This window comes from Leuresthes tenuis, unplaced genomic scaffold (assembly GCF_036924035.1).
Source record: "Leuresthes tenuis unplaced genomic scaffold, fLeuTen1.0.hap1 SCAF_122, whole genome shotgun sequence".
Taxonomy (NCBI): domain Eukaryota; kingdom Metazoa; phylum Chordata; class Actinopteri; order Atheriniformes; family Atherinopsidae; genus Leuresthes; species Leuresthes tenuis.
In genome coordinates this window covers 1-66791 of record NW_027325476.1, presented here as the reverse complement: position 1 = coordinate 66791, position 66791 = coordinate 1, and the positions used below count along the sequence as shown (strand labels likewise).

Genomic DNA, 66791 nt, shown 5'->3' with positions numbered 1-66791 from the left:
CCAGGCCCAATCATCACCACACACACTTTCACGTCCCATACATCCACACATCCACACGTCATCCCTCCCTTGACTCCGCTGGGGTCTAGCACAGTGGGCACACCATGGGGCCAGCAGCCCCCCAGCCACCACAGACCCTGAACCAGCAGAATAATTAATTCCTCCTGGCCACTCCTTCCCGAGCAGCAACCAGGAAGCAGGGGTGTGAGAAGACCCCTCCCCTCACCCTTCTGGCTCTTCAATATTTTCTAATAGTGAGCGATTAAAATTGAGGGGCAGCCAACCTTGTAGAACTGGGAGCGCGGCCCTCTGGGCAGCCTACATACCCAAAGAGCCCCGTCCACCAGATGCCACTCAGTGCAACCACCCCCCAAGACCTAATGTGTGTGTGTGTGTGTGTTTGATAAGTAGTGATGTCTAAGGTGTAATTAAAACAGGGGTGGGGAACTGCAGAGTGCAGCCAAGGGGACCGCCTACGTGGCCCCATCCACTACACCCCACAGAACACACACGCCCCCAAAACCCTTCATGTGTGAGTGTGTGCTGTGTACAGGAGCCAAAAGGGAGAGGGGTATGGGGATATACACTGGGAGAGCTAGTCTCCCCCAGAGAGGGCAGCCAGGGACTGGCTGCAATAGGCACCCGCTACCTCGGACCCAACACATCAGGACATCAAGAGGGCCTGATGTCCACCAGGCTCGGGGCTTGCAGCGACCATATTCCGGGAGCTACTGTACCCCCAGAAAGTACCCACCCCGTCCAACCCCACTCAACCCAACACCATCCCACCCCGGAGGACCTTTACAAAAAAACAAACAAACAACAACAAACAAACCACCCGGTCACACCAGACGCAGCAGCCCGGGCCTGAGACCCACCATCACCCAGGCCCCCCCCTCAACAGGGGAAAAGGACCCCCCCCCCCCACCGCACGCCCCAACACCCTAAAGAAAACAACCACCTGCGGACACCCTAGAGGTCCCAGAGCAACAAGCCTGGCACCAGGACCTGCACCAACCCACCCATACTGTGGCATGTCCAGGGCAACCCAGCCACCAGGGCCCAGGCCCAGCACCACCACCCACGCCAGAGCGGCCCAGCCACCCGGTACAGAGCCAGCAGCCACCACCCCAAGGCCCCTAAGGGACCCCGCCCCACACAGCAAGACAGCCCCACCCGCAAGCCCCCAAAACTGCCCTCCAAGCCCGACACACAGTCCCCCCCAGCAATGACCAACCCGGTCCCCACGACCCGAGAGACCACCAGATGCCCAAAGCCACACAGCCCCCCCCCAGCACACACCCAACCGCCCAGAGCGACGGGACAGCAACCCACCACCACCACTATGTGATAAAGCTAATCAGCGGGGACCAGAGAGAATGAAATTCAGCCAATTGATGTTTTGAGGAGGCAGACATTGTTTCCATGCTAATATGATCTAAAATAACATTTCTAAACTGCTTAATACACAGACTGTTTTTCGCTTTCCAGTTCATGAGAATAGTTTTCTTTGCGATACATAACACTGCGAGGACCATGCAAACAAGCAGAGAAAAAACAAACACACAAACAAACAAAAACAAGCACAAGTAGTGGCAATCGCATACATCACAACTGTGCATATAGATGACCTGAGGCGACATGGTAATACATCAACTGCTACTGGACTAATGAATGTGTATTGTGTGTGTGTGTGTGAGAACATGCAACACCCATGGCACAGGACCTACATGATAACCGTTCTTACTTATGAGTGTATAAGTGTACACGGCCACAATCCACAGCCCCCCCAAGCAATCAGAAACAGGCAGAGAGGCCCACAAGACCCAGGCCACCAGCAGCCCCCACGGAGCACAGAACCCAGGATGCCCACCACAGGGACAACCACGCATCCACCCAGAAGACAGCAGTGGAAGCCCCCGGACAGAGCCCCCATAAGCATAGGGCAGAGGCGCCCGGGAGCCAGGGGCAACAGCCCACCGACCCCACCAGGCCCCAGCCGCCCAGACATGGGCCGTGCACCGGACCCGGCCCCAGGAGCCCGAGCGCCCCAAAACCCCCCGGCAGAGGCCCCACCCAATACCCGGGAGGGCCAAGCGCCCCAGACAGCCACGCAGTGGGTCAGCGCCTGCCCCAGTGCCCCTGGCCAAGAGCCCTGGCAGTCAAGACGTGCCCACAGGTGGGTGAAGTCGCGAGGAGTGGGGAGAGGCAACGCCGCCCCCCCATTGGGAGAAGCACAGGCAGGCCAGGCGACAGCAAGTCCCAGACCCAGGCCCAATCATCACCACACACACTTTCACGTCCCATACATCCACACATCCACACGTCATCCCTCCCTTGACTCCGCTGGGGTCTAGCACAGTGGGCACACCATGGGGCCAGCAGCCCCCCAGCCACCACAGACCCTGAACCAGCAGAATAATTAATTCCTCCTGGCCACTCCTTCCCGAGCAGCAACCAGGAAGCAGGGGTGTGAGAAGACCCCTCCCCTCACCCTTCTGGCTCTTCAATATTTTCTAATAGTGAGCGATTAAAATTGAGGGGCAGCCAACCTTGTAGAACTGGGAGCGCGGCCCTCTGGGCAGCCTACATACCCAAAGAGCCCCGTCCACCAGATGCCACTCAGTGCAACCACCCCCCAAGACCTAATGTGTGTGTGTGTGTGTGTTTGATAAGTAGTGATGTCTAAGGTGTAATTAAAACAGGGGCGGGGAACTGCAGAGTGCAGCCAAGGGGACCACCTACGTGGCCCCATCCAATACACCCCACAGAACACACACGCCCCCAAAACTCTTCATGTGTGAGTGTGTGCTGTGTACAGGAGCCAAAAGGGAGAGGGGTATGGGGATATACACTGGGAGAGCTAGTCTCCCCCAGAGAGGGCAGCCAGGGACTGGCTGCAATAGGCACCCGCTACCTCGGACCCAACACATCAAGACATCAAGAGGGCCTGATGTCCACCAGGCTCGGGGCTTGCAGCGACCATATTCCGGGAGCTACTGTACCCCCAGAAAGTACCCACCCCGTCCAACCCCACTCAACCCAACCCCATCCCAGCCCGGAGGACCTCTACAAAAAAACAAACAAACAACAACAAACAAACCACCCGGTCACACCAGACGCAGCAGCCCGGGCCTGAGACCCACCATCACCCAGGCCCCCCCCTCAACAGGGGAAAAGCACCCCCCCCACCGCACGCCCCAACACCCTAAAGAAAACAACCACCTGCGGACACCCTGGAGGTCCCAGAGCAACAAGCCTGGCACCAGGACCTGCACCAACCCACCCATACTGTGGCATGTCCAGGGCAACCCAGCCACCAGGGCCCAGGCCCAGCACCACCACCCACGCCAGAGCGGCCCAGCCACCCGGTACAGAGCCAGCAGCCACCACCCCAAGGCCCCTAAGGGACCCCGCCCCACACAGCAAGACAGCCCCACCCACAAGCCCCCAAAACTGCCCTCCAAGCCCGACACACAGTCCCCCCCAGCAATGACCAACCCGGTCCCCACGACCCGAGAGACCACCAGATGCCCAAAGCCACACAGCCCCCCCCCAGCACACACCCAACCGCCCAGAGCGACGGGACAGCAACCCACCACCACCACTATGTGATAAAGCTAATCAGCGGGGACCAGAGAGAATGAAATTCAGCCAATTGATGTTTTGAGGAGGCAGACATTGTTTCCATGCTAATATGATCTAAAATAACATTTCTAAACTGCTTAATACACAGACTGTTTTTCGCTTTCCAGTTCATGAGAATAGTTTATTTTGCGATACATAACACTGCGAGGACCATGCAAACAAGCAGAGAAAAAACAAACACACAAACAAACAAAAACAAGCACAAGTAGTGGCAATCGCATACATCACAACTGTGCATATAGATGACCTGAGGCGACATGGTAATACATCAACTGCTACTGGACTAATGAATGTGTATTGTGTGTGTGTGTGTGAGAACATGCAACACCCATGGCACAGGACCTACATGATAACCGTTCTTACTTATGAGTGTATAAGTGTACACGGCCACAATCCACAGCCCCCCCAAGCAATCAGAAACAGGCAGAGAGGCCCACAAGACCCAGGCCACCAGCAGCCCCCACGGAGCACAGAACCCAGGATGCCCACCACAGGGACAACCACGCATCCACCCAGAAGACAGCAGTGGAAGCCCCCGGACAGAGCCCCCATAAGCATAGGGCAGAGGCGCCCGGGAGCCAGGGGCAACAGCCCACCGACCCCACCAGGCCCCAGCCGCCCAGACATGGGCCGTGCACCGGACCCGGCCCCAGGAGCCCGAGCGCCCCAAAACCCCCCGGCAGAGGCCCCACCCAATACCCGGGAGGGCCAAGCGCCCCAGACAGCCACGCAGTGGGTCAGCGCCTGCCCCAGTGCCCCTGGCCAAGAGCCCTGGCAGTCAAGACGTGCCCACAGGTGGGTGAAGTCGCGAGGAGTGGGGAGAGGCAACGCCGCCCCCCCATTGGGAGAAGCACAGGCAGGCCAGGCGACAGCAAGTCCCAGACCCAGGCCCAATCATCACCACACACACTTTCACGTCCCATACATCCACACATCCACACGTCATCCCTCCCTTGACTCCGCTGGGGTCTAGCACAGTGGGCACACCATGGGGCCAGCAGCCCCCCAGCCACCACAGACCCTGAACCAGCAGAATAATTAATTCCTCCTGGCCACTCCTTCCCGAGCAGCAACCAGGAAGCAGGGGTGTGAGAAGACCCCTCCCCTCACCCTTCTGGCTCTTCAATATTTTCTAATAGTGAGCGATTAAAATTGAGGGGCAGCCAACCTTGTAGAACTGGGAGCGCGGCCCTCTGGGCAGCCTACATACCCAAAGAGCCCCGTCCACCAGATGCCACTCAGTGCAACCACCCCCCAAGACCTAATGTGTGTGTGTGTGTGTGTTTGATAAGTAGTGATGTCTAAGGTGTAATTAAAACAGGGGCGGGGAACTGCAGAGTGCAGCCAAGGGGACCACCTACGTGGCCCCATCCAATACACCCCACAGAACACACACGCCCCCAAAACTCTTCATGTGTGAGTGTGTGCTGTGTACAGGAGCCAAAAGGGAGAGGGGTATGGGGATATACACTGGGAGAGCTAGTCTCCCCCAGAGAGGGCAGCCAGGGACTGGCTGCAATAGGCACCCGCTACCTCGGACCCAACACATCAAGACATCAAGAGGGCCTGATGTCCACCAGGCTCGGGGCTTGCAGCGACCATATTCCGGGAGCTACTGTACCCCCAGAAAGTACCCACCCCGTCCAACCCCACTCAACCCAACCCCATCCCAGCCCGGAGGACCTCTACAAAAAAACAAACAAACAACAACAAACAAACCACCCGGTCACACCAGACGCAGCAGCCCAGGCCTGAGACCCACCATCACCCAGGCCCCCCCCTCAACAGGGGAAAAGCACCCCCCCCACCGCACGCCCCAACACCCTAAAGAAAACAACCACCTGCGGACACCCTGGAGGTCCCAGAGCAACAAGCCTGGCACCAGGACCTGCACCAACCCACCCATACTGTGGCATGTCCAGGGCAACCCAGCCACCAGGGCCCAGGCCCAGCACCACCACCCACGCCAGAGCGGCCCAGCCACCCGGTACAGAGCCAGCAGCCACCACCCCAAGGCCCCTAAGGGACCCCGCCCCACACAGCAAGACAGCCCCACCCGCAAGCCCCCAAAACTGCCCTCCAAGCCCGACACACAGTCCCCCCCAGCAATGACCAACCCGGTCCCCACGACCCGAGAGACCACCAGATGCCCAAAGCCACACAGCCCCCCCCCCAGCACACACCCAACCGCCCAGAGCGACGGGACAGCAACCCACCACCACCACTATGTGATAAAGCTAATCAGCGGGGACCAGAGAGAATGAAATTCAGCCAATTGATGTTTTGAGGAGGCAGACATTGTTTCCATGCTAATATGATCTAAAATAACATTTCTAAACTGCTTAATACACAGACTGTTTTCCGCTTTCCAGTTCATGAGAATAGTTTTCTTTGCGATACATAACACTGCGAGGACCATGCAAACAAGCAGAGAAAAAACAAACACACAAACAAACAAAAACAAGCACAAGTAGTGGCAATCGCATACATCACAACTGTGCATATAGATGACCTGAGGCGACATGGTAATACATCAACTGCTACTGGACTAATGAATGTGTATTGTGTGTGTGTGTGTGAGAACATGCAACACCCATGGCACAGGACCTACATGATAACCGTTCTTACTTATGAGTGTATAAGTGTACACGGCCACAATCCACAGCCCCCCCAAGCAATCAGAAACAGGCAGAGAGGCCCACAAGACCCAGGCCACCAGCAGCCCCCACGGAGCACAGAACCCAGGATGCCCACCGCAGGGACAACCATGCATCCACCCAGAAGACAGCAGTGGAAGCCCCCGGACAGAGCCCCCATAAGCATAGGGCAGAGGCGCCCGGGAGCCAGGGGCAACAGCCCACCGACCCCACCAGGCCCCAGCCGCCCAGACATGGGCCGTGCACCGGACCCGGCCCCAGGAGCCCGAGCGCCCCAAAACCCCCCGGCAGAGGCCCCACCCAATACCCGGGAGGGCCAAGCGCCCCAGACAGCCACGCAGTGGGTCAGCGCCTGTCCCAGTGCCCCTGGCCAAGAGCCCTGGCAGTCAAGACGTGCATACAGGTGGGTGAAGTCGCGAGGAGTGGGGAGAGGCAACGCCGCCCCCCCATTGGGAGAAGCACAGGCAGGCCAGGCGACAGCAAGTCCCAGACCCAGGCCCAATCATCACCACACACACTTTCACGTCCCATACATCCACACATCCACACGTCATCCCTCCCTTGACTCCGCTGGGGTCTAGCACAGTGGGCACACCATGGGGCCAGCAGCCCCCCAGCCACCACAGACCCTGAACCAGCAGAATAATTAATTCCTCCTGGCCACTCCTTCCCGAGCAGCAACCAGGAAGCAGGGGTGTGAGAAGACCCCTCCCCTCACCCTTCTGGCTCTTCAATATTTTCTAATAGTGAGCGATTAAAATTGAGGGGCAGCCAACCTTGTAGAACTGGGAGCGCGGCCCTCTGGGCAGCCTACATACCCAAAGAGCCCCGTCCACCAGATGCCACTCAGTGCAACCACCCCCCAAGACCTAATGTGTGTGTGTGTGTGTGTTTGATAAGTAGTGATGTCTAAGGTGTAATTAAAACAGGGGTGGGGAACTGCAGAGTGCAGCCAAGGGGACCGCCTACGTGGCCCCATCCACTACACCCCACAGAACACACACGCCCCCAAAACCCTTCATGTGTGAGTGTGTGCTGTGTACAGGAGCCAAAAGGGAGAGGGGTATGGGGATATACACCGGGAGAGCTAGTCTCCCCCAGAGAGGGCAGCCAGGGACTGGCTGCAATAGGCACCCCGCTACCTCGGACCCAACACATCAGGACATCAAGAGGGCCTGATGTCCACCAGGCTCGGGCCTTGCAGCGACCATATTCCGGGAGCTACTGTACCCCCAGAAAGTACCCACCCCGTCCAACCCCACTCAACCAACCCCATCCCACCCCGGAGGACCTCTACAAAAAAACAAACAAACAACAACAAACAAACCACCCGGTCACACCAGACGCAGCAGCCCGGGCCTGAGATCCACCATCACCCAGGCCCCAACACCCTAAAGAAAACAACCACCTGCGGACACCCTGGAGGTCCCAGAGCAACAAGCCTGGCACCAGGACCTGCACTAACCCACCCATACTGTGGCATGTCCAGGGCAACCCAGCCCCCCCGGGCGCAAGGCAGCGCCCAGCCACCAGGGCCCAGGCCCAGCACTACCACCCACGCCAGAGCGGCCCGGCCACCCGGTACAGAGCCAGCAGCCACCACCCCAAGGCCCCTAAGGGACCCCGCCCCACACAGCAAGACAGCCCCACCCGCAAGCCCCCAAAACTGCCCTCCAAGCCCGACACACAGTCCCCCCCAGCAATGACCAACCCGGTCCCCACGACCCGAGAGACCACCAGACGCCCGAAGCCACACAGTTAATCAGCGGGGACCAGAGAGAATGAAATTCAGCCAGTTGATGTTTTAAGGAGGCAGACATTGTTTCCATGCTAATATAATCTAAAAGAACATTTCTAAACAGGTTAATACACAGATTATTCTTCACTTTCCAGTTCATGACAATAGTTTTCTTTGCGATACATAACACTGTGAGGACCATGTGTGCTGAGTTAATTTCCATGTTGATGTTGTCTAAGTCACCCAGCATGCAGGAATGCTACACTTTAGCCATGTTGATAGGTCCGTACACACTTCAAACCAGAACTTCTGGACAGGCGCACAAAACCACAAAGCGTGTGCATAATCATCAGGTGTGTTATCTGTGCAATGTGAGCAGATGTTAGAGTGTGTTAGACCCATCCTGAACATCCTTTGTCCTGTATAGTGTGTTCTATGAAGAATTTTGTATTGTATGAGCTGTAAATTAGGATTTCGAGTCATTCTAAAGGTGTTCAAACATATTTGTGGCCAGAAGCTGTGTGGTTCATCTATTGGGCTAGGTTTAAACCATTTTGATATATACTGTAACCTATTGGCTAAGGAATAGCGCTGAAAATGAGGTAAATCTAATCAACCACTTTCCTTGGTTTTCTGTAGCGTTTTTAAACTAATACGTGGTGGTTTGTTTTTCCACAGAAATTTGGAGATGCATTAATCTAGTGACTTAAACCAAGTAGCAGATGGTTTTATGGGGATCATTGAGAACAAATAGTTAACTTTTGGTAGTATCATCATTTTAATGGTTGTAACTCTCCCCATAAGTGATATAGGTAAGGACTTCCAACGAGAGAGATCGTCCTCTACTGTCTTTAATAATTGCACATAATTTAGCTTTGTTAGCTCTGAGAGCCTGGAGGAAATGTTTATGCCTAAATATCTAATATTTCCTGACTGTAAAGTGATCGCAGGTATATTCTGGACCCTACAGTTAATGGGCAGAACTGTGGTCTTAGACCAATTGATAGAGTAGTCAGAAAGTGCTGAGAATTTATTTATGAGTGTGATCGTGTGAGTGAGAGACGTCTGTGAGTTGTGGAGGAAAAGTAATACATCATCAGCATAAAGACTTATTTTATGCTCAATATTTTGGGGTTGGATGCCTTTAATATTTCTATCTTGTCTGATAGCAGCTGCAAAAGGTTCGATGAAAATAGCAAAAAGTGATGGAGAAAGTGGGCAACCCTGTCTTGTACCTCTCTGCAGACTGAAGCTTGGAGAAGTTTGATCATTTGTCCTGACACTTGCATTTGGGGAGCTTTATAATATCCTTATCCAGTTGATGAAGTGTGACCCAAACCCGAATTTTTTTAATGCTGCGAATAAAAATTTCCAGTTCACTCGATCAAATGCTTTTTCTGCATCTAGAGAGACTATTGTGGTTTCCAGGTTGTCGATGGTAGAATAGTCTATGAGATTAATTAGCCTGCGAGTGTTAGTGGATGATCGTCTACCCTTTATGAAACCTGTCTGGTCAGGATGTATTATAAGTGGAGTTATTTTTTCTATTCTTTTGGCGAGGACTTTACAAATTATTTTGAGGTCTGCATTTATTAGAGATATTGGGCGGTAGCTGGATGGAAGTATGGGGTCTTTTCCTGGTTTCTGTAGCAGGATAATGTTAGCAGAGTTCATGTGTGGGGATAATCTGCCATTCTGCTTAACTTGTAATACCATTTTGTGAAATGCAGTGCCAAAACAGTCCACAATTCTTTGTAGAACTCTGCTGGAAAACCATCTGGTGGCCACCCGGGGCTTTGTTACTAGGCATATGTTGAAGGGCTTCATGGAGTTCTCCTATTGAGAGAGGTGAATCCAGAGCCATTGCCTGTTCGGTTTGTAATTTTGGAAGGTTGATATTACTAAGAAACTGATCTATGTTACTGTCTGATGGATCATTTTGTGATGAATATAAGGTTTTATAGAAGTCCCTAAAAGCATTGTTGATTTCATGGGTGACATTTCTTTTTCAGTCTTTAACAGAAGTGATTGTTGTTTTCTCTTTATTTCTCTTTAGAAAATGGATTTTGGTGTCTGAAATATCCCTCATCAAGGAACTGCTATGAATTCCTTCACTTAAACCAAGTTAAAACTGCTTTGTCCTTCATATTTATCCACGTCTACGCTGGTTTCAATGATAAACTTCTTTATATTACCTTATATGAGAAAGAACCACACTTGTTCTTCTAGAATCCGAAATTCGCTTTCTTTCAAGGAGATAGTGAAGATTTCAGATATTGCCATAAAATGAATTGCTTCACTCAAACCAAGTTAAAACTGCTTTGTCCTTCATATTTGTCAATGTTTAAGATGGTTTCAAACATAAATTTCTTTTTATAATCTTGTATGAGAAAATACACTCTTGTATGAGCAATACACTCCTTATGAGGAGTAATGCACGTTTCAGGATTTTGCTGTAAAATGAAATCCTTCACTTCAACCAAGTTAAAACTGCTTTGTCCTTCTTATTTATCCATGTCTAAGCTGGTTTCGAGTATAAACTTCTTTATATTACCTTATATGAGAAAGAACCACACTTGTTCTTCTAGAATCCGAAATTCGCTTTCTTTCAAGGAGATAGTGAAGATTTCAGATATTGCCATAAAATGAATTGCTTCACTCAAACCAAGTTAAAACTGCTTTGTCCTTCATATTTGTCAATGTTTAAGATGGTTTCAAACATAAATTTCTTTTTATAATCTTGTATGAGAAAAAAACACATGTTTGAGCAATACACTCCTTATGAGGAGTAATGCACGTTTCAGGATTTTGCTGTAAAATGAAATCCTTCACTTCAACCAAGTTAAAACTGCTTTGTCCTTCTTATTTATCCATGTCTAAGCTGGTTTCGAGTATAAACTTCTTTATATTACCTTATATGAGAAAGAACCACACTTGTTCTTCTAGAATCCGAAATTCGCTTTCTTTCAAGGAGATAGTGAAGATTTCAGATATTGCCATAAAATGAATTGCTTCACTCAAACCAAGTTAAAACTGCTTTGTCCTTCATATTTGTCAATGTTTAAGATGGTTTCAAACATAAATTTCTTTTTATAATCTTGTATGAGAAAAAAACACATGTTTGAGCAATACACTCCTTATGAGGAGTAATGCACGTTTCAGGATTTTGCTGTAAAATGAAATCCTTCACTTCAACCAAGTTAAAACTGCTTTGTCCTTCTTATTTATCCATGTCTAAGCTGGTTTCGAGTATAAACTTCTTTATATTACCTTATATGAAAAAGAACCACACTTGTTCTTCTGGAATCCGAAATTCGCTTTCTTTTAAGGAGATAGTCAAGATTTCAGATATTGCCATAAAATGAATCGCTTCACTCAAACCAAGTTAAAACTGCTTTGTCCTTCATATTTGTCCATGTTTAAGCTGGTTTCAAACATAAATTTCTTTTTATAATCTTGTATGAGAAAAAAACACATGTTTGAGCAATACACTCCTTATGAGGAGTAATGCACGTTTCAGGATTTTGCTGTAAAATGAAATCCTTCACTTCAACCAAGTTAAAACTGCTTTGTCCTTCTTATTTATCCATGTCTAAGCTGGTTTCGAGTATAAACTTCTTTATATTACCTTATATGAAAAAGAACCACACGTTCTTCTGGAATCCGAAATTCGCTTTCTTTTAAGTAGATAGTCAAGATTTCAGATATTGCCATAAAATTAATTGCTTCACTCAAACCAAGTTAAAACTACTTTGTCCTTCATATTTGTCAATGTTTAAGATGGTTTCAAACATAAATTTCTTTTTATAATCTTGTATGAGAAAAAAACAACACATGTTTGAGCAATACACTCCTTATGAGGAGTAATGCACGTTTCAGGATTTTGCTGTAAAATGAAATCCTTCACTTCAACCAAGTTAAAACTGCTTTGTCCTTCTTATTTATCCATGTCTAAGCTGGTTTCGAGTATAAACTTCTTTATATTACCTTATATGAGAAAGAACCACACTTGTTCTTCTGGAATCCGAAATTCGCTTTCTTTTAAGTAGATAGTCAAGATTTCAGATATTGCCATAAAATGAATTGCTTCACTCAAACCAAGTTAAAACTGCTTTGTTCTTCATATTTGTCCATGTTTAAGATGGTTTCAAACATAAATTTCTTTTTATAATCTTGTATGAGAAAAAAACAACACATGTTTGAGCAATACACTCCTTATGAGGAGTAATGCACGTTTCAGGATTTTGCTGTAAAATGAAATCCTTCACTTCAACCAAGTTAAAACTGCTTTGTCCTTCTTATTTATCCATGTCTAAGATGGTTTCGAGTATAAACTTCTTTATATTACCTTATATGAGAAAGAACCACACTTGTTCTTCTGGAATCCGAAATTCGCTTTCTTTTAAGTAGATAGTCAAGATTTCAGATATTGCCATAAAATGAATTGCTTCACTCAAACCAAGTTAAAACTGCTTTGTCCTTCATATTTGTCCATGTTTAAGATGGTTTCAAACATAAATTTCTTTTTATAATCTTGTATGAGAAAAAAACAACACATGTTTGAGCAATACACTCCTTATGAGGAGTAATGCACGTTTCAGGATTTTGCTGTAAAATGAAATCCTTCACTTCAACCAAGTTAAAACTGCTTTGTCCTTCTTATTTATCCATGTCTAAGCTGGTTTCGAGTATAAACTTCTTTATATTACCTTATATGAAAAAGAACCACACTTGTTCTTCTGGAATCCGAAATTCGCTTTCTTTTAAGGAGATAGTCAAGATTTCAGATATTGCCATAAAATGAATTGCTTCACTCAAACCAAGTTAAAACTGCTTTGTCCTTCATATTTGTCCATGTTTAAGCTGGTTTCAAACATAAACTTCTTTGTATAACCTTGTATGAGAAAGAACCACACTTATGGTTGAGCAATACGCTCTTTATGAGGAGTAATGCACGTTTCAGGATTTTGCTGTAAAATGAAATCCTTCACTTCAACCAAGTTAAAACTGCTTTGTCCTTCTTATTTATCCATGTCTAAGCTGGTTTCGAGTATAAACTTCTTTATATTACCTTATATGAGAAAGAACCACACTTGTTCTTCTAGAATCCGAAATTCGCTTTCTTTCAAGGAGATAGTGAAGATTTCAGATATTGCCATAAAATGAATTGCTTCACTCAAACCAAGTTAAAACTGCTTTGTCCTTCATATTTGTCAATGTTTAAGATGGTTTCAAACATAAATTTCTTTTTATAATCTTGTATGAGAAAATACACTCTTGTATGAGCAATACACTCCTTATGAGGAGTAATGCACGTTTCAGGATTTTGCTGTAAAATGAAATCCTTCACTTCAACCAAGTTAAAACTGCTTTGTCCTTCTTATTTATCCATGTCTAAGCTGGTTTCGAGTATAAACTTCTTTATATTACCTTATATGAGAAAGAACCACACTTGTTCTTCTAGAATCCGAAATTCGCTTTCTTTCAAGGAGATAGTGAAGATTTCAGATATTGCCATAAAATGAATTGCTTCACTCAAACCAAGTTAAAACTGCTTTGTCCTTCATATTTGTCAATGTTTAAGATGGTTTCAAACATAAATTTCTTTTTATAATCTTGTATGAGAAAAAAACATGTTTGAGCAATACACTCCTTATGAGGAGTAATGCACGTTTCAGGATTTTGCTGTAAAATGAAATCCTTTACTTCAACCAAGTTAAAACTGCTTTGTCCTTCTTATTTATCCATGTCTAAGCTGGTTTCGAGTATAAACTTCTTTATATTACCTTATATGAGAAAGAACCACACTTGTTCTTCTAGAATCCGAAATTCGCTTTCTTTCAAGGAGATAGTGAAGATTTCAGATATTGCCATAAAATGAATTGCTTCACTCAAACCAAGTTAAAACTGCTTTGTCCTTCATATTTGTCCATGTTTAAGCTGGTTTCAAACATAAACTTCTTTGTATAACCTTGTATGAGAAAGAACCACACTTATGGTTGAGCAATACGCTCTTTATGAGGAGTAATGCACGTTTCAGGATTTTGCTGTAAAATGAAATCCTTCACTTCAACCAAGTTAAAACTGCTTTGTCCTTCTTATTTATCCATGTCTAAGCTGGTTTCGAGTATAAACTTCTTTATATTACCTTATATGAGAAAGAACCACACTTGTTCTTCTAGAATCCGAAATTCGCTTTCTTTCAAGGAGATAGTGAAGATTTCAGATATTGCCATAAAATGAATTGCTTCACTCAAACCAAGTTAAAACTGCTTTGTCCTTCATATTTGTCAATGTTTAAGATGGTTTCAAACATAAATTTCTTTTTATAATCTTGTATGAGAAAATACACTCTTGTATGAGCAATACACTCCTTATGAGGAGTAATGCACGTTTCAGGATTTTGCTGTAAAATGAAATCCTTCACTTCAACCAAGTTAAAACTGCTTTGTCCTTCTTATTTATCCATGTCTAAGCTGGTTTCGAGTATAAACTTCTTTATATTACCTTATATGAGAAAGAACCACACTTGTTCTTCTAGAATCCGAAATTCGCTTTCTTTCAAGGAGATAGTGAAGATTTCAGATATTGCCATAAAATGAATTGCTTCACTCAAACCAAGTTAAAACTGCTTTGTCCTTCATATTTGTCAATGTTTAAGATGGTTTCAAACATAAATTTCTTTTTATAATCTTGTATGAGAAAAAAACATGTTTGAGCAATACACTCCTTATGAGGAGTAATGCACGTTTCAGGATTTTGCTGTAAAATGAAATCCTTTACTTCAACCAAGTTAAAACTGCTTTGTCCTTCTTATTTATCCATGTCTAAGCTGGTTTCGAGTATAAACTTCTTTATATTACCTTATATGAGAAAGAACCACACTTGTTCTTCTAGAATCCGAAATTCGCTTTCTTTCAAGGAGATAGTGAAGATTTCAGATATTGCCATAAAATGAATTGCTTCACTCAAACCAAGTTAAAACTGCTTTGTCCTTCATATTTGTCAATGTTTAAGATGGTTTCAAACATAAATTTCTTTTTATAATCTTGTATGAGAAAAAAACACATGTTTGAGCAATACACTCCTTATGAGGAGTAATGCACGTTTCAGGATTTTGCTGTAAAATGAAATCCTTCACTTCAACCAAGTTAAAACTGCTTTGTCCTTCTTATTTATCCATGTCTAAGCTGGTTTCGAGTATAAACTTCTTTATATTACCTTATATGAGAAAGAACCACACTTGTTCTTCTAGAATCCGAAATTCGCTTTCTTTCAAGGAGATAGTGAAGATTTCAGATATTGCCATAAAATGAATTGCTTCACTCAAACCAAGTTAAAACTGCTTTGTCCTTCATATTTGTCCATGTTTAAGATGGTTTCAAACATAAATTTCTTTTTATAATCTTGTATGAGAAAAAAACAACACATGTTTGAGCAATACACTCCTTATGAGGAGTAATGCACGTTTCAGGATTTTGCTGTAAAATGAAATCCTTCACTTCAACCAAGTTAAAACGGCTTTGTCCTTCTTATTTATCCATGTCTAAGCTGGTTTCGAGTATAAACTTCTTTATATTACCTTATATGAAAAAGAACCACACTTGTTCTTCTGGAATCCGAAATTCGCTTTCTTTTAAGGAGATAGTCAAGATTTCAGATATTGCCATAAAATGAATTGCTTCACTCAAACCAAGTTAAAACTGCTTTGTCCTTCATATTTGTCCATGTTTAAGCTGGTTTCAAACATAAACTTCTTTGTATAACCTTGTATGAGAAAGAACCACACTTATGGTTGAGCAATACGCTCTTTATGAGGATTTAGCTGTAAAATGAATTCCTTCACTTTTTTCCCTTGTTCTGTTCAGCATTATGGCAGCAGAATTGTGAATACCTTTTATGCCAAACTGATTTGCTTTGCCAAGGGAAGTTTTATAAATGTAAAGCTCTGATGCCCATTTATTTATTTCTTGTTATATATAACATGTAATGGAACTGAACCGGACCGGGGGAAAAGGAAAGAAGAGGAAACAGAACAAAAAAGAAACAAAAACCAGACAACCAGCTGCTACACCTGTAAAAAAACAAAACAGACAATAATCCATGGTCTCTGTTGCGAATCCAGCCTTTGCGCCACCAGGAGCACCTGAAAGCAGACAAGCAGAGAACAAACAACAACAAGCACAAGTAGTGGCAATCGCATACAACACAACTGTGGATATAGATGACCTGAGGCGACATGGTAATACATCAACTGCTACTGGACTAATGAATGTGTGTTGTGTGTGTGTGTGTGGGGGGAACATGCAACACCCATGGCACAGGACCTACATGATAACCGTTCTTACTTATGAGTGTATAAGTGTACACGGCCACAATCCACAGCCCCCCCAAGCAATCAGAAACAGGCAGAGAGGCCCACAAGACCCAGGCCACCAGCAGCCCCCACGGAGCACAGAACCCAGGATGCCCACCACAGGGACAACCACGCATCCACCCAGAAGACAGCAGTGGAAGCCCCCGGACAGAGCCCCCATAAGCATAGGGCAGAGGCGCCCGGGAGCCAGGGGCAACAGCCCACCGACCCCACCAGGCCCCAGCCGCCCAGACATGGGCCGTGCACCGGACCCGGCCCCAGGAGCCCGAGCGCCCCAAAACCCCCCGGCAGAGGCCCCACCCAATACCCGGGAGGGCCAAGCGCCCCAGACAGCCACGCAGTGGGTCAGCGCCTGTCCCAGTGCCCCTGGCCAAGAGCCCTGGCAGTCAAGACGTGCCCACAGGTGGGTGAAGTCGCGAGGAGTGGGGAGAGGCAACGCCGCCCCCCCATTGGGAGAAGCACAGGCAGGCCAGGCGACAGCAAGTCCCAGACCCAGGCCCAATCATCACCACACACACTTTCACGTCCCATACATCCACACGTCATCCCTCCCTTGACTCCGCTGGGGTCTAGCACAGCGGGCACACAGCGTGCTGTGTACAGGAGCCAAAAGGGAGAGGGGTATGGGGATATACACTGGGAGAGTTATATTAGCATGGAAACAATGTCTGCCTCCTCAAAACATCAATTGGCTGAATTTCATTCTCTCTGGTCCCCGCTGATTAGCTTTATCACATAGTGGTGGTGGTGGGTTGCTGTCCCGTCGCTCTGGGCGGTTGGGTGTGTGCTGGGGGGGGGCTGTGTGGCTTTGGGCGTCTGGTGGTCTCTCGGGTCGTGGGGACCGGGTTGGTCATTGCTGGGGGGGACTGTGTGTCGGGCTTGGAGGGCAGTTTTGGGGGCTTGCGGGTGGGGCTGTCTTGCTGTGTGGGGCGGGGTCCCTTAGGGGCCTTGGGGTGGTGGCTGCTGGCTCTGTACCGGGTGGCTGGGCCGCTCTGGCGTGGGTGGTGGTGCTGGGCCTGGGCCCTGGTGGCTGGGCGCTGCCTTGCGCCCGGGGGGGCTGGGTTGCCCTGGACATGCCACAGTATGGGTGGGTTGGTGCAGGTCCTGGTGCCAGGCTTGTTGCTCTGGGACCTCCAGGGTGTCCGCAGGTGGTTGTTTTCTTTAGGGTGTTGGGGCGTGCGGTGGGGGGGGTGCTTTTCCCCTGTTGAGGGGGGTGCCTGGGTGATGGTGGGTCTCAGGCCCGGGCTGCTGCGTCTGGTGTGACCGGGTGGTTTGTTTGTTTTTTTGTAGAGGTCCTCCGGGGTGGGATGGGGTTGGGCGGGGTGGGTACCTTCTGGGGGTACAGTAGCTCCCGGAATATGGTCGCTGCAAGCCCCGAGCCTGGTGGACATCAGGCCCTCCTGCCCTGTGCTGGGTCCCAGGTAGCGGGGGTGCCTATTGCAGCCAGTCCCTGGCTGCCTTCATACCCTCTCCCTTTTGGCTCCTGTACACAGCACACACTCACACATGAAGGGTTTTGGGGGGCGTGTGTGTTCTGTGGGGTGTAGTGGATGGGGCCACGTAGGTGGTCCCTTTGGCTGCACTCTGCAGTTCCCCGCCCCTGTTTTAATTACACCTTAGACATCACTACTTATCAAACACACACACACACATTAGGTCTTGGGGGGTGGTTGCACTGAGTGGCATCTGGTGGACGGGGCTCTTTGGGTATGTAGGCTGCCCAGAGGGCCGCGCTCCCAGTTCTACAAGGTTGGCTGCCCCTCAATTTTAATCGCTCACTATTAGAAAATATTGAAGAGCCAGAAGTGTGAGGGGAGGGGTCTTCTCACACCCCTGCTTCCTGGTTGCTGCTCGGGAAGGAGTGGCCAGGAGGAATTAATTATTCTGCTGGTTCAGGGTCTGTGGTGGCTGGGGGGCTGCTGGCCCCATGGTGTGCCCACTGTGCTAGACCCCAGCAGAGTCAAGGGAGGGATGACGTGTGGATGTGTGGATGTATGGGACGTGAAAGTGTGTGTGGTGATGATTGGGCCTGGGTCTGGGACTTGCTGTCGCCTGGCCTGCCTGTGCTTCTCCCAATGGGGGGGCGGCGTTGCCTCTCCCCACTCCTCGCGACTTCACCCACCTGTGGGCACGTCTTGACTGCCAGGGCTCTTGGCCAGGGGCACTGGGGCAGGCGCTGACCCACTGCGTGGCTGTCTGGGGCGCTTGGCCCTCCCGGGTATTGGGTGGGGCCTCTGCCGGGGGGTTTTGGGGCGCTCGGGCTCCTGGGGCCGGGTCCGGTGCACGGCCCATGTCTGGGCGGCTGGGGCCTGGTGCGGTCGGTGGGCTGTTGCCCCTGGCTCCCGGGCGCCTCTGCCCTATGCTTATGGGGGCTCAGTCCGGGGGCTTCCACTGCTGTCTTCTGGGTGGATGCGTGGTTGTCCCTGCGGTGGGCATCCTGGGTTCTGTGCTCCGTGGGGGCTGCTGGTGGCCTGGGTCTTATGGGCCTCTCTGCCTGTTTCTGATTGCTTGGGGGGGCTGTGGATTGTGGCCGTGTACACTTATACACTCATAACTAAGCACGGTTATCATGTAGGTCCTGTGCCATGGGTGTTGCATGTTCTCACACACACACACACACACAATACACATTCATTAGTCCAGTAGCAGTTAATGTATTACCATGTCGCCTCAGGTCATCTATATGCACAGTTGTGTTGTATGCGATTGCCACTACTTGTGCTTGTTTTTGTTTGTTTGTGTGTTTGTTTTTTCTCTGCTTGTTTGCATGGTCCTCGCAGTGTTATGTATCGCAAAGAAAACTATTCTCATGAACTGGAAAGCGAAAAACAGTCTGTGTATTAAGCAGTTTAGAAATGTTATTTTAGATTATATTAGCATGGAAACAATGTCTGCCTCCTCAAAACATCAATTGGCTGAATTTCATTCTCTCTGGTCCCCGCTGATTAGCTTTATCACATAGTGGTGGTGGTGGGTTGCTGTCCCGTCGCTCTGGGCGGTTGGGTGTGTGCTGGGGGGGGGCTGTGTGGCTTTGGGCGTCTGGTGGTCTCTCGGGTCGTGGGGACCGGGTTGGTCATTGCTGGGGGGGACTGTGTGTCGGGCTTGGAGGGCAGTTTTGGGGGCTTGCGGGTGGGGCTGTCTTGCTGTGTGGGGCGGGGTCCCTTAGGGGCCTTGGGGTGGTGGCTGCTGGCTCTGTACCGGGTGGCTGGGCCGCTCTGGCGTGGGTGGTGGTGCTGGGCCTGGGCCCTGGTGGCTGGGCGCTGCCTTGCGCCCGGGGGGGCTGGGTTGCCCTGGACATGCCACAGTATGGGTGGGTTGGTGCAGGTCCTGGTGCCAGGCTTGTTGCTCTGGGACCTCCAGGGTGTCCGCAGGTGGTTGTTTTCTTTAGGGTGTTGGGGCGTGCGGTGGGGGGGGTGCTTTTCCCCTGTTGAGGGGGGTGCCTGGGTGATGGTGGGTCTCAGGCCCGGGCTGCTGCGTCTGGTGTGACCGGGTGGTTTGTTTGTTTTTTTGTAGAGGTCCTCCGGGGTGGGATGGGGTTGGGCGGGGTGGGTACCTTCTGGGGGTACAGTAGCTCCCGGAATATGGTCGCTGCAAGCCCCGAGCCTGGTGGACATCAGGCCCTCCTGCCCTGTGCTGGGTCCCAGGTAGCGGGGGTGCCTATTGCAGCCAGTCCCTGGCTGCCTTCATACCCTCTCCCTTTTGGCTCCTGTACACAGCACACACTCACACATGAAGGGTTTTGGGGGGCGTGTGTGTTCTGTGGGGTGTAGTGGATGGGGCCACGTAGGTGGTCCCTTTGGCTGCACTCTGCAGTTCCCCACCCCTGTTTTAATTACACCTTAGACATCACTACTTATCAAACACACACACACACACACATTAGGTCTTGGGGGGTGGTTGCACTGAGTGGCATCTGGTGGACGGGGCTCTTTGGGTATGTAGGCTGCCCAGAGGGCCGCGCTCCCAGTTCTACAAGGTTGGCTGCCCCTCAATTTTAATCGCTCACTATTAGAAAATATTGAAGAGCCAGAAGGGTGAGGGGAGGGGTCTTCTCACACCCCTGCTTCCTGGTTGCTGCTCGGGAAGGAGTGGCCAGGAGGAATTAATTATTCTGCTGGTTCAGGGTCTGTGGTGGCTGGGGGGCTGCTGGCCCCATGGTGTGCCCACTGTGCTAGACCCCAGCGGAGTCAAGGGAGGGATGACGTGTGGATGTATGGGACGTGAAAGTGTGTGTGGTGATGATTGGGCCTGGGTCTGGGACTTGCTGTCGCCTGGCCTGCCTGTGCTTCTCCCAATGGGGGGGCGGCGTTGCCTCTCCCCACTCCTCGCGACTTCACCCACCTGTGGGCACGTCTTGACTGCCAGGGCTCTTGGCCAGGGGCACTGAGGCAGGCGCTGACCCACTGCATGGCTGTCTGGGGCGCTTGGCCCTCCCGGGTATTGGGTGGGGCCTCTGCCGGGGGGTTTTGGGGCGCTCGGGCTCCTGGGGCCGGGTCCGGTGCACGGCCCATGTCTGGGCGGCTGGGGCCTGGTGGGGTCGGTGGGCTGTTGCCCCTGGCTCCCGGGCGCCTCTGCCCTATGCTTATGGGGGCTCTGTCCGGGGGCTTCCACTGCTGTCTTCTGGGTGGATGCGTGGTTGTCCCTGCGGTGGGTATCCTGGGTTCTGTGCTCCGTGGGGGCTGCTGGTGGCCTGGGTCTTGTGGGCCTCTCTGCCTGTTTCTGATTGCTTGGGGGGGCTGTGGATTGTGGCCGTGTACACTTATACACTCATAAGTAAGAACGGTTATCATGTAGGTCCTGTGCCATGGGTGTTGCATGTTCTCACACACACACACACACACACAATACACATTCATTAGTCCAGTAGCAGTTGATGTATTACCATGTCGCCTCAGGTCATCTATATGCACAGTTGTGTTGTATGCGATTGCCACTACTTGTGCTTGTTTTTGTTTGTTTGTGTGTTTGTTTTTTCTCTGCTTGTTTGCATGGTCCTCGCAGTGTTATGTATCGCAAAGAAAACTATTCTCATGACCTGGAAAGCGAAAAACAGTCTGTGTATTAAGCAGTTTAGAAATGTTATTTTAGATTATATTAGCATGGAAACAATGTCTGCCTCCTCAAAACATCAATTGGCTGAATTTCATTCTCTCTGGTCCCCGCTGATTAGCTTTATCACATAGTGGTGGTGGTGGGTTGCTGTCCCGTCGCTCTGGGCGGTTGGGTGTGTGCTGGGGGGGGGCTGTGTGGCTTTGGGCGTCTGGTGGTCTCTCGGGTCGTGGGGACCGGGTTGGTCATTGCTGGGGGGGACTGTGTGTCGGGCTTGGAGGGCAGTTTTGGGGGCTTGCGGGTGGGGCTGTCTTGCTGTGTGGGGCGGGGTCCCTTAGGGGCCTTGGGGTGGTGGCTGCTGGCTCTGTACCGGGTGGCTGGGCCGCTCTGGCGTGGGTGGTGGTGCTGGGCCTGGGCCCTGGTGGCTGGGCGCTGCCTTGCGCCCGGGGGGGCTGGGTTGCCCTGGACATGCCACAGTATGGGTGGGTTGGTGCAAGTCCTGGTGCCAGGCTTGTTGCTCTGGGACCTCCAGGGTGTCCGCAGGTGGTTGTTTTCTTTAGGGTGTTGGGGCGTGCGGTGGGGGGGGGTGCTTTTCCCCTGTTGAGGGGGGTGCCTGGGTGATGGTGGGTCTCAGGCCCGGGCTGCTGCGTCTGGTGTGACCGGGTGGTTTGTTTGTTTTTTTGTAGAGGTCCTCCGGGGTGGGATGGGGTTGGGCGGGGTGGGTACCTTCTGGGGGTACAGTAGCTCCCGGAATATGGTCGCTGCAAGCCCCGAGCCTGGTGGACATCAGGCCCTCCTGCCCTGTGCTGGGTCCCAGGTAGCGGGGGTGCCTATTGCAGCCAGTCCCTGGCTGCCTTCATACCCTCTCCCTTTTGGCTCCTGTACACAGCACACACTCACACATGAAGGGTTTTGGGGGGCGTGTGTGTTCTGTGGGGTGTAGTGGATGGGGCCACGTAGGTGGTCCCTTTGGCTGCACTCTGCAGTTCCCCACCCCTGTTTTAATTACACCTTAGACATCACTACTTATCAAACACACACACACACACACATTAGGTCTTGGGGGGTGGTTGCACTGAGTGGCATCTGGTGGACGGGGCTCTTTGGGTATGTAGGCTGCCCAGAGGGCCGCGCTCCCAGTTCTACAAGGTTGGCTGCCCCTCAATTTTAATCGCTCACTATTAGAAAATATTGAAGAGCCAGAAGGGTGAGGGGAGGGGTCTTCTCACACCCCTGCTTCCTGGTTGCTGCTCGGGAAGGAGTGGCCAGGAGGAATTAATTATTCTGCTGGTTCAGGGTCTGTGGTGGCTGGGGGGCTGCTGGCCCCATGGTGTGCCCACTGTGCTAGACCCCAGCGGAGTCAAGGGAGGGATGACGTGTGGATGTATGGGACGTGAAAGTGTGTGTGGTGATGATTGGGCCTGGGTCTGGGACTTGCTGTCGCCTGGCCTGCCTGTGCTTCTCCCAATGGGGGGGCGGCGTTGCCTCTCCCCACTCCTCGCGACTTCACCCACCTGTGGGCACGTCTTGACTGCCAGGGCTCTTGGCCAGGGGCACTGAGGCAGGCGCTGACCCACTGCATGGCTGTCTGGGGCGCTTGGCCCTCCCGGGTATTGGGTGGGGCCTCTGCCGGGGGGTTTTGGGGCGCTCGGGCTCCTGGGGCCGGGTCCGGTGCACGGCCCATGTCTGGGCGGCTGGGGCCTGGTGGGGTCGGTGGGCTGTTGCCCCTGGCTCCCGGGCGCCTCTGCCCTATGCTTATGGGGGCTCTGTCCGGGGGCTTCCACTGCTGTCTTCTGGGTGGATGCGTGGTTGTCCCTGCGGTGGGTATCCTGGGTTCTGTGCTCCGTGGGGGCTGCTGGTGGCCTGGGTCTTGTGGGCCTCTCTGCCTGTTTCTGATTGCTTGGGGGGGCTGTGGATTGTGGCCGTGTACACTTATACACTCATAAGTAAGAACGGTTATCATGTAGGTCCTGTGCCATGGGTGTTGCATGTTCTCACACACACACACACACACACAATACACATTCATTAGTCCAGTAGCAGTTGATGTATTACCATGTCGCCTCAGGTCATCTATATGCACAGTTGTGTTGTATGCGATTGCCACTACTTGTGCTTGTTTTTGTTTGTTTGTGTGTTTGTTTTTTCTCTGCTTGTTTGCATGGTCCTCGCAGTGTTATGTATCGCAAAGAAAACTATTCTCATGACCTGGAAAGCGAAAAACAGTCTGTGTATTAAGCAGTTTAGAAATGTTATTTTAGATTATATTAGCATGGAAACAATGTCTGCCTCCTCAAAACATCAATTGGCTGAATTTCATTCTCTCTGGTCCCCGCTGATTAGCTTTATCACATAGTGGTGGTGGTGGGTTGCTGTCCCGTCGCTCTGGGCGGTTGGGTGTGTGCTGGGGGGGGGCTGTGTGGCTTTGGGCGTCTGGTGGTCTCTCGGGTCGTGGGGACCGGGTTGGTCATTGCTGGGGGGGACTGTGTGTCGGGCTTGGAGGGCAGTTTTGGGGGCTTGCGGGTGGGGCTGTCTTGCTGTGTGGGGCGGGGTCCCTTAGGGGCCTTGGGGTGGTGGCTGCTGGCTCTGTACCGGGTGGCTGGGCCGCTCTGGCGTGGGTGGTGGTGCTGGGCCTGGGCCCTGGTGGCTGGGCGCTGCCTTGCGCCCGGGGGGGCTGGGTTGCCCTGGACATGCCACAGTATGGGTGGGTTGGTGCAAGTCCTGGTGCCAGGCTTGTTGCTCTGGGACCTCCAGGGTGTCCGCAGGTGGTTGTTTTCTTTAGGGTGTTGGGGCGTGCGGTGGGGGGGGGTGCTTTTCCCCTGTTGAGGGGGGTGCCTGGGTGATGGTGGGTCTCAGGCCCGGGCTGCTGCGTCTGGTGTGACCGGGTGGTTTGTTTGTTTTTTTGTAGAGGTCCTCCGGGGTGGGATGGGGTTGGGCGGGGTGGGTACCTTCTGGGGGTACAGTAGCTCCCGGAATATGGTCGCTGCAAGCCCCGAGCCTGGTGGACATCAGGCCCTCCTGCCCTGTGCTGGGTCCCAGGTAGCGGGGGTGCCTATTGCAGCCAGTCCCTGGCTGCCTTCATACCCTCTCCCTTTTGGCTCCTGTACACAGCACACACTCACACATGAAGGGTTTTGGGGGGCGTGTGTGTTCTGTGGGGTGTAGTGGATGGGGCCACGTAGGTGGTCCCCTTGGCTGCACTCTGCAGTTCCCCGCCCCTGTTTTAATTACACCTTAGACATCACTACTTATCAAACACACACACACACATTAGGTCTTGGGGGGTGGTTGCACTGAGTGGCATCTGGTGGACGGGGCTCTTTGGGTATGTAGGCTGCCCAGAGGGCCGCGCTCCCAGTTCTACAAGGTTGGCTGCCCCTCAATTTTAATCGCTCACTATTAGAAAATATTGAAGAGCCAGAAGGGTGAGGGGAGGGGTCTTCTCACACCCCTGCTTCCTGGTTGCTGCTCGGGAAGGAGTGGCCAGGAGGAATTAATTATTCTGCTGGTTCAGGGTCTGTGGTGGCTGGGGGGCTGCTGGCCCCATGGTGTGCCCACTGTGCTAGACCCCAGCGGAGTCAAGGGAGGGATGACGTGTGGATGTATGGGACGTGAAAGTGTGTGTGGTGATGATTGGGCCTGGGTCTGGGACTTGCTGTCGCCTGGCCTGCCTGTGCTTCTCCCAATGGGGGGGCGGCGTTGCCTCTCCCCACTCCTCGCGACTTCACCCACGTGTGGGCACGTCTTGACTGCCAGGGCTCTTGGCCAGGGGCACTGAGGCAGGCGCTGACCCACTGCATGGCTGTCTGGGGCGCTTGGCCCTCCCGGGTATTGGGTGGGGCCTCTGCCGGGGGGTTTTGGGGCGCTCGGGCTCCTGGGGCCGGGTCCGGTGCACGGCCCATGTCTGGGCGGCTGGGGCCTGGTGGGGTCGGTGGGCTGTTGCCCCTGGCTCCCGGGCGCCTCTGCCCTATGCTTATGGGGGCTCTGTCCGGGGGCTTCCACTGCTGTCTTCTGGGTGGATGCGTGGTTGTCCCTGCGGTGGGTATCCTGGGTTCTGTGCTCCGTGGGGGCTGCTGGTGGCCTGGGTCTTGTGGGCCTCTCTGCCTGTTTCTGATTGCTTGGGGGGGCTGTGGATTGTGGCCGTGTACACTTATACACTCATAAGTAAGAACGGTTATCATGTAGGTCCTGTGCCATGGGTGTTGCATGTTCTCACACACACACACACACACACACAATACACATTCATTAGTCCAGTAGCAGTTGATGTATTACCATGTCGCCTCAGGTCATCTATATGCACAGTTGTGTTGTATGCGATTGCCACTACTTGTGCTTGTTTTTGTTTGTTTGTGTGTTTGTTTTTTCTCTGCTTGTTTGCATGGTCCTCGCAGTGTTATGTATCGCAAAGAAAACTATTCTCATGACCTGGAAAGCGAAAAACAGTCTGTGTATTAAGCAGTTTAGAAATGTTATTTTAGATTATATTAGCATGGAAACAATGTCTGCCTCCTCAAAACATCAATTGGCTGAATTTCATTCTCTCTGGTCCCCGCTGATTAGCTTTATCACATAGTGGTGGTGGTGGGTTGCTGTCCCGTCGCTCTGGGCGGTTGGGTGTGTGCTGGGGGGGGCTGTGTGGCTTTGGGCGTCTGGTGGTCTCTCGGGTCGTGGGGACCGGGTTGGTCATTGCTGGGGGGGACTGTGTGTCGGGCTTGGAGGGCAGTTTTGGGGGCTTGCGGGTGGGGCTGTCTTGCTGTGTGGGGCGGGGTCCCTTAGGGGCCTTGGGGTGGTGGCTGCTGGCTCTGTACCGGGTGGCCGGGCCGCTCTGGCGTGGGTGGTAGTGCTGGGCCTGGGACCTGGTGGCTGGGCGCTGCCTTGCGCCCGGGGGGGCTGGGTTGCCCTGGACATGCCACAGTATGGGTGGGTTAGTGCAGGTCCTGGTGCCAGGCTTGTTGCTCTGGGACCTCCAGGGTGTCCGCAGGTGGTTGTTTTCTTTAGGGTGTTGGGGCGTGCGGTGGGGGGGTTGCTTTTCCCCTGATGGGGGGGGGCCAGGGTGATGGTGGGTCTCAGGCCCGGGCTGCTGCGTCTGGTGTGACCGGGTGGTTTGTTTGTTGTTGTTTGTGTGTTTGTTTGTAGAGGTCCTCCGGGGTGGGGTGGGGTTGGGTTGAGTGGGGTGGGGCGGGGTGGGTACCTTCTGGGGGTACAGTAGCTCCCGGAATATGGTCGCTGCAAGCCCCGAGCCTGGTGGACATCAGGCCCTCCTGCCCTGTGCTGGGTCCCAGGTAGCGGGGGTGCCTATTGCTGCCAGTCCCTGGCTGCCCTCTCCGGGGGAGAGTAGCTCTCCCGGTGTATATCCCCATACCCTCTCCCTTTTGGCTCCTGTACACAGCACACACTCACACATGAAGGGTTTTGGGGGGCGTGTGTGTTCTGTGGGGTGTAGTGGATGGGGCCACGTAGGTGGTCCCCTTGGCTGCACTCTGCAGTTCCCCGCCCCTGTTTTAATTACACCTTAGACATCACTACTTATCAAACACACACACACACATTAGGTCTTGGGGGGTGGTTGCACTGAGTGGCATCTGGTGGACGGGGCTCTTTGGGTATGTAGGCTGCCCAGAGGGCCGCGCTCCCAGTTCTACAAGGTTGGCTGCCCCTCAATTTTAATCGCTCACTATTAGAAAATATTGAAGAGCCAGAAGGGTGAGGGGAGGGGTCTTCTCACACCCCTGCTTCCTGGTTGCTGCTCGGGAAGGAGTGGCCAGGAGGAATTAATTATTCTGCTGGTTCAGGGTCTGTGGTGGCTGGGGGGCTGCTGGCCCCATGGTGTGCCCACTGTGCTAGACCCCAGCGGAGTCAAGGGAGGGATGACGTGTGGATGTATGGGACGTGAAAGTGTGTGTGGTGATGATTGGGCCTGGGTCTGGGACTTGCTGTCGCCTGGCCTGCCTGTGCTTCTCCCAATGGGGGGGCGGCGTTGCCTCTCCCCACTCCTCGCGACTTCACCCACCTGTGGGCACGTCTTGACTGCCAGGGCTCTTGGCCAGGGGCACTGAGGCAGGCGCTGACCCACTGCATGGCTGTCTGGGGCGCTTGGCCCTCCCGGGTATTGGGTGGGGCCTCTGCCGGGGGGTTTTGGGGCGCTCGGGCTCCTGGGGCCGGGTCCGGTGCACGGCCCATGTCTGGGCTGCTGGGGCCTGGTGGGGTCGGTGGGCTGTTGCCCCTGGCTCCCGGGCGCCTCTGCCCTATGCTTATGGGGGCTCTGTCCGGGGGCTTCCACTGCTGTCTTCTGGGTGGATGCGTGGTTGTCCCTGCGGTGGGTATCCTGGGTTCTGTGCTCCGTGGGGGCTGCTGGTGGCCTGGGTCTTGTGGGCCTCTCTGCCTGTTTCTGATTGCTTGGGGGGGCTGTGGATTGTGGCCGTGTACACTTATACACTCATAAGTAAGAACGGTTATCATGTAGGTCCTGTGCCATGGGTGTTGCATGTTCTCACACACACACACACAATACACATTCATTAGTCCAGTAGCAGTTGATGTATTACCATGTCGCCTCAGGTCATCTATATGCACAGTTGTGTTGTATGCGATTGCCACTACTTGTGTTTGTTTTTGTTTGTTTGTGTGTTTGTTTTTTCTCTGCTTGTTTGCATGGTCCTCGCAGTGTTATGTATCGCAAAGAAAACTATTCTCATGACCTGGAAAGCGAAAAACAGTCTGTGTATTAAGCAGTTTAGAAATGTTATTTTAGATTATATTAGCATGGAAACAATGTCTGCCTCCTCAAAACATCAATTGGCTGAATTTCATTCTCTCTGGTCCCCGCTGATTAGCTTTATCACATAGTGGTGGTGGTGGGTTGCTGTCCCGTCGCTCTGGGCGGTTGGGTGTGTGCTGGGGGGGGCTGTGTGGCTTTGGGCGTCTGGTGGTCTCTCGGGTCGTGGGGACCGGGTTGGTCATTGCTGGGGGGGACTGTGTGTCGGGCTTGGAGGGCAGTTTTGGGGGCTTGCGGGTGGGGATGTCTTGCTGTGTGGGGCGGGGTCCCTTAGGGGCCTTGGGGTGGTGGCTGCTGGCTCTGTACCGGGTGGCTGGGCCGCTCTGGCGTGGGTGGTGGTGCTGGGCCTGGGCCCTGGTGGCTGGGCGCTGCCTTGCGCCCGGGGGGGCTGGGTTGCCCTGGACATGCCACAGTATGGGTGGGTTGGTGCAGGTCCTGGTGCCAGGCTTGTTGCTCTGGGACCTCCAGGGTATCCGCAGGTGGTTGTTTTCTTTAGGGTGTTGGGGCGTGCGGTGGGGGGGTGCTTTTCCTCTGTTGAGGGGGGGGCCTGGGTGATGGTGGGTCTCAGGCCCGGGCTGCTGCGTCTGGTGTGACCGGGTGGTTTGTTTGTTTTTTTGTAGAGGTCCTCCGGGGTGGGATGGGGTTGGGTTGAGTGGGGTTGGGCGGGGTGGGTACCTTCTGGGGGTACAGTAGCTCCCGGAATATGGTCGCTGCAAGCCCCGAGCCTGGTGGACATCAGGCCCTCCTGCCCTGTGCTGGGTCCCAGGTAACGGGGGTGCCTATTGCAGCCAGGCCCTGGCAGCCCTCTCCGGGGGAGAGTAGCCCCCCCGGTGTATATCCCCATACCCTCTCCCTTTTGGCTCCTGTACACAGCACACACTCACACATGAAGGTTTTTGGGGGGCGTGTGTGTTCTGTGGGGTGTAGTGGATGGGGCCACGTAGGTGGTCCCCTTGGCTGCACTCTGCAGTTCCCCGCCCCTGTTTTAATTACACCTTAGACATCACTACTTATCAAACACACAAAAACACATTAGGTCTTGGGGGGTGGTTGCACTGAGTGGCATCTGGTGGACGGGGCTCTTTGGGTATGTAGGCTGCCCAGAGGGCCGCGCTCCCAGTTCTACAAGGTTGGCTGCCCCTCAATTTTAATCGCTCACTATTAGAAAATATTGAAGAGCCAGAAGGGTGAGGGGAGGGGTCTTCTCACACCCCTGCTTCCTGGTTGCTGCTCGGGAAGGAGTGGCCAGGAGGAATTAATTATTCTGCTGGTTCAGGGTCTGTGGTGGCTGGGGGGCTGCTGGCCCCATGGTGTGCCCACTGTGCTAGACCCCAGCGGAGTCAAGGGAGGGATGACGTGTGGATGTATGGGACGTGAAAGTGTGTGTGGTGATGATTGGGCCTGGGTCTGGGACTTGCTGTCGCCTGGTCTGCCTGTGCTTCTCCCAATGGGGGGGCGGCGTTGCCTCTCCCCACTCCTCGCGACTTCACCCACCTGTGGGCACGTCTTGACTGCCAGGGCTCTTGGCCAGGGGCACTGAGGCAGGCGCTGACCCACTGCATGGCTGTCTGGGGCGCTTGGCCCTCACGGGTATTGGGTGGGGCCTCTGCCGGGGGGTTTTGGGGCGCTCGGGCTCCTGGGGCCGGGTCCGGTGCACGGCCCATGTCTGGGCGGCTGGGGCCTGGTGGGGTCGGTGGGCTGTTGCCCCTGGCTCCCGGGCGCCTCTGCCCTATGCTTATGGGGGCTCTGTCCGGGGGCTTCCACTGCTGTCTTCTGGGTGGATGCGTGGTTGTCCCTGCGGTGGGTATCCTGGGTTCTGTGCTCCGTGGGGGCTGCTGGTGGCCTGAGTCTTGTGGGCCTCTCTGCCTGTTTCTGATTGCTTGGGGGGGGCTGTGGATTGTGGCCGTGTACACTTATACACTCATAAGTAAGAACAGTTATCATGTAGGTCCTGTGCCATGGGTGTTGCATGTTCTCACACACACACACACACACACAATACACATTCATTAGTGCAGTAGCAGTTGATGTATTACCATGTCGCCTCAGGTCATCTATATGCACAGTTGTGTTGTATGCGATTGCCACTACTTGTGCTTGTTTTTGTTTGTTTGTGTGTTTGTTTTTTCTCTGCTTGTTTGCATGGTCCTCGCAGTGTTATGTATCGCAAAGAAAACTATTCTCATGACCTGGAAAGCGAAAAACAGTCTGTGTATTAAGCAGTTTAGAAATGTTATTTTAGATTATATTAGCATGGAAACAATGTCTGCCTCCTCAAAACATCAATTGGCTGAATTTCATTCTCTCTGGTCCCCGCTGATTAGCTTTATCACATAGTGGTGGTGGTGGGTTGCTGTCCCGTCGCTCTGGGCGGTTGGGTGTGTGCTGGGGGGGGCTGTGTGGCTTTGGGCGTCTGGTGGTCTCTCGGGTCGTGGGGACCGGGTTGGTCATTGCTGGGGGGGACTGTGTGTCGGGCTTGGAGGGCAGTTTTGGGGGCTTGCGGGTGGGGCTGTCTTGCTGTGTGGGGCGGGGTCCCTTAGGGGCCTTGGGGTGGTGGCTGCTGGCTCTGTACCGGGTGGCCGGGCCGCTCTGGCGTGGGTAGTAGTGCTGGGCCTGGGACCTGGTGGCTGGGCGCTGCCTTGCGCCCGGGGGGGCTGGGTTGCCCTGGACATGCCACAGTATGGGTGGGTTAGTGCAGGTCCTGGTGCCAGGCTTGTTGCTCTGGGACCTCCAGGGTGTCCGCAGGTGGTTGTTTTCTTTAGGGTGTTGGGGCGTGCGGTGGGGGGGTTGCTTTTCCCCTGATGGGGGGGGGCCAGGGTGATGGTGGGTCTCAGGCCCGGGCTGCTGCGTCTGGTGTGACCGGGTGGTTTGTTTGTTGTTGTTTGTGTGTTTGTTTGTAGAGGTCCTCCGGGGTGGGGTGGGGTTGGGTTGAGTGGGGTGGGGCGGGGTGGGTACCTTCTGGGGGTACAGTAGCTCCCGGAATATGGTCGCTGCAAGCCCCGAGCCTGGTGGACATCAGGCCCTCCTGCCCTGTGCTGGGTCCCAGGTAGCGGGGGTGCCTATTGCTGCCAGTCCCTGGCTGCCCTCTCCGGGGGAGAGTAGCTCTCCCGGTGTATATCCCCATACCCTCTCCCTTTTGGCTCCTGTACACAGCACACACTCACACATGAAGGGTTTTGGGGGGCGTGTGTGTTCTGTGGGGTGTAGTGGATGGGGCCACGTAGGTGGTCCCCTTGGCTGCACTCTGCAGTTCCCCGCCCCTGTTTTAATTACACCTTAGACATCACTACTTATCAAACACACACACACACATTAGGTCTTGGGGGGTGGTTGCACTGAGTGGCATCTGGTGGACGGGGCTCTTTGGGTATGTAGGCTGCCCAGAGGGCCGCGCTCCCAGTTCTACAAGGTTGGCTGCCCCTCAATTTTAATCGCTCACTATTAGAAAATATTGAAGAGCCAGAAGGGTGAGGGGAGGGGTCTTCTCACACCCCTGCTTCCTGGTTGCTGCTCGGGAAGGAGTGGCCAGCAGGAATTAATTATTCTGCTGGTTCAGGGTCTGTGGTGGCTGGGGGGCTGCTGGCCCCATGGTGTGCCCACTGTGCTAGACCCCAGCGGAGTCAAGGGAGGGATGACGTGGTGATGTATGGGACGTGAAAGTGTGTGTGGTGATGATTGGGCCTGGGTCTGGGACTTGCTGTCGCCTGGCCTGCCTGTGCTTCTCCCAATGGGGGGGCGGCGTTGCCTCTCCCCACTCCTCGCGACTTCACCCACCTGTGGGCACGTCTTGACTGCCAGGGCTCTTGGCCAGGGGCACTGAGGCAGGCGCTGACCCACTGCATGGCTGTCTGGGGCGCTTGGCCCTCCCGGGTATTGGGTGGGGCCTCTGCCGGGGGGTTTTGGGGCGCTCGGGCTCCTGGGGCCGGGTCCGGTGCACGGCCCATGTCTGGGCTGCTGGGGTCGGTGGGCTGTTTCCCCTGGCTCCCGGGCGCCTCTGCCCTATGCTTATGGGGGCTCTGTCCGGGGGCTTCCACTGCTGTCTTCTGGGTGGATGCGTGGTTGTCCCTGCGGTGGGTATCCTGGGTTCTGTGCTCCGTGGGGGCTGCTGGTGGCCTGGGTCTTGTGGGCCTCTCTGCCTGTTTCTGATTGCTTGGGGGGGCTGTGGATTGTGGCCGTGTACACTTATACACTCATAAGTAAGAACGGTTATCATGTAGGTCCTGTGCCATGGGTGTTGCATGTTCTCACACACACACACACAATACACATTCATTAGTCCAGTAGCAGTTGATGTATTACCATGTCGCCTCAGGTCATCTATATGCACAGTTGTGTTGTATGCGATTGCCACTACTTGTGTTTGTTTTTGTTTGTTTGTGTGTTTGTTTTTTCTCTGCTTGTTTGCATGGTCCTCGCAGTGTTATGTATCGCAAAGAAAACTATTCTCATGACCTGGAAAGCGAAAAACAGTCTGTGTATTAAGCAGTTTAGAAATGTTATTTTAGATTATATTAGCATGGAAACAATGTCTGCCTCCTCAAAACATCAATTGGCTGAATTTCATTCTCTCTGGTCCCCGCTGATTAGCTTTATCACATAGTGGTGGTGGTGGGTTGCTGTCCCGTCGCTCTGGGCGGTTGGGTGTGTGCTGGGGGGGGCTGTGTGGCTTTGGGCGTCTGGTGGTCTCTCGGGTCGTGGGGACCGGGTTGGTCATTGCTGGGGGGGACTGTGTGTCGGGCTTGGAGGGCAGTTTTGGGGGCTTGCGGGTGGGGATGTCTTGCTGTGTGGGGCGGGGTCCCTTAGGGGCCTTGGGGTGGTGGCTGCTGGCTCTGTACCGGGTGGCTGGGCCGCTCTGGCGTGGGTGGTGGTGCTGGGCCTGGGCCCTGGTGGCTGGGCGCTGCCTTGCGCCCGGGGGGGCTGGGTTGCCCTGGACATGCCACAGTATGGGTGGGTTGGTGCAGGTCCTGGTGCCAGGCTTGTTGCTCTGGGACCTCCAGGGTATCCGCAGGTGGTTGTTTTCTTTAGGGTGTTGGGGCGTGCGGTGGGGGGGTGCTTTTCCTCTGTTGAGGGGGGGGCCTGGGTGATGGTGGGTCTCAGGCCCGGGCTGCTGCGTCTGGTGTGACCGGGTGGTTTGTTTGTTTTTTTGTAGAGGTCCTCCGGGGTGGGATGGGGTTGGGTTGAGTGGGGTTGGGCGGGGTGGGTACCTTCTGGGGGTACAGTAGCTCCCGGAATATGGTCGCTGCAAGCCCCGAGCCTGGTGGACATCAGGCCCTCCTGCCCTGTGCTGGGTCCCAGGTAACGGGGGTGCCTATTGCAGCCAGGCCCTGGCAGCCCTCTCCGGGGGAGAGTAGCCCCCCCGGTGTATATCCCCATACCCTCTCCCTTTTGGCTCCTGTACACAGCACACACTCACACATGAAGGTTTTTGGGGGGCGTGTGTGTTCTGTGGGGTGTAGTGGATGGGGCCACGTAGGTGGTCCCCTTGGCTGCACTCTGCAGTTCCCCGCCCCTGTTTTAATTACACCTTAGACATCACTACTTATCAAACACACAAAAACACATTAGGTCTTGGGGGGTGGTTGCACTGAGTGGCATCTGGTGGACGGGGCTCTTTGGGTATGTAGGCTGCCCAGAGGGCCGCGCTCCCAGTTCTACAAGGTTGGCTGCCCCTCAATTTTAATCGCTCACTATTAGAAAATATTGAAGAGCCAGAAGGGTGAGGGGAGGGGTCTTCTCACACCCCTGCTTCCTGGTTGCTGCTCGGGAAGGAGTGGCCAGGAGGAATTAATTATTCTGCTGGTTCAGGGTCTGTGGTGGCTGGGGGGCTGCTGGCCCCATGGTGTGCCCACTGTGCTAGACCCCAGCGGAGTCAAGGGAGGGATGACGTGTGGATGTATGGGACGTGAAAGTGTGTGTGGTGATGATTGGGCCTGGGTCTGGGACTTGCTGTCGCCTGGCCTGCCTGTGCTTCTCCCAATGGGGGGGCGGCGTTGCCTCTCCCCACTCCTCGCGACTTCACCCACCTGTGGGCACGTCTTGACTGCCAGGGCTCTTGGCCAGGGGCACTGAGGCAGGCGCTGACCCACTGCATGGCTGTCTGGGGCGCTTGGCCCTCCCGGGTATTGGGTGGGGCCTCTGCCGGGGGGTTTTGGGGCGCTCGGGCTCCTGGGGCCGGGTCCGGTGCACGGCCCATGTCTGGGCTGCTGGGGCCTGGTGGGGTCGGTGGGCTGTTTCCCCTGGCTCCCGGGCGCCTCTGCCCTATGCTTATGGGGGCTCTGTCCGGGGGCTTCCACTGCTGTCTTCTGGGTGGATGCGTGGTTGTCCCTGCGGTGGGTATCCTGGGTTCTGTGCTCCGTGGGGGCTGCTGGTGGCCTGGGTCTTGTGGGCCTCTCTGCCTGTTTCTGATTGCTTGGGGGGGCTGTGGATTGTGGCCGTGTACACTTATACACTCATAAGTAAGAACGGTTATCATGTAGGTCCTGTGCCATGGGTGTTGCATGTTCTCACACACACACACACAATACACATTCATTAGTCCAGTAGCAGTTGATGTATTACCATGTCGCCTCAGGTCATCTATATGCACAGTTGTGTTGTATGCGATTGCCACTACTTGTGTTTGTTTTTGTTTGTTTGTGTGTTTGTTTTTTCTCTGCTTGTTTGCATGGTCCTCGCAGTGTTATGTATCGCAAAGAAAACTATTCTCATGACCTGGAAAGCGAAAAACAGTCTGTGTATTAAGCAGTTTAGAAATGTTATTTTAGATTATATTAGCATGGAAACAATGTCTGCCTCCTCAAAACATCAATTGGCTGAATTTCATTCTCTCTGGTCCCCGCTGATTAGCTTTATCACATAGTGGTGGTGGTGGGTTGCTGTCCCGTCGCTCTGGGCGGTTGGGTGTGTGCTGGGGGGGGCTGTGTGGCTTTGGGCGTCTGGTGGTCTCTCGGGTCGTGGGGACCGGGTTGGTCATTGCTGGGGGGGACTGTGTGTCGGGCTTGGAGGGCAGTTTTGGGGGCTTGCGGGTGGGGATGTCTTGCTGTGTGGGGCGGGGTCCCTTAGGGGCCTTGGGGTGGTGGCTGCTGGCTCTGTACCGGGTGGCTGGGCCGCTCTGGCGTGGGTGGTGGTGCTGGGCCTGGGCCCTGGTGGCTGGGCGCTGCCTTGCGCCCGGGGGGGCTGGGTTGCCCTGGACATGCCACAGTATGGGTGGGTTGGTGCAGGTCCTGGTGCCAGGCTTGTTGCTCTGGGACCTCCAGGGTATCCGCAGGTGGTTGTTTTCTTTAGGGTGTTGGGGCGTGCGGTGGGGGGGTGCTTTTCCTCTGTTGAGGGGGGGGCCTGGGTGATGGTGGGTCTCAGGCCCGGGCTGCTGCGTCTGGTGTGACCGGGTGGTTTGTTTGTTTTTTTGTAGAGGTCCTCCGGGGTGGGATGGGGTTGGGTTGAGTGGGGTTGGGCGGGGTGGGTACCTTCTGGGGGTACAGTAGCTCCCGGAATATGGTCGCTGCAAGCCCCGAGCCTGGTGGACATCAGGCCCTCCTGCCCTGTGCTGGGTCCCAGGTAACGGGGGTGCCTATTGCAGCCAGGCCCTGGCAGCCCTCTCCGGGGGAGAGTAGCCCCCCCGGTGTATATCCCCATACCCTCTCCCTTTTGGCTCCTGTACACAGCACACACTCACACATGAAGGTTTTTGGGGGGCGTGTGTGTTCTGTGGGGTGTAGTGGATGGGGCCACGTAGGTGGTCCCCTTGGCTGCACTCTGCAGTTCCCCGCCCCTGTTTTAATTACACCTTAGACATCACTACTTATCAAACACACAAAAACACATTAGGTCTTGGGGGGTGGTTGCACTGAGTGGCATCTGGTGGACGGGGCTCTTTGGGTATGTAGGCTGCCCAGAGGGCCGCGCTCCCAGTTCTACAAGGTTGGCTGCCCCTCAATTTTAATCGCTCACTATTAGAAAATATTGAAGAGCCAGAAGGGTGAGGGGAGGGGTCTTCTCACACCCCTGCTTCCTGGTTGCTGCTCGGGAAGGAGTGGCCAGGAGGAATTAATTATTCTGCTGGTTCAGGGTCTGTGGTGGCTGGGGGGCTGCTGGCCCCATGGTGTGCCCACTGTGCTAGACCCCAGCGGAGTCAAGGGAGGGATGACGTGTGGATGTATGGGACGTGAAAGTGTGTGTGGTGATGATTGGGCCTGGGTCTGGGACTTGCTGTCGCCTGGTCTGCCTGTGCTTCTCCCAATGGGGGGGCGGCGTTGCCTCTCCCCACTCCTCGCGACTTCACCCACCTGTGGGCACGTCTTGACTGCCAGGGCTCTTGGCCAGGGGCACTGAGGCAGGCGCTGACCCACTGCATGGCTGTCTGGGGCGCTTGGCCCTCACGGGTATTGGGTGGGGCCTCTGCCGGGGGGTTTTGGGGCGCTCGGGCTCCTGGGGCCGGGTCCGGTGCACGGCCCATGTCTGGGCGGCTGGGGCCTGGTGGGGTCGGTGGGCTGTTGCCCCTGGCTCCCGGGCGCCTCTGCCCTATGCTTATGGGGGCTCTGTCCGGGGGCTTCCACTGCTGTCTTCTGGGTGGATGCGTGGTTGTCCCTGCGGTGGGTATCCTGGGTTCTGTGCTCCGTGGGGGCTGCTGGTGGCCTGAGTCTTGTGGGCCTCTCTGCCTGTTTCTGATTGCTTGGGGGGGGCTGTGGATTGTGGCCGTGTACACTTATACACTCATAAGTAAGAACAGTTATCATGTAGGTCCTGTGCCATGGGTGTTGCATGTTCTCACACACACACACACACACACAATACACATTCATTAGTGCAGTAGCAGTTGATGTATTACCATGTCGCCTCAGGTCATCTATATGCACAGTTGTGTTGTATGCGATTGCCACTACTTGTGCTTGTTTTTGTTTGTTTGTGTGTTTGTTTTTTCTCTGCTTGTTTGCATGGTCCTCGCAGTGTTATGTATCGCAAAGAAAACTATTCTCATGACCTGGAAAGCGAAAAACAGTCTGTGTATTAAGCAGTTTAGAAATGTTATTTTAGATTATATTAGCATGGAAACAATGTCTGCCTCCTCAAAACATCAATTGGCTGAATTTCATTCTCTCTGGTCCCCGCTGATTAGCTTTATCACATAGTGGTGGTGGTGGGTTGCTGTCCCGTCGCTCTGGGCGGTTGGGTGTGTGCTGGGGGGGGCTGTGTGGCTTTGGGCGTCTGGTGGTCTCTCGGGTCGTGGGGACCGGGTTGGTCATTGCTGGGGGGGACTGTGTGTCGGGCTTGGAGGGCAGTTTTGGGGGCTTGCGGGTGGGGCTGTCTTGCTGTGTGGGGCGGGGTCCCTTAGGGGCCTTGGGGTGGTGGCTGCTGGCTCTGTACCGGGTGGCCGGGCCGCTCTGGCGTGGGTAGTAGTGCTGGGCCTGGGACCTGGTGGCTGGGCGCTGCCTTGCGCCCGGGGGGGCTGGGTTGCCCTGGACATGCCACAGTATGGGTGGGTTAGTGCAGGTCCTGGTGCCAGGCTTGTTGCTCTGGGACCTCCAGGGTGTCCGCAGGTGGTTGTTTTCTTTAGGGTGTTGGGGCGTGCGGTGGGGGGGTTGCTTTTCCCCTGATGGGGGGGGGCCAGGGTGATGGTGGGTCTCAGGCCCGGGCTGCTGCGTCTGGTGTGACCGGGTGGTTTGTTTGTTGTTGTTTGTGTGTTTGTTTGTAGAGGTCCTCCGGGGTGGGGTGGGGTTGGGTTGAGTGGGGTGGGGCGGGGTGGGTACCTTCTGGGGGTACAGTAGCTCCCGGAATATGGTCGCTGCAAGCCCCGAGCCTGGTGGACATCAGGCCCTCCTGCCCTGTGCTGGGTCCCAGGTAGCGGGGGTGCCTATTGCTGCCAGTCCCTGGCTGCCCTCTCCGGGGGAGAGTAGCTCTCCCGGTGTATATCCCCATACCCTCTCCCTTTTGGCTCCTGTACACAGCACACACTCACACATGAAGGGTTTTGGGGGGCGTGTGTGTTCTGTGGGGTGTAGTGGATGGGGCCACGTAGGTGGTCCCCTTGGCTGCACTCTGCAGTTCCCCGCCCCTGTTTTAATTACACCTTAGACATCACTACTTATCAAACACACACACACACATTAGGTCTTGGGGGGTGGTTGCACTGAGTGGCATCTGGTGGACGGGGCTCTTTGGGTATGTAGGCTGCCCAGAGGGCCGCGCTCCCAGTTCTACAAGGTTGGCTGCCCCTCAATTTTAATCGCTCACTATTAGAAAATATTGAAGAGCCAGAAGGGTGAGGGGAGGGGTCTTCTCACACCCCTGCTTCCTGGTTGCTGCTCGGGAAGGAGTGGCCAGCAGGAATTAATTATTCTGCTGGTTCAGGGTCTGTGGTGGCTGGGGGGCTGCTGGCCCCATGGTGTGCCCACTGTGCTAGACCCCAGCGGAGTCAAGGGAGGGATGACGTGGTGATGTATGGGACGTGAAAGTGTGTGTGGTGATGATTGGGCCTGGGTCTGGGACTTGCTGTCGCCTGGCCTGCCTGTGCTTCTCCCAATGGGGGGGCGGCGTTGCCTCTCCCCACTCCTCGCGACTTCACCCACCTGTGGGCACGTCTTGACTGCCAGGGCTCTTGGCCAGGGGCACTGAGGCAGGCGCTGACCCACTGCATGGCTGTCTGGGGCGCTTGGCCCTCCCGGGTATTGGGTGGGGCCTCTGCCGGGGGGTTTTGGGGCGCTCGGGCTCCTGGGGCCGGGTCCGGTGCACGGCCCATGTCTGGGCTGCTGGGGCCTGGTGGGGTCGGTGGGCTGTTTCCCCTGGCTCCCGGGCGCCTCTGCCCTATGCTTATGGGGGCTCTGTCCGGGGGCTTCCACTGCTGTCTTCTGGGTGGATGCGTGGTTGTCCCTGCGGTGGGTATCCTGGGTTCTGTGCTCCGTGGGGGCTGCTGGTGGCCTGGGTCTTGTGGGCCTCTCTGCCTGTTTCTGATTGCTTGGGGGGGCTGTGGATTGTGGCCGTGTACACTTATACACTCATAAGTAAGAACGGTTATCATGTAGGTCCTGTGCCATGGGTGTTGCATGTTCTCACACACACACACACAATACACATTCATTAGTCCAGTAGCAGTTGATGTATTACCATGTCGCCTCAGGTCATCTATATGCACAGTTGTGTTGTATGCGATTGCCACTACTTGTGCTTGTTTTTGTTTGTTTGTGTGTTTGTTTTTTCTCTGCTTGTTTGCATGGTCCTCGCAGTGTTATGTATCGCAAAGAAAACTATTCTCATGACCTGGAAAGCGAAAAACAGTCTGTGTATTAAGCAGTTTAGAAATGTTATTTTAGATTATATTAGCATGGAAACAATGTCTGCCTCCTCAAAACATCAATTGGCTGAATTTCATTCTCTCTGGTCCCCGCTGATTAGCTTTATCACATAGTGGTGGTGGTGGGTTGCTGTCCCGTCGCTCTGGGCGGTTGGGTGTGTGCTGGGGGGGGCTGTGTGGCTTTGGGCGTCTGGTGGTCTCTCGGGTCGTGGGGACCGGGTTGGTCATTGCTGGGGGGGACTGTGTGTCGGGCTTGGAGGGCAGTTTTGGGGGCTTGCGGGTGGGGATGTCTTGCTGTGTGGGGCGGGGTCCCTTAGGGGCCTTGGGGTGGTGGCTGCTGGCTCTGTACCGGGTGGCTGGGCCGCTCTGGCGTGGGTGGTGGTGCTGGGCCTGGGCCCTGGTGGCTGGGCGCTGCCTTGCGCCCGGGGGGGCTGGGTTGCCCTGGACATGCCACAGTATGGGTGGGTTGGTGCAGGTCCTGGTGCCAGGCTTGTTGCTCTGGGACCTCCAGGGTATCCGCAGGTGGTTGTTTTCTTTAGGCTGTTGGGGCGTGCGGTGGGGGGGTGCTTTTCCTCTGTTGAGGGGGGGGCCTGGGTGATGGTGGGTCTCAGGCCCGGGCTGCTGCGTCTGGTGTGACCGGGTGGTTTGTTTGTTTTTTTGTAGAGGTCCTCCGGGGTGGGATGGGGTTGGGTTGAGTGGGGTTGGGCGGGGTGGGTACCTTCTGGGGGTACAGTAGCTCCCGGAATATGGTCGCTGCAAGCCCCGAGCCTGGTGGACATCAGGCCCTCCTGCCCTGTGCTGGGTCCCAGGTAGCGGGGGTGCCTATTGCAGCAAGGCCCTGGCAGCCCTCTCCGGGGGAGAGTAGCTCCCCCGGTGTATATCCCCATACCCTCTCCCTTTTGGCTCCTGTACACAGCACACACTCACACATGAAGGGTTTTGGGGGGCGTGTGTGTTCTGTGGGGTGTAGTGGATGGGACCACGTAGGTGGTCCCCTTGGCTGCACTCTGCAGTTCCCCGCCCCTGTTTTAATTACACCTTAGACATCACTACTTATCAAACACACACACACACATTAGGTCTTGGGGGGTGGTTGCACTGAGTGGCATCTGGTGGACGGGGCTCTTTGGGTATGTAGGCTGCCCAGAGGGCCGCGCTCCCAGTTCTACAAGGTTGGCTGCCCCTCAATTTTAATCGCTCACTATTAGAAAATATTGAAGAGCCAGAAGGGTGAGGGGAGGGCTCTTCTCACACCCCTACTTCCTGGTTGCTGCTCGGGAAGGAGTGGCCAGGAGGAATTAATTATTCTGCTGGTTCAGGGTCTGTGGTGGCTGGGGGGCTGCTGGCCCCATGGTGTGCCCACTGTGCTAGACCCCAGCGGAGTCAAGGGAGGGATGACGTGTGGATGTGTGGATGTATGGGACGTGAAAGTGTGTGTGGTGATGATTGGGCCTGGGTCTGGGACTTGCTGTCGCCTGGCCTGCCTGTGCTTCTCCCAATGGGGGGGCGGCGTTGCCTCTCCCCACTCCTCGCGACTTCACCCACCTGTGGGCACATCTTGACTGCCAGGGCTCTTGGCCGGGGGCACTGGGGCAGGCGCTGACCCACTGCGTGGCTGTCTGGGGCGCTTGGCCCTCCCGGGTATTGGGTGGGGCCTCTGCCGGGGGGTTTTGGGGCGCTCGGGCTCCTGGGGCCGGGTCCGGTGCACGGCCCATGTCTGGGCGGCTGGGGCCTGGTGGGGTCGGTGGGCTGTTGCCCCTGGCTCCCGGGCGCCTCTGCCCTATGCTTATGGGGGCTCTGTCCGGGGGCTTCCACTGCTGTCTTCTGGGTGGATGCGTGGTTGTAAGTAAGAACGGTTATCATGTAGGTCCTGTGCCATGGGTGTTGCATGTTCTCACACACACACACACACACACACACAATACACATTCATTAGTCCAGTAGCAGTTGATGTATTACCATGTCGCCTCAGGTCATCTATATGCACAGTTGTGTTGTATGCGATTGCCACTACTTGTGCTTGTTTTTGTTTGTTTGTGTGTTTGTTTTTTCTCTGCTTGTTTGCATGGTCCTCGCAGTGTTATGTATCGCAAAGAAAACTATTCTCATGAACTGGAAAGCGAAAAACAGTCTGTGTATTAACCTGTTTAGAAATGTTCTTTTAGATTATATTAGCATGGGAACAATGTCTGCCTCCTTAAAACATCAATTGGCTGAATTTCATTCTCTCTGGTCCCCGCTGATTAACTGTGTGGCTTCGGGCGTCTGGTGGTCTCTCGGGTCGTGGGGACCGGGTTGGTCATTGCTGGGGGGGACTGTGTGTCGGGCTTGGAGGGCAGTTTTGGGGGCTTGCAGGTGGGGCTGTCTTGCGGTGTGGGGCGGGGTCCCTTAGGGGCCTTGGGGTGGTGGCTGCTAAGTACTGGAATCATACACTTCCTCTATGTAACCAGATAATTGCAGAGAAAGGCTGATGTGTAGTGGGCATATCATCTTCTCTGATGTGATCATTCTCTCCAGCTGAAACTGAGACTCTCAGATCACTTCGTGTCTGCCAACAAAGCAGCAGCAGCTGAAGATGACCAACTTCCTCATGTGTCACAGGGTGATCAGACGTTGCAACAAAAGACATGCAGGTGGTCAAGAGAAGACAAAAAGCTTATAGCACCTGGTATTCCCAAGCGGTCTCCCATTTAAGTACTAACCAGGCCCAACACTGCTTGGCTTCTGAGATCAGACGAGGTCAGACATATTCAGGGTGGTTTGGCCGTAAGCAACAATCTCTGTGACAAATGTGCATTATATAGGTACTGGAATCATACGGTCCCTCTATGTAACCAGATAATTGCAGAAAAAAGCTGACTTGTAGTGGGCACATCTTCTTCCCTGACGTGATTATTCTCTGCAGCTGAAACTGAGACTCTCAGATCACTTCGTGTCTGCCAACAAAGCAGCAGCAGCAGCAGCTGAAGATGACCAACTTCCTCATGTGTCACAGGGTGATCAGACGTTGCAACAAAAGACATGCAGGTGGTAGAGAGAAGAGAAAAAGCTTACAGCACCTGGTATTCCCAGACAGTCTACCATCCAAGTACTAACCAGGCCAAAACCTGCTTGGCTTCCGAGATCAGACGAGGTTGGGCATATTCAGGGTGGTGTGGCCGTAAGCAACCATAACTGTGACAAATGTGCATTATATAGGTACTGGAATCATACAGTTCCTCTATGTAACCAGATAATTGCAGAGAAAGGCTGACTTGTAGTGGGCACATCTTGTAGCTCAGGAGGAAGAGCAGTCACCCACCAATCGGAAGGTCGGTGGTTCGACTCTGGCATCCCCAGGATACATGTCGAAGCGTCCTTGGGCAAGACACTGAACCCCACGTTGCTCCCCCAGTGTATCATTGGGGGTATGAATGTGTGTGAATGCTTAGAAAGCACGTAGTTATATCCTAAGACGTGCTGTATGAATGTGTGTGAGTGGGGTGAATGCGGCATGTAGTGAAGCGCTTTGAGTGGTCAGCTAGACTAGAAAAGCGCTATACAAGTACAAGTCCATTTACCATTTACCATTCTTCGCTGATGTGATTATTCTCTGCAGCTGAAACTGAGACTCTCAGATCACTTCGTGTCTGCCAACAAAGCAGCAGCAGCTGAAGATGACCAACTTCCTCATGTGTCACAGGGTGATCAGACGTTGCAACAAAAGACATGCAGGTGGTAGAGAGAAGAGAAAAAGCTTACAGCACCTGGTATTCCCAAGCAGTCTCCCACCCAAGTACTAACCAGGCCCAACCCTGCTTGGCTTCCGAGATCAGACGAGGTCAGGCAAATTCAGGGTGGTGTGGCCGTAAGTAACAATGTCTGTGACAAATGTGCATTATATAGGTACTGGAATCATACGGTTCCTCTATGTAACCAGATAATTGCAGAGAAAAGCTGACTTGTAGTGGGCACATCTTCTTCCCTGACGTGATTATTCTCTGCAGCTGAAACTGAGACTCTCAGATTACCTCATGTCTGCCAACAAAGCAGCAGGAGCTGAAGATGACCAACTTCCTCATGTGTCACAGGGTGATCAGACGTTGCAACAAAAGACATGCAGGTGGTAGAGAGAAGACAAAAAGCTTACAGCACCTGGTATTCCCAAGCAGTCTCCCATCTAAGTACTAACAAGGCCCAACCGTGCTTGGCTTCCGAGATCGGACAAGGTTGGATATGTTCAGGGTGGTGTGGCCGTAAGCAACAAAGTCTGTGACAAATGTGCATTATATAGGTACTGGAATCATACAGTTCCTCTATGTAACCAGATAATTGCCGAGAAAGGCTGATGTGTAGTGGGCATATCTTCTTCCGTGATGTGATTATTCTCTCCAGCTGAAACTGAGACTCTCAGATCACTTTGTGTCTGCCAACAAAGAAGCAGCAGCAGCTGAAGATGACCAACTTCCTCATGTGTCACAGGGTGATCAGACGTTGCAACAAAAGACATGCAGGTGGTAGAGAGAAGAGAAAAAGCTTACAGCACCTGGTATTCCCAAGCAGTCTCCCACCCAAGTACTAACCAGGCACAACCCCGCTTGGCTTCCGAGATCGGACGAGGTCGGGCATATTATATTCAGGGTGGTGTGGCCGTAAGCGACAATCTCTGTGACAAATGTGCATTATATAGGTACTGGAATCATACGGTTCCTCTATGTAACCAGATAATTGCAGAGAAAGGCTTATGTGTAGTGGGCACATCTTCTTCCCTGACGTGATTATTCTCTGCAGCTGAAACTGAGACTCTCAGATCACTTCGTGTCTGCCAACAAAGCAGCAGCAGCTGAAGATGACCAACTTCCTCATGTGTCACAGGGTGATCAGACGTTGCAACAAAAGACATTTAGGTGGTCCAGAGAAGAGATAAAGCTTACAGCACCTGGTATTCCCAAGCAGTCTCCCACCCAAGTACTAACCAGGCCAACCTTGCTTGGCTTCCGAGATCAGACGAGGTCAGGCATGTTCAGGGTGGTGTGGCCGTAAGCGACAATGTCTGTGACAAATGTGCATTATATAGGTACTGGAATCATATGGTTCCTCTATGTAACCAGATAATTGCAGAGAAAGGCTTATGTGTAGTGGGCACATCTTCTTCCCTGACGTGATTATTCTCTGCAGCTGAAACTGAGACTCTCAGATCACTTCGTGTCTGCCAACAAAGCAGCAGAAGCTGAAGATGACCAACTTCCTCATGTGTCACAGGGTGATCAGACGTTGCAACAAAAGACATTCAGGTGGTCCAGAGAAGAGATAAAGCTTACAGCACCTGGTATTCCCAAGCAGTCTCCCACCCAAGTACTAACCAGGCCAACCGTGCTTGGCTTCCGAGATCAGACGAGGTCAGGCATATTGAGGGTGGTGTGGCCGTAAGCAACAATGTCTGTGACAAATGTGCATTATATAGGTACTGGAAAAATACACTTCTTCTATGTAACCAGATAATTGCCGAGAAAGGCTGATGTGTAGTGGGCACATCTTCTTCCCTGACGTTATTATTCTCTGCAGCTGAAACTGAGACTCTCAGATCACTTCGTGTCTGCCAACAAAGCAGCAGAAGCTGAAGATGACCAACTTCCTCATGTGTCACAGGGTGATCAGACGTTGCAACAAAAAACATTCAGGTGGTCCAGAGAAGAGATAAAGCTTACAGCACCTGGTATTTCCAAGCAGTCTCCCACCCAAGTACTAACCAGGCCAACCGTGCTTGGCTTCCGAGATCAGACGAGGTCAGGCATATTGAGGGTGGTGTGGCCGTAAGCAACAATGTCTGTGACAAATGTGCATTATATAGGTACTGGAATCATACAGTTCCTCTATGTAACCAGATAATTGCCGAGAAAGGCTGATGTGTAGTGGGCACATCTTCTTCCCTGACGTTATTATTCTCTTCAGTTGAAACTGAGACTCTCAGATCACTTCGTGTCTGCCAACAAAGCAGCAGCAGCTGAAGATGACAAACTTCCTCATGTGTCACAGGGTGATCAGACGTTGCAACAAAACACATGCAGGTGGTCCAGAGAAGAGAAAAAGCTTACAGCACCTGGTATTCCCAAGCAGTCTCCCATTGAAGTACGAACCAGACCCAACCCCGCTTGGCTTCCAGGATAAGACAAGGTGGGGCTTATTCAGGGTGGTGTGGCGGTAAGCAACAATATTTGTTAGAAATGTGAATTATATAGGTACTGGAATCATACACTTCCTCTATGAAACCAGATAATTGCCGAGAAAGGCTGATGTGTAGTGGGCATATCATCTTCTCTGATGTGATCATTCTCTTCAGCCTAAACTGAGACTCTCAGATCACTTCGTGTCTGCCAACAAAGCAGCAGAAGCTGAAGATGACCAACTTCCTCATGTGTCACAGGGTGATCAGACGTTGCAACAAAAGACATTCAGGTGGTCCAGAGAAGAGATAAAGCTTACAGCACCTGGTATTCCCAAGCAGTCTCCCACCCAAGTACTAACCAGGCCGAACCCTCCTTGGCTTCTGAGAGCAGACGAGGTCAGACATATTCAGGGTGGTTTGGCCGTAAGCAACAATCTCTGTGACAAATGTGCATTATATAGGCAATGGAATCATATGGTTCCTCTATGTAACAAGATAATTGCCGAGAAAGGCTGATATGTAGTGGGCACATCTTGTTCCCTGACGTGATAATTTTCTCCATTTGAAAATGAGACTCTAAGATCACTTCGTGTCTGCCAACAAAGCAGCAGAAGCTGAAGATGACCAACTTCCTCATGTGTCACAGGGTGATCAGACGTTGCAACAAAAGACATGCAGGTGGTTGAGAGAAGAGAAAAAGCTTACAGCACCTGGTATTCCCAAGCAGTCTCCCATCCAAGTACTAACCAGGCCCAACCCTGCTTGGCTTCCAAGATCAGACGAGGTCGGGCATATTCAGGGTGGTGTGGCCGTAAGCAACAATGTCTGTGACAAATATAAACTGTATAGGTACTGGAATTATACGGTTCCTCTATGCAACCAGATAATTGCCAAGAAAGGCTGATAAGTAGTGGAAACATCTTCCCTGTCGTGATTATTCTCTCCAGCTGAAACTGAGACTCTCATATCACTTCGTGTCTGCCAACAAAGCAGCAGCAGCTGAAGATGACCAACTTCCTCATGTGTCACAGGGCGATCAGACATTGCAACAAAAGACATGCAGGTGGTAGAGAGAAGAGAAAAAGCTTACAGCACCTGGTATTCCCAAGCAGTCTCCCATTCAAGTACTAACAAGGCCCAACCCTGCTTGGGATCTGAGATCAGACGAGGTCGGGCATATTCAGGGTGGTGTGGCCGTAAGTAACAATGTCTGTGACAAATGTGCATTATATAGGTACTGGAATCATACGGTTCCTCTATGCAACCAGATAATTGCCAAGAAAGGCTAACTTGTAGTGGGCACATCTTCTTCCCTGATGTGATTATTCTCTGCAGCTGAAACTGAGACTCTAAGATCACTTCGTGTCTGCCAACAAAGCAGCAGCAGCTGAAGATGACCAACTTCCTCATGTGTCACAGGATGATCAGACATTGCAACAAAAGACATGCAGGTGGTAGAGAGAAGAGAAAAAATTTACAGCACCTGGTATTCCCAAGCAGTCTCCCATTCAAGTACTAACCAGGCCCAACACTGCTTGGGTTCCGAGATCATACTAGGTCGGGCATATTCAGGGTGGTGTGGCCGAAAGTAGCAATGTCTGTGACAAATATGCATTATATAGGTACTGGAATCATACGGTTCCTCTATGCAACCAGATAATTGCCAAGAAAGGCTAACTTGTAGTGGGCACATCTTCTTCCCTGATGTGATTATTCTCTGCAGCTGAAACTGAGACTCTCAGATCACTTTGTGTCTGCCAACAAAGCAGCAGCAGCTGAAGATGACCAACTTCCTCATGTGTCACAGGGCGATCAGACGTTGCAACAAAAGACATGCAGGTGGTAGAGAGAAGAGAAAAAGCTTACAGCACATGGTATTCCCAAGCGGTCTCCCATCCAAGTACTAACCAGGCCCAACCCTGCTTGGCTTCCAAGATCAGACGAGGTCGGGCATATTCAGGGTGGTGTGGCCGTAAGCAACAATGTCTGTGACAAATATAAACTGTATAGGTACTGGAATCATACGGTTCCTCTATGCAACCAGATAATTGCCAAGAAAGGCTGATAAGTAGTGGAAACATCTTCCCTGATGTGATTATTCTCTCCAGCTGAAACTGAGACTCTCATATCACTTCGTGTCTGCCAACAAAGCAGCAGCAGCTGAAGATGACCAACTTCCTCATGTGTCACAGGGCGATCAGACATTGCAACAAAAGACATGCAGGTGGTAGAGAGAAGAGAAAAAGCTTACAGCACCTGGTATTCCCAAGCAGTCTCCCATTCAAGTACTAATCAGGCCCAACCCTGCTTGGGTTCTGAGATCAGACGAGGTTGGGCATATTCAGGGTGGTGTGGCCGTAAGTAACAATGTCTGTGACAAATGTGCATTATATAGGTACTGGAATCATACGGTTCCTCTATGCAACCAGATAATTGCCAAGAAAGGCTGATATGTAGTGGGCACATCTTGTTCCCTGACGTGATAATTTTCTCCAGCTGAAAATGAGACTCTAAGATCACTTCGTGTCTGCCAACAAAGCAGCAGAAACTGAAGATGACCAACTTCCTCATGTGTCACAGGGTGATCAGACGTTGCAACAAAAGACATGCAGGTGGTTGAGAGAAGAGAAAAAGCTTACAGCACCTGATAATCCCAAGCGGTCTCCCATCCAAGTACTAACCAGGCACAACCCTGCTTGGCTTCCGAGATCAGACGAGGTCGGGCATATTATATTCAGGGTGGTGTGGCCGTAAGCGACAATCTCTGTGACAAATGTGCATTATATAGGTACTGGAATCATACGTTTCCTCTATATAACCAGATAATTGCAGAGAAAGGCTGATAAATAGTGGGCACATCTTCTTCCCTGACGTGATTATTCTCTCCAGCTGAAAATGAGACTCTCAGATCACTTCGTGTCTGCCAACAAAGCAGCAGCAGCTGAAGATGACCAACTTCCTTATGTGTCACAGGGCGATCAGACCTTGCAACAAAATACATGCAGGTGGTAGAGAGAAGAGAAAAAGCTTACAGCACCTGGCATTCCCAAGGGGTCTCCCATTCAAGTACTAACCAGGCCCAGCCCTCCTTGGCTTCCGAGATCAGTCGAGGTCGGGCATATTCAGGGTGGTGTGGCCGTAAGTAACAATGTCTGTGAAAAATGTGCATTATATAGGTACTGGAATAATACAGTTCCTCTATGTAACCAGATAATTGCAGAGAAAGGCTAACTTGTTGTGGGCACATCTTCTTCCTTGATGTGATTATTCTCTGCAGCTGAAACTGAGACTCTCAGATCACTTCGTGTCTGCTAACAAAGCAGCAGCAGCTGAAGATGACCAACTTCCTCATGTGTCACAGGGCGATCAGACATTACAACAAAAGACATGTAGGTGGTAGAGAAAAAGCTTACAGCACCTGGTATTCCCAAGCGGTGTCCCATCAAAGTACTAACCAGGCCCAGCCCTCCTTGGCTTCCAAGATCAGACAAGGTCAGACATATTCAGGGTGGTTTGGCCGTAAGTAACAATCTCCGTGACAAATGTGCATTATATAGGCAATGGAATCATACACTTCCTCTATGTAACCAGATAATTGCCGAGAAAGGCTGATATGTAGTGGGCACATCTTCTTCCCTGATGTGATTATTCTCTTCAGCTGAAACTGAGACTCTCAGATCACTTTGTGTCTGCCAACAAAGCAGCAGCAGCTGAAGATGACCAACTTCCTCATGTGTCACAGGGCGATCAGACGTTGCAACAAAAGACATGCAGGTGGTAGAGAGAAGAGAAAAAGCTTACAGCACCTCGTAATCCCAAGCGGTCTCTCATCAAAGTACTAACCAGGCCCAACCCTCCTTGGCTTCTGAGATCAGACGAGGTCAGACATATTCAGGGTGGTTTGGCCGTAAGCAACAATCTCTGTGACAAATGTGCATTATATAGGCAATGGAATCATATGGTTCCTCTATGTAACAAGATAATTGCCGAAAAAGGCTGATATGTAGTGGGCACATCTTGTTCCCTGACGTGATAATTTTCTCCAGCTGAAAATGAGACTCTAAGATCACTTCGTGTCTGCCAACAAAGCAGCAGCAGCTGAAGATGACCAACTTCCTAATGTGTCACAGGGTGATCAGGCGTTGCAACAAAAGACATGCAGGTGGTTGAGAGAAGAGAAAAAGCTTACAGCACCTGGTATTCCCAAGCGGTCTCCCATCCAAGTACTAACCAGGCCCAACCCTGCTTGGCTTCCAAGATCAGACGAGGTCGGGCATATTCAGGGTGGTGTGACCGTAAGCAACAATGTCTGTGACAAATATAAACTGTATAGGTACTGGAATCATACGGTTCCTCTATGCAACCAGATAATTGCCAAGAAAGGCTGATAAGTAGTGGAAACATCTTCCCTGATGTGATTATTCTCTCCAGCTGAAAATGAGACTCTCAGATCACTTCGTGTCTGCCAACAAAGCAGCAGCAGCTGAAGATGACCAACTTCCTTATGTGTCACAGGGCGATCAGACCTTGCAACAAAATACATGCAGGTGGTAGAGAGAAGAGAAAAAGCTTACAGCACCTGGCATTCCCAAGGGGTCTCCCATTCAAGTACTAACCAGGCCCAGCCCTCCTTGGCTTCCGAGATCAGTCGAGGTCGGGCATATTCAGGGTGGTGTGGCCGTAAGTAACAATGTCTGTGAAAAATGTGCATTATATAGGTACTGGAATAATACAGTTCCTCTATGTAACCAGATAATTGCAGAGAAAGGCTAACTTGTTGTGGGCACATCTTCTTCCTTGATGTGATTATTCTCTGCAGCTGAAACTGAGACTCTCAGATCACTTCGTGTCTGCTAACAAAGCAGCAGCAGCTGAAGATGACCAACTTCCTCATGTGTCACAGGGCGATCAGACATTACAACAAAAGACATGTAGGTGGTAGAGAAAAAGCTTACAGCACCTGGTATTCCCAAGCGGTGTCCCATCAAAGTACTAACCAGGCCCAGCCCTCCTTGGCTTCCAAGATCAGACAAGGTCAGACATATTCAGGGTGGTTTGGCCGTAAGTAACAATCTCCGTGACAAATGTGCATTATATAGGCAATGGAATCATACACTTCCTCTATGTAACCAGATAATTGCCGAGAAAGGCTGATATGTAGTGGGCACATCTTCTTCCCTGATGTGATTATTCTCTTCAGCTGAAACTGAGACTCTCAGATCACTTTGTGTCTGCCAACAAAGCAGCAGCAGCTGAAGATGACCAACTTCCTCATGTGTCACAGGGCGATCAGACGTTGCAACAAAAGACATGCAGGTGGTAGAGAGAAGAGAAAAAGCTTACAGCACCTCGTAATCCCAAGCGGTCTCTCATCAAAGTACTAACCAGGCCCAACCCTCCTTGGCTTCTGAGATCAGACGAGGTCAGACATATTCAGGGTGGTTTGGCCGTAAGCAACAATCTCTGTGACAAATGTGCATTATATAGGCAATGGAATCATATGGTTCCTCTATGTAACAAGATAATTGCCGAAAAAGGCTGATATGTAGTGGGCACATCTTGTTCCCTGACGTGATAATTTTCTCCAGCTGAAAATGAGACTCTAAGATCACTTCGTGTCTGCCAACAAAGCAGCAGCAGCTGAAGATGACCAACTTCCTAATGTGTCACAGGGTGATCAGGCGTTGCAACAAAAGACATGCAGGTGGTTGAGAGAAGAGAAAAAGCTTACAGCACCTGGTATTCCCAAGCAGTCTCCCATTCAAGTACTTATCAGGCCCAACCCTGCTTGGGTTCTGAGATCAGACGAGGTCGGGCATATTCAGGGTGGTGTGGCCGTAAGCAACAATGTCTGTGACAAATATAAACTGTATAGGTACTGGAATCATACGGTTCCTCTATGCAACCAGATAATTGCCAAGAAAGGCTGATAAGTAGTGGAAACATCTTCCCTGATGTGATTATTCTCTCCAGCTGAAACTGAGACTCTCATATCACTTCGTGTCTGCCAACAAAGCAGCAGCAGCTGAAGATGACCAACTTCCTCATGTGTCACAGGGCGATCAGACATTGCAACAAAAGACATGCAGGTGGTAGAGAGAAGAGAAAAAGCTTACAGCACCTGGTATTCCCAAGCAGTCTCCCATTCAAGTACTAATCAGGCCCAACCCTGCTTGGGTTCTGAGATCAGACGAGGTTGGGCATATTCAGGGTGGTGTGGCCGTAAGTAACAATGTCTGTGACAAATGTGCATTATATAGGTACTGGAATCATACGGTTCCTCTATGCAACCAGATAATTGCCAAGAAAGGCTGATATGTAGTGGGCACATCTTGTTCCCTGACGTGATAATTTTCTCCAGCTGAAAATGAGACTCTAAGATCACTTCATGTCTGCCAACAAAGCAGCAGAAACTGAAGATGACCAACTTCCTCATGTGTCACAGGGTGATCAGACGTTGCAACAAAAGACATGCAGGTGGTTGAGAGAAGAGAAAAAGCTTACAGCACCTGATAATCCCAAGCGGTCTCCCATCCAAGTACTAACCAGGCACAACCCTGCTTGGCTTCCGAGATCAGACGAGGTCGGGCTTATTCAGGGTGGTGTGGCCGTAAGCAACAATGTCTGTGACAAATGTAAATTGTATAGGTACTGGAATCATACGTTTCCTCTATATAACCAGATAATTGCAGAGAAAGGCTGATAAATAGTGGGCACATCTTCTTCCCTGACGTGATTATTCTCTCCAGCTGAAAATGAGACTCTCAGATCACTTCGTGTCTGCCAACAAAGCAGCAGCAGCTGAAGATGACCAACTTCCTTATGTGTCACAGGGCGATCAGACCTTGCAACAAAATACATGCAGGTGGTAGAGAGAAGAGAAAAAGCTTACAGCACCTGGCATTCCCAAGGGGTCTCCCATTCAAGTACTAACCAGGCCCAGCCCTCCTTGGCTTCCGAGATCAGTCGAGGTCGGGCATATTCAGGGTGGTGTGGCCGTAAGTAACAATGTCTGTGAAAAATGTGCATTATATAGGTACTGGAATAATACAGTTCCTCTATGTAACCAGATAATTGCAGAGAAAGGCTAACTTGTTGTGGGCACATCTTCTTCCTTGATGTGATTATTCTCTGCAGCTGAAACTGAGACTCTCAGATCACTTTGTGTCTGCTAACAAAGCAGCAGCAGCTGAAGATGACCAACTTCCTCATGTGTCACAGGGCGATCAGACATTACAACAAAAGACATGTAGGTGGTAGAGAAAAAGCTTACAGCACCTGGTATTCCCAAGCGGTGTCCCATCAAAGTACTAACCAGGCCCAGCCCTCCTTGGCTTCCAAGATCAGACAAGGTCAGACATATTCAGGGTGGTTTGGCCGTAAGTAACAATCTCCGTGACAAATGTGCATTATATAGGCAATGGAATCATACACTTCCTCTATGTAACCAGATAATTGCCGAGAAAGGCTGATATGTAGTGGGCACATCTTCTTCCTTGACGTGATAATTCTCTCCAGCTGAAAATGAGACTCTCAGATCACTTTGTGTCTGCCAACAAAGCAGCAGCAGCTGAAGATGACCAACTTCCTCATGTGTCAAAGGGTGATCAGACGTTGCAACAAAAGACATGCAGGTGGTAGAGAGAAGAGAAAAAGCTTACAGCACCTGGTATTCCCAAGCAGTCTCCCATCCAAGTACTAACCAGGCCCAAACCTGCTTGACTTCCAAGATCAGACGAGGTCGGGCTTATTCAGGGTGGTGTGGCCGTAAGCAACAATATCTGTGACAAATGTGCATTATATAGGTACTGGAATCATACACTTCCTCTATGTAACCAGATAATTGCCGAGAAAGGCTGACTTGTAGTGGGCACATCTTCTTCCCTGATGTGATTATTCTCTGCAGCTGAAACTGAGACTCTCAGATCACTTCGTGTCTGCCAACAAAGAAGCAGCAGCAGCTGAAGATGACCAACTTCCTCATGTGTCACAGGAGGATCAGACGTTGCCACAAAAGACATGAAGGTGGTAGAGAGTAGAGAAGAAGCTTACAGCACCTGGTATTCCCAAGCAGTCTCCCATTGAAGTACGAACCAGACCCAACCCAACCCTGCTTGGCTTCCAGGATAAGACAAGGTGGGGCTTATTCAGGGTGGTGTGGCGGTAAGCAACAATATTTGTTACAAATGTGAATTATATAGGTACTGGAATCATACACTTCCTCTATGAAACCAGATAATTGCCGAGAAAGGCTGATGTGTAGTGGGCATATCATCTTCTCTGATGTGATCATTCTCTTCAGCTGAAACTGAGACTCTCAGATCACTTCGTGTCTGCCAACAAAGCAGTAGCAGCAGCTGAAGATGACCAACTTCCTCATGTGTCACAGGGTGATCAGACGTTGCAACAAAACACATGCAGGTGGTAGAGAGAAGAGAAAAAGCTTACAGCACCTGGTATTCCCAAGCGGTCTCCCACCCAAGTACTAACCAGGCCCAACACTGCTTGGCTTCCGAGATCAGACAAATTCAGGGTGGTGTGGCCGTAAGTAACAATGTCTGTGAAAAATGTGCATTATATAGGTACTGGAATAATACAGTTCCTCTATGTAACCAGATAATTGCAGAGAAAGGCTAACTTGTTGTGGGCACATCTTCTTCCTTGATGTGATTATTCTCTGTAGCTGAAACTGAGACTCTCAGATCACTTCGTGTCTGCTAACAAAGCAGCAGCAGCTGAAGATGACCAACTTCCTCATGTGTCACAGGGCGATCAGACATTGCAACAAAAGACATGTAGGTGGTAGAGAGAAGAGAAAAAGCTTACAGCACCTGGTATTCCCAAGCGGTGTTCCATCAAAGTACTAACCAGGCCCAGCCCTCCTTGGCTTCCGAGATCAGACAAGGTCAGACATATTCAGGGTGGTTTGGCCGTAAGTAACAATCTCCGTGACAAATGTGCATTATATAGGCAATGGAATCATACACTTCCTCTATGTAACCAGATAATTGCCGAGAAAGGCTGATATGTAGTGGGCACATCTTGTTCCCTGACGTGATCATTCTCTGCAACTGAAACTGAGACTCTCAGATCACTTCATGTCTGCCAACAAAGCAGCAGCAGCTGAAGATGACCAACTTCCTCATGTGTCACAGGGTGGTCAGACGTTGCAACAAAAGACATTCAGGTGGTCCAGAGAAGAGAAAAAGCTTACAGCACCTGGTATTCCCAAGCAGTCTCCCATTGAAGTACGAACCAGACCCAACCCAACCCTGCTTGGCTTCCAGGATAAGACAAGGTGGGGCTTATTCAGGGTGGTGTGGCGGTAAGCAACAATATTTGTTACAAATGTGAATTATATAGGTACTGGAATCATACACTTCCTCTATGAAACCAGATAATTGCCGAGAAAGGCTGATGTGTAGTGGGCATATCATCTTCTCTGATGTGATCATTCTCTTCAGCTGAAACTGAGACTCTCAGATCACTTCGTGTCTGCCAACAAAGCAGCAGCAGCAGCTGAAGATGACCAACTTCCTCATGTGTCACAGGGTGATCAGACGTTGCAACAAAAGACATGCAGGTGGTCGAGAGAAGACAAAAAGCTTACAGCTCCTGGTATTCCCAAGCGGTCTCCCATTTAAGTACTAACCAGGCCCAACCCTCCTTGGCTACCGAGATCAGACGAGGTCGGGCATGTTCAGGGTGGTGTGGCCGTAAGCAACAATGTCTGTGACAAATGTGCATTATATAGGTACTGGAATCATACGGTTCCTCTATGTAACCAGATAATTGCCGAGAAAGGCAGACTTGTAGTGGGCAAATCTTCTTCCCTCATGTGATCATTCTCTGCAGCTGAAACTGAGACTCTCAGATCACTTCGTGTCTGCCAACAAAGCAGCAGCAGCTGAAGATGACCACCTTCCTCATGTGTCACAGGGTGATCAGACGTTGCAACAAAAGACATGCAGGTGGTCGAGAGAAGAGAAAAAGCTTACAGCACCTGGTATTCCCAAGAGGTCTTCCATCCAAATACTAACCACGCCCAACCCTCCTTGGCTTCCGAGATCAGACGAGGTCGGGCATGTTCAGGGTGGTGTGGCCGTAAGCAACAATGTCTCTGACAAATGTGCATTATATAGGTACTGGAATCATACGGTTCCTCTATGCAACCAGATCATTTCCGAGAAAGGCTGATGTGTAGTGGTAACATCTTCTTCCCTGACGTGATTATTCTCTGCAGCTGAAACTGAGACTCTCAGATCACTTTGTGTCTGCCAACAAAGCAGCAGTAGCTGAAGATAACCAACTTCCTCATGTGTCACAGGGTGATCAGACGTTGCAACAAAAGACATGCAGGTGGTAGAGAGAAGAGAAAAAGCTTAAGGCACCTGGTATTCCCAAGCGGTCTACCATTCAAGTACTAACCAGGCCAAAACCTGCTTGGCTTCCGAGATCAGACGTGGTCAGGCATTTTCAGGGTGGTGTGGCCATAATTAACCATAACTTTGACAAATGTGCATTATAAAGGTACTGGAATCATACAGTTCCTCTATGCACCCAGATAATTGCAGAGAAAGGCTGATGTGTAGCGGGCATATCATCTTCTCTGATGTGATCATTCTCTGCAACTGAAACTGAGACTCTCAGATCACATTGTGTCAGCCAACAAAGCAGCAGCAGCTGAAGATGACCAACTTCCTCATGTGTCACAGGGTGATCAGACGTTGCAACAAAAGACATGCAGGTTGTAGAGAGAAGAGAAAACGCTTACGGCACCTGGTATTCCAAAGCAGTCTCCCATCCAAGTACTAAGGAGGCTCAACCCTGCTTGGCTTCCGAGATCAGACGAGGTCGGGCATGTTCAGGGTGGTGTGGCCGTAAGGAACAACTTCTGTGACAAATGTGCATTATATAGGTACTGGAATCATACGGTTCCTCTATGTAACCAGATAATTGCCGAGAAAGGCTGACTTGTTATGGGCACATCTTCTTCCCTGATGTGATTATTCTCTGCAGCTGAAATTGAGACTATCAGATCACTTCGTGTCTGCCAACAAAGAAGCAGCAGCAGCTGAAGATGACCAACTTCCTCATGTGTCACAGGAGGATCAGACGTTGCCACAAAAGACATTCAGGTGGTCCAGAGAAGAGATAAAGCTTACAGCACCTGGTATTCCCAAGCGGTCTCCCATCCAAGTACTAACCAGGCCCAACCCTGCTTGGCTTCCGAGATCAGACGAGGTCAGGCATGTTCCGGGTGGTGTGGCCGTAAGTATCAATGTGTCTGAAAAATGTGCATTATATAAGTACAGGAATCATACGGTTCCTCTATGTAACCAGATAATTGCTGAGAAAGGCTGATGTGTAGTTGGCACATCTTCTTCCCTGACGTGATTATTCTCTTCAGCTGAAACTGAGACTCTCAGATCACTTCGTGTCTTCCAACAAAGCAGCAGCAGCTGAAGATGGCCAACTTTCTCATGTGTCACAGGGTGATCAGACGTTGCAACAAAAGACATGCAGGTTGTAGAGAGAAGAGAATATGCTTACAGCACCTGGTATTCCCAAGCAGTCTCCCATTAAAGTACTAACCAGGCCCAACCCTCCTTGGCTTCCGAGATCAGACGAGGTCGGGCTTATTCAGGGTGGTGTGGCCGTAAGGAACAATTTCTGTGACAAATGTGCATTATATAGGTACTGGAATCATACAATTCCTCTATGTAACCAGATAATTGATGAGAAAGGCTGACTTGTTATGGGCACATCTTCTTCCCTGATGTGATTATTCTCTGCAGCTGAAACTGAGACTCTCAGATCACTTCGTGTCTGCCAACAAAGCAGCAGCAGCTGAAGATGACCAACTTCCTCATGTGTCACAGGGGGATCAGACGTTGCAACAAAAGACATGCAGGTGGTCGAGAGAAGACAAAAAGCTTACAGCTCCTGGTATTCCCAAGCGGTCTCCCATTTAAGTACTAACCAGGCCCAACCCTCCTTGGCTTCCAAGATCAGACGAGGTCGGGCATGTTCAGGGTGGTGTGGCCGTAAGCAACATGGTCTGTGACAAATGTGCATTATATAGGTACTGGAATCATACGGTTCCTCTATGTAACCAGATAATTGCCGAGAAAGGCTGACTTGTAGTGGGCACATCTTCTTCCCTGATGTGATTATTCTCTGCAGCTGAAACTGAGACTCTCAGATCACTTCGTGTCTGCCAACAAAGCAGCAGCAGCTGAAGATGACCACCTTCCTCATGTGTCACAGGGTGATCAGACGTTGCAACAAAAGACATGCAGGTGGTAGAGAAAAGAGAAAAAGCTTACAGCACCTGGTATTCCGAAGCAGTCTCCCACCCAAGTACTAACCAGGCACAACCCCGCTTGGCTTCCGAGATCGGACGAGGTCGGGCATATTATATTCAGGGTGGTGTGGCCGTAAGCGACAATCTCTGTGACAAATGTGCATTATATAGGTACTGGAATCATACGGTTCCTCTATGTAACCAGATAATTGCAGAGAAAGGCTTATGTGTAGTGGGCACATCTTCTTCCCTGACGTGATTATTCTCTGCAGCTGAAACTGAGACTCTCAGATCACTTCGTGTCTGCCAACAAAGCAGCAGAAGCTGAAGATGACCAACTTCCTCATGTGTCACAGGGTGATCAGACGTTGCAACAAAAGACATTCAGGTGGTCCAGAGAAGAGATAAAGCTTACAGCACCTGGTATTCCCAAGCAGTTTCCCACCCAAGTACTAACCAGGCCAACCGTGCTTGGCTTCCGAGATCAGACGAGGTCAGGCATGTTCAGGGTGGTGTGGCCGTAAGCGACAATGTCTGTGACAAATGTGCATTATATAGGTACTGGAATCATACGGTTCCTCTATGTAACCAGATAATTGCAGAGAAAGGCTTATGTGTAGTGGGCACATCTTCTTCCCTGACGTGATTATTCTCTTCAGTTGAAACTGAGACTCTCAGATCACTTCGTGTCTGCCAACAAAGTAGCAGAAGCTGAAGATGACAAACTTCCTCATGTGTCACAGGGTGATCAGATGTTGCAACAAAAGACATGCAGGTGGTAGAGAGAAGAGAAAAAGCTTACAGCACCTGGTATTCCCAAGCAGTCTCCCATTGAAGTACAAACCAGACCCAACCCTGCTTGGCTTCCAGGATAAGACAAGGTGGGGCTTATTCAGGGTGGTGTGGCGGTAAGCAACAATATTTGTTACAAATGTGAATTATATAGGTACTGGAATCATACACTTCCTCTATGAAACCAGATAATTGCCGAGAAAGGCTGATGTGTAGTGGGCATATCATCTTCTCTGATGTGATCATTCTCTTCAGCTGAAACTGAGACTCTCAGATCACTTCATGTCTGCCAACAAAGCAGCAGCAGCAGCTGAAGATGACCAACTTCCTCATGTGTCACAGGGTGATCAGACGTTGCAACAAAAGACAAGCAGGTGGTAGAGAGAAGAGAAAAAATTTACAGCACCTGGTATTCCCAAGTGGTCTCCCATCCAAGTACTAACCAGGCCCAACCCTGCTTGGCTTCCGAGATCAGACGAGGTCAGGCATGTTCCGGGTGGTGTGGCCGTAAGCAGCAATGTCTCTGACAAATGTGCATTATATAGGTACTGAAATCATACGGTTCCTCTATGCAACCAGATAATTGCCGAGAAAGGCTGATGTGTAGCGGGTAAATCATCTTCTCTGATGTGATCATTCTCTGCAACTGAAACTGAGACTCTCAGATCACTTCATGTCTGCCAACAAAGCAGCAGCAGCTGAAGATGACCAACTTCCTCATGTGTCACAGGGTGATCAGACGTTGCAACAAAAGACATGCAGGTGGTAGAGAGAAGAGAAAAAATTTAGAGCACTTGGTATTCCCAAGTGGTCTCCCATCCAAGTACTAACCAGGCCCAACCCTGCTTGGCTTCCGAGATCAGACGAGGTCAGGCATGTTCCGGGTGGTGTGGCCGTAAGCAGCAATGTCTCTGACAAATGTGCATTATATAGGTACTGGAATCATACGGTTCCTCTATGCAACCAGATAATTGCCGAGAAAGGCTGATGTGTAGCGGGTAAATCATCTTCTCTGATGTGATCATTCTCTGCAACTGAAACTGAGACTCTCAGATCACTTCATGTCTGCCGACAAAGCAGCAGCAGCTGAAGATGACCAACTTCCTCATGTGTCACAGGGTGATCAGACGTTGCAACAAAAGACATGCAGGTGGTTGAGAGAAGAGAAAAAGCTTACAGCACCTGGTATTCCCAAGCTGTCTCCCATTCAAGTACTAACAAGGCCCAACCCTGCTTGGCTTCCAAGATCAGACGAGGTCGGGCATGTTCAGGGTGGTGTGTCCGTAAGCAACAATGTCTGTGACAAATGTGCATTATATAGGTACTGGAATAATACAGTTCCTCTATGTAACCAGATAATTGCAGAGAAAGGCTAACTTGTAGTGGGCACATCTTCTTCCCTGATGTGATTATTCTCTGCAGCTGAAACTGAGACTCTCAGATCACTTTGTGTCTGCCAACAAAGCAGCAGCAGCTGAAGATGACCAACTTCCTCATGTGTCACAGGGTGATCAGACGTTTCAACAAAAGACATGCAGGTGGTAGAGAGAAGAGAAAAAGCTTACAGCACCTGGTATTCCCAGACAGTCTACCATCCAAGTACTAACCAGGTCCAAACCTGCTTGGCTTCCGAGATCAGATGAGGTCGGGCATATTCAGGGTGGTGTGGCCGTAAGTAACCATAACTGTGACAAATGTGCATTATATAGGTACTGGAATCATACAGTTCATTTATGTAACCAGATAATTGCAGAGAAAGGCTGACTTGTAGTGGGCACATCTTCTTCCCTGATGTGATAATTCTCTGCAGCTGAAACTGAGACTCTCAGATCACTTCGTGTCTGCCAACAAAGCAGCAGCAGCTGAAGATGACCAACTTCCTCATGTGTCACAGGGTGATCAGACTTTGCAACAAAAGACATGCAGGTGGTCGAGAGAAGAGAAAAAGCTTACAGCACCTGGTATTCCAAAGCAGTCTCCCATCCAAGTACTAACCAGGCCCAACCGTGCTTGGCTTCCGAGATCGGACAAGGTCGGATATGTTCAGGGTGGTGTGGCCGTAAGCAACAAAGTCTTTGACAAATGTGCATTATATAGGTACTGGAATCATACAGTTCCTCTATGTAACCAGATAATTGCCGAGAAAGGCTGATGTGTAGTGGGCATATCTTCTTCCCTGATGTGATTATTCTCTGCAGCTGAAACTGAGACTCTCAGATCACTTTGTGTCTGCCAACAAAGCAGCAGCAGCTGAAGATGACCAACTTCCTCATGTGTCACAGGGTGATCAGATGTTACAACAAAAGACATGCAGGTGGTAGAGAGAAGAGAAAAAGCTTACAGCACCTGGTATTCCCAAGCAGTCTCCCACCCAAGTACTAACCAGGCACAACCCTGCTTGGCTTCCGAGATCAGACGAGGTCGGGCATATTATATTCAGGGTGGTGTGGCCGTAAGCGACAATCTCTGTGACAAATGTGTATTATATAGGTACTGGAATCATACACTTCCTCTATGTAACCAGATAATTGCCGAGAAAGGCTGACTCTTAGTGGGCACATCTTCCTTCTTGATGTGATCATTCTCTTCAGCTGAAACTGAGACTCTCAGATCACTTCGTGTCTGCCAACAAAGCAGCAGAAGCTGAAGATGACCAACTTCCTCATGTGTCACAGGGTGATCAGACGTTGCAACAAAAGACATGCAGGTGGTAGAGAGAAGAGAAAAAGCTTACAGCACCTGGTATTCGCAAGCGGTCTCCCATTCAAGAACTAACCAGGCCCAACCCTGCTTGGCTTCCGAGATCAGACGAGGTCGAGCTTATTCAGGGTGGTGTGGCGGTAAGCAACAATATCTGGTACAAATGTGTATTATATAGGTACTGGAATCATACACTTCCTCTATGTAACCAGATAATTGCCGAGAAAGGCTGACTGTTAGTGGGCACATCTTCCTCCTTGATGTGATTATTCTCTGGAGCTGAAACTGAGACTCTCAGATCACTTCATGTCTGCCAACAAAGCAGCAGCAGCAGCTGAAGATGACCAACTTCCTCATGTGTCACAGGGTGATCAGACGTTGCAACAAAAGACATGCAGGTTGTAGAGAGAAGAGAAAAAGCTTACAGCAAATGGTATTTTCAAGCGGTCTCCCACCCAAGTACTAACCAGGCCCAGCCCTGCTTGGCTTCCGAGATCAGACGAGGTCAGGCATATTGAGGGTGGTGTGGCCGTAAGCAACAATGTCTGTGACAAATGTGCATTATATAAGTACAGGAATCATACGGTTCCTCTATGTAACCAGATAATTGCTGAGAAAGGCTGATGTGTAGTGGGCACATCTTCTTTCCTGACGTGATTATTCTCTTCAGCTGAAACTGAGACTCTCAGATCACTTCGTGTCTTCCAACAAAGCAGCAGCAGCTGAAGATGACCAACTTCCTCATGTGTCACAGGGTGATCAGACGTTGCAACAAAAGACATGCAGGTTGTAGAGAGAAGAGAAAACGCTTACAGCACCTGGTATTCCCAAGCAGTCTCCCATTGAAGTACTAACCAGGCCCAACCCTCCTTGGCTTCCGAGATCAGACGAGGTCGGGCATATTCAGGGTGGTGTGGCCGTAAGCAACAATGTCTGTGACAAATATAAACTGTATAGGTACTGGAATCATACGGTTCCTCTATGCAACCAGATAATTGCCAAGAAAGGCTGATAAGTAGTGGAAACATCTTCCCTGACGTGATTATTCTCTCCAGCTGAAACTGAGACTCTCATATCACTTCGTGTCTGCCAACAAAGCAGCAGCAGCTGAAGATGACCACCTTCCTCATGTGTCACAGGGCGATCAGACATTGCAACAAAAGACATGCAGGTAGTAGAGAGAAGAGAAAAAATTTACAGCACCTGGTATTCCCAAGCAGTCTCCCATTCAAGTACTAACAAGGCCCAACCCTGCTTGGGTTCTGAGATCAGACGAGGTCGGGCATATTCAGGGTGGTGTGGCCGTAAGTAACAATGTCTGTGACAAATGTGCATTATATAGGTACTGGAATCATACGGTTCCTCTATGCAACCAGATAATTGCCAAGAAAGGCTAACTTGTAGTGGGCACATCTTCTTCCCTGATGTGATTATTCTCTGCAGCTGAAACTGAGACTCTCAGATCACTTCGTGTCTGCCAACAAAGCAGCAGCAGCTGAAGATGACCAACTTCCTCATGTGTCACAGGATGATCAGACATTGCAACAAAAGACATGCAGGTGGTAGAGAGAAGAGAAAAAATTTACAGCACCTGATATTCCCAAGCGGTCTCCCATTCAAGTACTAACCAGGCCCAACCCTGCTTGGGTTCTGAGATCATACTAGGTCGGGCATATTCAGGGTGGTGTGGCCTAAAGTAACAATGTCTGTGACAAATGTGCATTATATAGGTACTGGAATCATACGGTTCCTCTATGCAACCAGATAATTGCCAAGAAAGGCTAACTTGTAGTGGGCACATCTTCTTCCCTGATGTGATTATTCTCTGCAGCTGAAACTGAGACTCTCAGATCACTTCGTGTCTGCCAACAAAGCAGCAGCAGCTGAAGATGACCAACTTCCTCATGTGTCACAGGGTGATCAGATGTTACAACAAAAGACATGCAGGTGGTAGAGAGAAGAGAAAAAGCTTACAGCACCTGGTATTCCCAAGCAGTCTCCCACCCAAGTACTAACCAGGCACAACCCTGCTTGGCTTCCGAGATCAGACGAGGTCGGGCATATTATATTCAGGGTGGTGTGGCCGTAAGCGACAATCTCTGTGACAAATGTGTATTATATAGGTACTGGAATCATACACTTCCTCTATGTAACCAGATAATTGCCGAGAAAGGCTGACTCTTAGTGGGCACATCTTCCTTCTTGATGTGATCATTCTCTTCAGCTGAAACTGAGACTCTCAGATCACTTTGTGTCTGCCAACAAAGCAGCAGAAGCTGAAGATGACCAACTTCCTCATGTGTCACAGGGTGATCAGACGTTGCAACAAAAGACATGCAGGTGGTAGAGAGAAGAGAAAAAGCTTACAGCACCTGGTATTCGCAAGCGGTCTCCCATTCAAGAACTAACCAGGCCCAACCCTGCTTGGCTTCCGAGATCAGACGAGGTTGAGCTTATTCAGGGTGGTGTGGCAGTAAGCAACAATATCTGGTACAAATGTGTATTATATAGGTACTGGAATCATACACTTCCTCTATGTAACCAGATAATTGCCGAGAAAGGCTGACTCTTAGTGGGCACATCTTCCTCCTTGATGTGATTATTCTCTGGAGCTGAAACTGAGACTCTCAGATCACTTCATGTCTGCCAACAAAGCAGCAGCAGCAGCTGAAGATGACCAACTTCCTCATGTGTCACAGGGTGATCAGACGTTGCAACAAAAGACATGCAGGTTGTAGAGAGAAGAGAAAAAGCTTACAGCAAATGGTATTTTCAAGCGGTCTCCCACCCAAGTACTAACCAGGCCCAGCCCTGCTTGGCTTCCGAGATCAGACGAGGTCAGGCATATTGAGGGTGGTGTGGCCGTAAGCAACAATGTCTGTGACAAATGTGCATTATATAAGTACAGGAATCATACGGTTCCTCTATGCAACCAGATAATTGCCGAGAAAGGCTGATGTGTAGCGGGTAAATCATCTTCTCTGATGTGATCATTCTCTGCAACTGAAACTGAGACTCTCAGATCACTTCATGTCTGCCGACAAAGCAGCAGAAGCTGAAGATGACCAACTTCCTCATGTGTCACAGGGTGATCAGACGTTGCAACAAAAGACATGCAGGTGGTTGAGAGAAGAGAAAAAGCTTACAGCACCTGGTATTCCCAAGCTGTCTCCCATTCAAGTACTAACAAGGCCCAACCCTGCTTGGCTTCCAAGATCAGACGAGGTCGGGCATGTTCAGGGTGGTGTGTCCGTAAGCAACAATGTCTGTGACAAATGTGCATTATATAGGTACTGGAATAATACAGTTCCTCTATGTAACCAGATAATTGCCGAGAAAGGCTAACTTGTAGTGGGCACATCTTCTTCCCTGATGTGATTATTCTCTGCAGCTGAAACTGAGACTCTCAGATCACTTTGTGTCTGCCAACAAAGCAGCAGCAGCTGAAGATGACCAACTTCCTCATGTGTCACAGGGTGATCAGACGTTTCAACAAAAGACATGCAGGTGGTAGAGAGAAGAGAAAAAGCTTACAGCACCTGGTATTCCCAGACAGTCTACCATCCAAGTACTAACCAGGTCCAAACCTGCTTGGCTTCCGAGATCAGATGAGGTCGGGCATATTCAGGGTGGTGTGGCCGTAAGTAACCATAACTGTGACAAATGTGCATTATATAGGTACTGGAATCATACAGTTCATTTATGTAACCAGATAATTGCAGAGAAAGGCTGACTTGTAGTGGGCACATCTTCTTCCCTGATGTGATAATTCTCTGCAGCTGAAACTGAGACTCTCAGATCACTTCGTGTCTGCCAACAAAGCAGCAGCAGCTGAAGATGACCAACTTCCTCATGTGTCACAGGGTGATCAGACTTTGCAACAAAAGACATGCAGGTGGTCGAGAGAAGAGAAAAAGCTTACAGCACCTGGTATTCCAAAGCAGTCTCCCATCCAAGTACTAACCAGGCCCAACCGTGCTTGGCTTCCGAGATCGGACAAGGTCGGATATGTTCAGGGTGGTGTGGCCGTAAGCAACAAAGTCTTTGACAAATGTGCATTATATAGGTACTGGAATCATACAGTTCCTCTATGTAACCAGATAATTGCCGAGAAAGGCTGACTCTTAGTGGGCACATCTTCCTTCTTGATGTGATCATTCTCTTCAGCTGAAACTGAGACTCTCAGATAACTTTGTGTCTGCCAACAAAGCAGCAGCAGCTGAAGATGACCAACTTCCTCATGTGTCACAGGGTGATCAGATGTTACAACAAAAGACATGCAGGTGGTAGAGAGAAGAGAAAAAGCTTACAGCACCTGGTATTCCCAAGCAGTCTCCCACCCAAGTACTAACCAGGCACAACCCTGCTTGGCTTCCGAGATCAGACGAGGTCGGGCATATTATATTCAGGGTGGTGTGGCCGTAAGCGACAATCTCTGTGACAAATGTGTATTATATAGGTACTGGAATCATACACTTCCTCTATGTAACCAGATAATTGCCGAGAAAGGCTGACTCTTAGTGGGCACATCTTCCTTCTTGATGTGATCATTCTCTTCAGCTGAAACTGAGACTCTCAGATCACTTCGTGTCTGCCAACAAAGCAGCAGAAGCTGAAGATGACCAACTTCCTCATGTGTCACAGGGTGATCAGACGTTGCAACAAAAGACATGCAGGTGGTAGAGAGAAGAGAAAAAGCTTACAGCACCTGGTATTCGCAAGCGGTCTCCCATTCAAGAACTAACCAGGCCCAACCCTGCTTGGCTTCCGAGATCAGACGAGGTCGAGCTTATTCAGGGTGGTGTGGCGGTAAGCAACAATATCTGGTACAAATGTGTATTATATAGGTACTGGAATCATACACTTCCTCTATGTAACCAGATAATTGCCGAGAAAGGCTGACTCTTAGTGGGCACATCTTCCTCCTTGATGTGATTATTCTCTGGAGCTGAAACTGAGACTCTCAGATCACTTCATGTCTGCCAACAAAGCAGCAGCAGCAGCTGAAGATGACCAACTTCCTCATGTGTCACAGGGTGATCAGACGTTGCAACAAAAGACATGCAGGTTGTAGAGAGAAGAGAAAAAGCTTACAGCAAATGGTATTTTCAAGCGGTCTCCCACCCAAGTACTAACCAGGCCCAGCCCTGCTTGGCTTCCGAGATCAGACGAGGTCAGGCATATTGAGGGTGGTGTGGCCGTAAGCAACAATGTCTGTGACAAATGTGCATTATATAAGTACAGGAATCATACGGTTCCTCTATGTAACCAGATAATTGCTGAGAAAGGCTGATGTGTAGTGGGCACATCTTCTTT

The 66791-nt window shown here is 51.1% G+C and overlaps 3 non-coding genes and 56 pseudogenes across 3 annotated transcripts; all 59 read right to left on the bottom strand.

The window, feature by feature from the left end:
- Positions 1-42184: 42184 nt before the first annotated feature.
- Positions 42185-42303, bottom strand: LOC140287337 (5S ribosomal RNA; annotated as a pseudogene).
- A 275-nt stretch (positions 42304-42578) lies between these two features.
- Positions 42579-42697, bottom strand: LOC140287247 (5S ribosomal RNA; annotated as a pseudogene).
- A 568-nt stretch (positions 42698-43265) lies between these two features.
- LOC140287255 (5S ribosomal RNA) lies at positions 43266-43384 on the bottom strand (annotated as a pseudogene).
- A 269-nt stretch (positions 43385-43653) lies between these two features.
- On the bottom strand, positions 43654-43772 carry LOC140287272 (5S ribosomal RNA; annotated as a pseudogene).
- Positions 43773-44044: 272 nt separating this feature from the next.
- On the bottom strand, positions 44045-44168 carry LOC140287351 (5S ribosomal RNA; annotated as a pseudogene).
- A 269-nt stretch (positions 44169-44437) lies between these two features.
- Positions 44438-44555, bottom strand: LOC140287210 (5S ribosomal RNA; annotated as a pseudogene).
- Positions 44556-44824: 269 nt separating this feature from the next.
- LOC140287258 (5S ribosomal RNA) lies at positions 44825-44942 on the bottom strand (annotated as a pseudogene).
- A 269-nt stretch (positions 44943-45211) lies between these two features.
- LOC140287299 (5S ribosomal RNA) lies at positions 45212-45329 on the bottom strand (annotated as a pseudogene).
- Positions 45330-45986: 657 nt separating this feature from the next.
- LOC140287228 (5S ribosomal RNA) lies at positions 45987-46105 on the bottom strand (annotated as a pseudogene).
- Positions 46106-46374: 269 nt separating this feature from the next.
- On the bottom strand, positions 46375-46493 carry LOC140287298 (5S ribosomal RNA). The gene has a single exon (XR_011911533.1). It is a non-coding gene; the product is annotated as a 5S ribosomal RNA (ribosomal RNA).
- Positions 46494-46759: 266 nt separating this feature from the next.
- LOC140287276 (5S ribosomal RNA) lies at positions 46760-46878 on the bottom strand (annotated as a pseudogene).
- A 269-nt stretch (positions 46879-47147) lies between these two features.
- On the bottom strand, positions 47148-47266 carry LOC140287293 (5S ribosomal RNA; annotated as a pseudogene).
- A 269-nt stretch (positions 47267-47535) lies between these two features.
- On the bottom strand, positions 47536-47654 carry LOC140287321 (5S ribosomal RNA). The gene has a single exon (XR_011911534.1). It is a non-coding gene; the product is annotated as a 5S ribosomal RNA (ribosomal RNA).
- Positions 47655-47920: 266 nt separating this feature from the next.
- Positions 47921-48039, bottom strand: LOC140287236 (5S ribosomal RNA; annotated as a pseudogene).
- A 269-nt stretch (positions 48040-48308) lies between these two features.
- LOC140287203 (5S ribosomal RNA) lies at positions 48309-48432 on the bottom strand (annotated as a pseudogene).
- Positions 48433-48701: 269 nt separating this feature from the next.
- On the bottom strand, positions 48702-48820 carry LOC140287178 (5S ribosomal RNA; annotated as a pseudogene).
- Positions 48821-49082: 262 nt separating this feature from the next.
- On the bottom strand, positions 49083-49201 carry LOC140287289 (5S ribosomal RNA; annotated as a pseudogene).
- Positions 49202-49470: 269 nt separating this feature from the next.
- Positions 49471-49589, bottom strand: LOC140287286 (5S ribosomal RNA; annotated as a pseudogene).
- A 269-nt stretch (positions 49590-49858) lies between these two features.
- LOC140287176 (5S ribosomal RNA) lies at positions 49859-49977 on the bottom strand. The gene has a single exon (XR_011911528.1). It is a non-coding gene; the product is annotated as a 5S ribosomal RNA (ribosomal RNA).
- A 266-nt stretch (positions 49978-50243) lies between these two features.
- On the bottom strand, positions 50244-50362 carry LOC140287177 (5S ribosomal RNA; annotated as a pseudogene).
- A 262-nt stretch (positions 50363-50624) lies between these two features.
- On the bottom strand, positions 50625-50743 carry LOC140287288 (5S ribosomal RNA; annotated as a pseudogene).
- A 269-nt stretch (positions 50744-51012) lies between these two features.
- LOC140287285 (5S ribosomal RNA) lies at positions 51013-51131 on the bottom strand (annotated as a pseudogene).
- Positions 51132-51400: 269 nt separating this feature from the next.
- Positions 51401-51519, bottom strand: LOC140287329 (5S ribosomal RNA; annotated as a pseudogene).
- Positions 51520-51785: 266 nt separating this feature from the next.
- LOC140287235 (5S ribosomal RNA) lies at positions 51786-51904 on the bottom strand (annotated as a pseudogene).
- Positions 51905-52173: 269 nt separating this feature from the next.
- LOC140287330 (5S ribosomal RNA) lies at positions 52174-52292 on the bottom strand (annotated as a pseudogene).
- Positions 52293-52561: 269 nt separating this feature from the next.
- Positions 52562-52680, bottom strand: LOC140287352 (5S ribosomal RNA; annotated as a pseudogene).
- Positions 52681-52942: 262 nt separating this feature from the next.
- On the bottom strand, positions 52943-53061 carry LOC140287287 (5S ribosomal RNA; annotated as a pseudogene).
- Positions 53062-53330: 269 nt separating this feature from the next.
- LOC140287313 (5S ribosomal RNA) lies at positions 53331-53449 on the bottom strand (annotated as a pseudogene).
- Positions 53450-54117: 668 nt separating this feature from the next.
- Positions 54118-54226, bottom strand: LOC140287304 (5S ribosomal RNA; annotated as a pseudogene).
- Positions 54227-54495: 269 nt separating this feature from the next.
- LOC140287284 (5S ribosomal RNA) lies at positions 54496-54614 on the bottom strand (annotated as a pseudogene).
- Positions 54615-55279: 665 nt separating this feature from the next.
- LOC140287317 (5S ribosomal RNA) lies at positions 55280-55398 on the bottom strand (annotated as a pseudogene).
- Positions 55399-55667: 269 nt separating this feature from the next.
- On the bottom strand, positions 55668-55786 carry LOC140287180 (5S ribosomal RNA; annotated as a pseudogene).
- A 269-nt stretch (positions 55787-56055) lies between these two features.
- Positions 56056-56174, bottom strand: LOC140287302 (5S ribosomal RNA; annotated as a pseudogene).
- A 269-nt stretch (positions 56175-56443) lies between these two features.
- LOC140287297 (5S ribosomal RNA) lies at positions 56444-56562 on the bottom strand (annotated as a pseudogene).
- Positions 56563-56834: 272 nt separating this feature from the next.
- Positions 56835-56953, bottom strand: LOC140287207 (5S ribosomal RNA; annotated as a pseudogene).
- A 269-nt stretch (positions 56954-57222) lies between these two features.
- On the bottom strand, positions 57223-57341 carry LOC140287190 (5S ribosomal RNA; annotated as a pseudogene).
- Positions 57342-57610: 269 nt separating this feature from the next.
- Positions 57611-57729, bottom strand: LOC140287326 (5S ribosomal RNA; annotated as a pseudogene).
- A 269-nt stretch (positions 57730-57998) lies between these two features.
- LOC140287209 (5S ribosomal RNA) lies at positions 57999-58122 on the bottom strand (annotated as a pseudogene).
- Positions 58123-58391: 269 nt separating this feature from the next.
- On the bottom strand, positions 58392-58509 carry LOC140287232 (5S ribosomal RNA; annotated as a pseudogene).
- Positions 58510-59169: 660 nt separating this feature from the next.
- LOC140287305 (5S ribosomal RNA) lies at positions 59170-59288 on the bottom strand (annotated as a pseudogene).
- Positions 59289-59557: 269 nt separating this feature from the next.
- On the bottom strand, positions 59558-59676 carry LOC140287251 (5S ribosomal RNA; annotated as a pseudogene).
- Positions 59677-59945: 269 nt separating this feature from the next.
- On the bottom strand, positions 59946-60064 carry LOC140287250 (5S ribosomal RNA; annotated as a pseudogene).
- A 269-nt stretch (positions 60065-60333) lies between these two features.
- On the bottom strand, positions 60334-60452 carry LOC140287335 (5S ribosomal RNA; annotated as a pseudogene).
- A 269-nt stretch (positions 60453-60721) lies between these two features.
- LOC140287332 (5S ribosomal RNA) lies at positions 60722-60840 on the bottom strand (annotated as a pseudogene).
- Positions 60841-61109: 269 nt separating this feature from the next.
- LOC140287350 (5S ribosomal RNA) lies at positions 61110-61233 on the bottom strand (annotated as a pseudogene).
- Positions 61234-61502: 269 nt separating this feature from the next.
- On the bottom strand, positions 61503-61621 carry LOC140287194 (5S ribosomal RNA; annotated as a pseudogene).
- Positions 61622-61893: 272 nt separating this feature from the next.
- Positions 61894-62012, bottom strand: LOC140287268 (5S ribosomal RNA; annotated as a pseudogene).
- Positions 62013-62281: 269 nt separating this feature from the next.
- LOC140287316 (5S ribosomal RNA) lies at positions 62282-62400 on the bottom strand (annotated as a pseudogene).
- A 266-nt stretch (positions 62401-62666) lies between these two features.
- Positions 62667-62785, bottom strand: LOC140287246 (5S ribosomal RNA; annotated as a pseudogene).
- Positions 62786-63054: 269 nt separating this feature from the next.
- LOC140287310 (5S ribosomal RNA) lies at positions 63055-63173 on the bottom strand (annotated as a pseudogene).
- A 269-nt stretch (positions 63174-63442) lies between these two features.
- On the bottom strand, positions 63443-63566 carry LOC140287349 (5S ribosomal RNA; annotated as a pseudogene).
- A 269-nt stretch (positions 63567-63835) lies between these two features.
- Positions 63836-63954, bottom strand: LOC140287238 (5S ribosomal RNA; annotated as a pseudogene).
- Positions 63955-64226: 272 nt separating this feature from the next.
- On the bottom strand, positions 64227-64345 carry LOC140287266 (5S ribosomal RNA; annotated as a pseudogene).
- A 269-nt stretch (positions 64346-64614) lies between these two features.
- Positions 64615-64733, bottom strand: LOC140287249 (5S ribosomal RNA; annotated as a pseudogene).
- Positions 64734-65002: 269 nt separating this feature from the next.
- LOC140287334 (5S ribosomal RNA) lies at positions 65003-65121 on the bottom strand (annotated as a pseudogene).
- A 269-nt stretch (positions 65122-65390) lies between these two features.
- On the bottom strand, positions 65391-65509 carry LOC140287331 (5S ribosomal RNA; annotated as a pseudogene).
- Positions 65510-65778: 269 nt separating this feature from the next.
- Positions 65779-65902, bottom strand: LOC140287346 (5S ribosomal RNA; annotated as a pseudogene).
- Positions 65903-66171: 269 nt separating this feature from the next.
- On the bottom strand, positions 66172-66290 carry LOC140287192 (5S ribosomal RNA; annotated as a pseudogene).
- Positions 66291-66562: 272 nt separating this feature from the next.
- On the bottom strand, positions 66563-66681 carry LOC140287265 (5S ribosomal RNA; annotated as a pseudogene).
- Between the last annotated feature and the right edge of the window lie 110 nt (positions 66682-66791).